The sequence below is a fragment of the Microcebus murinus genome, chromosome 16 (assembly GCF_040939455.1).
Source record: "Microcebus murinus isolate Inina chromosome 16, M.murinus_Inina_mat1.0, whole genome shotgun sequence".
In the NCBI taxonomy this organism is placed as follows: domain Eukaryota; kingdom Metazoa; phylum Chordata; class Mammalia; order Primates; family Cheirogaleidae; genus Microcebus; species Microcebus murinus.
The window spans coordinates 29,348,702-29,420,146 of NC_134119.1; the positions used below are offsets into that span (position 1 = coordinate 29,348,702).

The window sequence follows — 71,445 nt, forward strand, 5'->3', positions numbered from 1 at the left end:
TAATGTCCCTAAGAGTGTCCCTGAGAGTGCTAGGATTACAGGAGTGAGCCACCGCTGCTGGCCAACATTGTAATGGAATAATTATACCATTCATCATAATGCAGAATCAGTGGGACCCCTGAACTTGTTTTCCTGCAACTCATGGGAGACAGTGAATGATTTGACAGGAGGCAGAGCTCAGGTGGTGATGCCAGGGATAGGCAGTGGCTGTAAATACAGATGAAGATTTGCTCACTCACCCTCTGCTCACCTCCTGCTGTGCGGCTCAGTTCCTACCAGGCCACGGACCAGTACCGGTCTGTGGCCCCGGGGGTAGTACAGCTCTAGAGTAGCCAGAAAGAAATCTAATTGATTATTAATGATGTATAAAAAGGACATTCTTCGTTCAAATCTCATCCCCTGCACTTATGTGACTTTGGACAATTTCACTGAACTTGTCTGAGCCTTTGTTTTGTCTTTTAGGACATGGGTTAATAAAGCAAGGGATGCAGTTGGGATTAAAAGGGGATGAGGCAACCAATAAACCGCGCACTTCAGCCGGTAAAATCATGGCAGGGACTGGAGAGTTTGAGAGGCTCCTTCCGGATTGGGAGGGAAGTTGAAGGCAAGTCTGTGTTGTACGCAGCAGACTCCATGTTAAAGTGAAGTGAATTCTTATGAACATTCAAGGCACAATGCATAACCACAACGAGACTAATCTTTAAAAAATAGAGTATTCTTCCCTGAAAGCTTTGGAGAAGTCCAGAATGCGAGCGTCCTGTGGTCTAAACCGACTCCCGGCCTTCTCAGTTGGTACCACCTTTCTCAAATAGTTTGGAGCAGAGCATTCTGGTCTTTGTAGTAATGTCCCTAAGAGTTGTTCCAAAGGGCTCACGAAGGCGCATGAGACTACATTTCCCAAGAGCCTCCCGGCTGGTTGTTTGCTTGTGCCTCCTTCTGACTTCCGGCGTTGCTGCGATTTCCAGGGCCAATCGGTGGGCTGGAATTGTCTTCCTGGTGCTCTGATTGGCGCATTCGACTGGGGTTCCTGGGTTCAAATTTTCAACGATACTGAATGAGTCCCGCGGCGGCTTTGCTGGCGTTTCGTTGTCAGAGCAGGGTCGAGGTGAGCTGTGGGAGAAAAAGGGGAATAAACTCGGGCGCGAGGTTCCTTTCTCCTTGATTTTCGAACGGCTGGAGTTCATCTACCAGCCTCTATCGCTGCCCGCGCCTCTAGGCCTGGGCTCTGAGACGTTGCGCGGCTGGGGCGCCGCTCAGCCGCGGCAGGGCGGGAGCGGTGGCTTCGGGCCACCTTTCTCTTCGTGACAGGATTTTACCTTGAAATCTGTCCGGAAAGTAAGGGGAAGGAGTTGTGGCAGGCTGTCGGCTGATAACGGTAACGACATTTATTATTGCTATTAGCATGCTAGCGTGTAGTGAACTTTTACTGGACCGAGCACTCTGCTTGCCCTTTCTCATTTAATTTTCGCACCAAGGCAGTGAAGTAGGTGCTATTCTTAGCCGCCTAGTACGAGGAGGAAACTGAGGCTCAAAATCTAGATAAATTTCGGGAAATGGAAAATAGAAGTGTGGCATTCGATGGAGGAAAACAGATGTAGTCACAATTATATTTCAAAACTGCTGTCTAAGTAAGATAGGCGGTAGAAGAACATAATTGAGGAGAGCTTAATTCCATTTGGAATTGTCTTTTATTGGGGATTTTAAATTCATTCTATGTTATCCGTATTTGTCCAGCCCTCCCTCTTTGTATCCAATCACTAGGTGTTAGTGCCTTTCTCATTTCCTTCCTTAGAACATTTTAGATTGGAGGGGGAAGGAAAACTGAACTAGGTTATAATATTATAGGGTCAGTTTACCCCCTATTTTCATTATATATGTTTCTTTTTTTTACATACACTTTTCTAGTAGTTCAATAGCCAGGACTCCCCCAAATCAGGCCTGCTTAGGCTAAAAGAGGATTTTTGACTCCCTGATTTTGCTATAACGTCATCCTTTGGTGTACTCCCTGGTTCACCCTTCCCTCTGACCTTCCATGAATTTCTCTCACTCATCAGATGTTGTCAAAAATAGGGTTATATGCTGCTGTAATAAGAATATTCTTTTGTTGTGGTCTCAGTGTATTATACCACCTGTCAAGCTACCCCCAACTTATTTTTTTTTTTTTTTTTGAGACAGAGTCTCGCTTTGTTGCCCAGGCTAGAGTGAGTGCCGTGGCGTCAGCCTAGCTCACAGCAACCTCAAACTCCTGGGCTCGAGTGATCCTTCTGCCTCAGCCTCCCGGGTAGCTGGGACTACAGGCATGCGCCACCGTGCCCGGCTAATTTTTTATATATATATCAGTTGGCCAATTAATTTCTTTCTATTTATAGTAGAGACAGGGTCTCGCTCTTGCTCAGGCTGGTTTCGAACTCCTGACCTTGAGCAATCCGCCCGCCTCGGCCTCCCAAGAGCTAGGATTACAGGCGTGAGCCACAGCGCCCGGCCAAGCTACCCCCAACTTATACTTGAGTACCCTTGGTTGGTTTGGGTGTGTCAATTCAGTTTTAAGCTGGCATTCTTTGATCAAATTATGTGGCTCCTGGCTAACTTAGCCAATTGATTAATCTTTGAGGGTGTACTGTGTGCTGAGATTGGTGTTAAATATTCTGGGTATACAGATGTGTGAGGTGCTCGAGGGTTTTCTGGTATGCTTAGGGACAAAAAGATTGTTTCAAATTGATGAATTATAGTCAGAGTAAGACAAGACAGCATCTGAGTGCTCTACTGTTTTGTATTGTAAGTGTCCTGGCAATTTAAAGGTGAGGGAGGTCAAGAGCCAGTTTTGTGTCCACCTTCACAAAGCTACCCTTGCCACTCTTGGCAAACTGGCTCTTGATAAGCAGAGTTTTGTTAGACTGGACTAGAACTATCCCGGTGTGTAGGAATTACCCACTAGGTATCTGTGGAATTGGTTAGGGACGAGGGCACTGTCTAAATAGACTACAAAATCGCAGGTTTGAAAAACTGGATTTTATTCAATTAGGTTGCTAAATTTGTTTAAACTTTCAAGTGATTTAATAAAATAGAGTTATTTTGGCCAGCTTCATCCCTAAATCTGTATATTTCAGCCTTGATAAAATTTTTTCTACAGTTGCAATGAAGCTTGTCCAGGATTATGTGGGAAAGTCCTTTATTTCTTATTTAGGTACCAGGAAATGTTCAGGGTTCTTCTACATTCCCTATTTATTTTTCCTTCAGCTTTTCCTGGGTCTCTTCCCTAATTCTTTTTGAATTCCTAGGGAAGAAAGAAGGAGGGGAGATTTATATACCCTTTGACAAACTAAATTTTCTTTGCCATGGGTAAATTTAGGAAGCAGAATTGACTACCGGCAGGTTGAACAGCACAAGCAATTCTGTGAATAGATCTGTGTTTGAGACAGACATAGAGATTAGCAGCCCAAGGTACTTTGTGAAAAAAGGATAAATAAGTGAGGAAGGGTTCTGTTCTTGTTTGTTTGCATAGGGAAACTTCATAAAGGGGAAAGAAACTAAAGATTAGTAAGAAAAGTATAAACTTGTATCTAGAAGGCTAGAATGTAACTTTGGAAATTAAAAAGTAAGGTTATTTGTACTTTATTATTTTTTTTTTTTAGTAAAAGAAAGTATTAATAATTTGTCCATATTTTAGGTAAGCCTACTATTTGTCCTGATGTTTGATTAGGATAGAAGTGCATACTATTACTCCTTGGTGTCAGTGTTGCTAAATTGCAGCCTTTGGAAAGGTTGCTTTAAAGTGGTAATATATAAAAATCAAAGATATCAGCAAACAGCAAATGTGCCCTGAACAGTCTGTTAAGAAGTTTGGCATGTTCTAAAAGCCATGCTATTTAGCTCTCAGAAGTACCTTTTGGTTTTGAGAGTGTATCCTTGATCTTCTATGGCTTCTTCTTATTCTCTGTTAACCTTTTTTTTTTTTTTTTTTGAGACAGAGTCTCGCTTTGTTGCCCAGGCTAGAGTGAGTGCCGTGGCGTCAGCCTAGCTCACAGCAACCTCAAACTTCTGGGCTCGAGCGATCCTTCTGCCTCAGCCTCCCGAGTAGCTGAGACTACAGGCATGCACCACCATGCCCGGCTAATTTTTTATATATATATCAGTTGGCCAATTAATTTCTTTCTATTTATAGTAGAGATGGGGTCTCGCTCTTGCTCAGGCTGGTTTTGAACTCCTGACCTCGAGCAATCCGCCCGCCTCGGCCTCCCAAGAGCTAGGATTACAGGCGTGAGCCACAGCGCCCGGCCTCTGTTAACCTTTTTTAATGCAGAGAATTTGAACCTGTTTCATCACCTTTTGCTTCTTCCAGATTCTTGATAAGTATTTGCCAGACTTCAAGATTTCAGTAAAGAGGTGAAAGTGTATATTGCAACTTTGAGTCAACCCTGTAGGCAGGTGAACTGACGGACCAATTAAACAACAGGTAAGGCAGTGTCACAGTGAGTTATATTAAAAAAGAATAAGAGGAACATTAATATGTCAGCTTCATAAGTGTTTAAATAACTTTAATGTATCTTCATAAAGTAATACACATTTTGGAAGGAAATTTATTTTCTAAGGAAAAGCAAAAAGAAAATCATCCACTGCCCACCTCTCATATAAACTGTGGCTAACATTTTAATACACGTCTTTATAATTATTTTTTTACAGTCATCACTTGGTATCTGTGAGGGATTGGTTCTAGGAGCTTCCTCCTATACCAAAATTCAAGGATGCTCAAGTCCCTGATATAAAATGACATGTTGTATATGCATATAACCATATGCACATCCTCCCATATATTTTATTTTATCCTTTTTTTACTCAGATAGGCATTGACTCCCATGTATTTTAAATCCTCTCTAGAGTACTTATAATACCTAATACAATGTAAATGCTATTTAAATAGTCATTACACTGTATTGTTTGAGGAATAATGATAAGAAAAAAGTCAGTTTCAGTGCAGACACAGGTTTTTTTTTCCCCTAATCCGTGGCTGGTTGAATCCATGGATGTGGAACCCACAGATATGGGGGGGAGGGGCATCTGAATTTGGTTATAATAAAAATCACACACTAAAAACCCTTTTTACTTTTTTAATTTCTACTTAATCAGGTTATGAATATTTTCCCATGTCATTAATTAATTAATTTTTTAAAATTTTTTGAGACATAGTGTCAACTCTGTTGCCTGGGCTAGTGTGCTATGGCTTCAGCCTACCTCACAGGAACCTCAAACTCCTGGGCTTAAGCAAACCTTCTGAGTCAGCCTCCTGAGTAGTTGGGACTACAGGTGCTTGCCATGATGCCTGGCTCATTTCTTTTTCTTTCTATTTTTAGTAGACACAGGGGTCTCACTCTTGCTGAGGCTGGTCTGAGCTCAAGTGATCCTCCCACCTCAGCCTCCCAGAGTGCTAGGATTATAAGCATGAGTCACCATGCCCAGCCCCAAATTTTTCTACAACATAATTTTAATGGCTATATGGTATTCTGTTAAGTGGTTCTTTCATAGCATTTTACCCAGTGAAGTTGCTGGTCAAAAAGAATGCATATTTTTAAGATTTGCTATATAATACCAAATTGCCTTATATAGGAAGATTATGCTGATTTACATACCTGCCATAACAGTAGATGTTCACATAGGCACAAATATATATTCTTATAATAGATAATACATTTGCATGGTGCAAAAATGAAAATAATATAAAAAGATTTATAGTTTAAAAAAATCTTCCTTTGATCCTGTCACTTTTGTCTTCACTCCCTACCATCCCATAGGTAAACATTTTGGATTAAGTTCTTTTTTTTTTTTAATTCTTTTTTTTTTTTGAGACAGAGTCTCACTTTGTTGCCCAGGCTAGAGTGAGTGCCTTGGCGTCAGCCTGGCTCACAGCAACCTCAATCTCCGGGGCTCAGCGATCCTACTGCCTCAGCCTCCCGAGTAGCTGGGACTACAGGCATGTGCCACCATGCCCGGCTAATTTTTTTTTTTGTATATATATTTTTGGTTGGTCAATTAATTTATTTCTATTTTTGGTAGAGGCGGGGTCTCGCTCAGGCTGGTTTCGAACTCCTGACCTTGAGCAATCCGCCCACCTCGGCCTCCCAAAGTGCTAGGATTACAAGCGTGAGCCACCACGCCCGGCCTAATTCTTTAAATTATTTTAACATTTTTTTTTTATGCACTTTTGGTGAGAATGCCTGGATTAAGTTCTTACGTTTTGTGTGTGTGTGGGGGTATATTTCTTAAGCCAGGTAACTTTTGAAGGGTATAAATCTCTGCAAGACTAAGTGATTGCCATTTGACTAGGATTGTAACCTCCTGCAGCCCCACTGTCAACCCTTATAAAATCTTTCTGCTTCTTACTATTGGAAGATTAGCACACTTTGGTATTCTACAAAGATTTCCTGATAGTATTTTACAAAGATCCCTGTCATTATTTGGCCTGGAGGTAAGCAACATTACTGATTTCTATCCAGGTTCTATTAGTTGCTTAGGAATGGATTATGGTTTATTGAGTTCTATGGATAAATTAAAGCAGAACTAAGATTATAATCCTTAAAAAGGTAATATGAAACTTATGTTTGGGAGTGAAATGAGAGAAAAATGTATTTGCTTCAGGTTTCTGGACAGTGATGAATTTGAACAAGTGTCCATGTGTCCTGTGCTGACTTCTGAGTGTTTGGACAGTGAGGATTGTCATTGGATTTTAAATTGACCCAATTTTGGAAGCTTCATAGATCTGTTTCTGTAAACAGATCCGATTTCAACATAGAAGTTAGCAAACATAAATGTGGAAACACAAAGTCCATTAAACTTCCTTCAGACTTACTTTGAGACTTTGACTAACAGTTAAAATTGCACTTTGGATTAATGTTGCCATTTACTGATTCCTGCTAATCCCTTAAATACAAGAAAAAAAATGTAGGTGTTTTCTCCCTGGGTAAGATGAAAATAACTCCATTCTATTTTACTCCTGGTAATGTAACAAGATCTCTTATTCCTTATGAAAGTAGGAGAGGATGTCCCTGGGGAAATGGCACTGCCTGGGATGGGACCATCTTAATTAACTATACTTCTAATGAAGTCTTGATTTACTCAGTTTGTTCTATTACGTTACCAATTGTCTAACTCACGATTTCCCCTCTAATAGAAATAGGCAAGGCACATCTCACAAATTGGATCGTGAGGTGCTTGAGAGCATCTATCACATCAAAGTCTTTGTTTTGCTTAGGAGTTGCTAGTGCACTATTTCAGCCCTGCTCAGAATGCACCCTCTTGCAGCTTTCCCCCACCCCCTCTCAACCTGCACCTTTTGATTTATAGAGCTTGTCAAGACTAGTTATTTTTGGTTTGAGCATGAGGAGAAACAGGAGGCAATGGGAAGTTAATTTCAGATAAATCTGGGAACAGGTTACATTGCTTCTTCTGCAGTCTTCCTCATGTGTCTCCCCCTTCCATTCTTACCACTGTCATTTATCTCTGCCCTCAGAAAAAGTCAACACTCACCCTGTAGAGCTCTGCAGGTCTGTTTATATCTTTTAGGTATTTCTTCTACCAGAAAGCCTTCTTTGACTTTCCTACAGCCTATTCTCCTTCTCTGTATTTCTAGAGTACCCTCTGTTTATGTACTGTTACAGCAAGATCACACTATATCATAATTATTTGTATTCCCCATTCAACTGTGAGTTTCTTAAGGGGGGAGATTATATATATATATATATATATATATATATATATATATATATATATACATATATATATATATATCCTTTTAGTCTTTGTTTTTTGGAAAAAAAATGGGCTATATGATATGATAGATGCCATTTAATAGGCAGTTTTAAAAGGAACCTAACTAGTTCATAGCATATGGGATAGGCTTTTTCCTTGGGTCTGTTGTAGGGTTATTGGTCATAAATAGCTATTTCTCCACCCAGAATGTTTCTAGTTTTGCAGAAGTCTGAAGCTGTGGTGGATTCAGATAATTTTGAAATGTGAAGCTGATTCTCTTGCTTGGCAGCTTGGCAGCTTGATTTGTTTGGGGGAATGTGGTTGACGCATGTGCCCTTTTTTTTTTTTTTTTGAGTGAGACTTGTTGACAGAAATTCAATCTTGATTAAGGGGTGCAGGAAGGCATCCAGTTCCCACCATGCTTGGGGCTCTCTCATTTAAACAGCTGCCTTTGGGTCTGGCGGGTTCTATTTCTCCCTAGGCCCTGTGGACTTTAATTCTTGAAGGTTTCACATCCTAATATTTATTATTTGTGGGGGAGGCAGTGTGGTGAAACTGCCATGACCTAGTATTTACTTTTGGTGTTGTTCATGTAGCTGTGCTATCAGCCTTCATCCAAGAGAGTCAGACTTCTTTATGGATAGGTATTTGTTTATCTGTTCCCTTTTTTCAAGTAGGTGAGATGGTCTACTGAGTTGGCCATCCTAAATCAAAAGAGAGTTCAAATGTTGCTTTCTAAAAAAGAGAAAAATAATATTTTGGTTTTAAAATTTCACCTAAATAAAGATTAGGTGTACTTAGGTTTGCACCTCTTACCTTTTACCTTCCACCAATCAAATGTAGTCCTTGACCTCAGAGGAAAGCCTTTCTTTTTTTGATGCTTGAAAACCCTCTTCATAGTCTCTTTTACTTTAGAATATCCACTGAGAGGTTCTCACTAACCTCCATCTTGTATAGAGCAAAAACTTTATATGCAAAAGTACACACTTAGAAAAAGAGGGATCTTTTATTTTTTTCTTTCTTTTATCGTTTTTTTGTTGTTAACTTTATGAGAAGGTTCAGTTCAGAGCTTTCCCAATGTATTTAGAATAGGATTCTTAATTTACCAAACTTTTCTTTTTTTTTCTTTTTTTTTTGAGACAGAGTCTCACTTTGTTGCCCAGGCTAGAGTGAGTGCCGTGGCACCAGCCTAGCTCAAAGCAACCTCAAACTCCTGGGCTCAAGCAATCCTTCTGCCTCAGCCTCCCAAGTAGCTGGGACTATAGGCATGTGCCACCATGCCCAGCTAATTTTTTGTATATATATATTAGTTGGCCAATTAATTTCTTTCTATTTATAGTGGAGGTGGGGTCTTGCTCAGGCTGGTTTCGAACTCCTGACCTCGAGCAATCCGTCCACCTCGGCCTTCCAGAGTGCTAGGATTATAAGCATGAGCCACCTCGCCCAGCCTAAAATTTTTTGTTGATATATCATAGTTGTACATATTTTGGAGGTACATGTGTTATTTTGTTACATGTATGACCTAGTCTTTTCAAAACTATAGCCAGGCATGGTGGCTCATGCCTGTAATCCTAGCACTCTGGAAGGCCGAGGTGGGTGGATAGCTGAAGGTCAGGAGTTCGAAACCAGCCTGAGCAAGAGTGAGACCCGTCTCTACTAAAAATAGAAAGAAATTATCTGTACAACTAAAAATATATATAGAAAAAATTAGCCAGGCATGGTGGCACATACCTGTAGTTCCAGCTACTCGGCAGGCTAAGGCAGGAGGATCGCTTGAGCCCAGGAGTTTGAGGTTGCTTTGAGCTAGGCTGACGCCACGGCACTCTAGTCACGGCACTCTAGCCCTGGCAAAATGCTACCACCTATTAGTTTGGTAATTTTGGAGTAGCTTATATTCTCTGAGCTTGCTTTGTTCTTTATAAAATGGCAATGATACTATCTATTTTCTATATTGTTAATGCAGTTTAAATGAGATGATTTATGTGAAGTACCTGGTAAGGTGCTTGGCCTGCATTCAGTAGACAGACAGTATTCAGAAGTTATTATCTATAAGTTTTTTGTCTCTTTCTCTGTGACATTTGTTATTTATCTATTTAAATACCTATATTTAAATAAATATGAGAGGCAATGGATAAGAACACAACCTTTAGTGCCTGGCTCTGCTACTTTTTAGCTGTATGACTGTGAATAAGTAGTAAATCTCTCTGTGCTTCAGTTTCCTCATCTATAAAATGAAGACAGCCGGGCGTGGTGGCTCACACCTGTAATCCTAGCACTCTGGGAGGCTGAGGTGGGTGGATTGCTCAAGGTCGGGAGTTCAAAACCAGCCTGAGCAAGACCCTGTCTCTTCTAAAAATAGAAATAAATTAATTGGCCAACTAAAAATATATATACAAAAAAAAATTAGCCGGGCATGGTGGCGCATGCCTGTAGTCCCAGGTACTCGGGAGGCTGAGGCAGGAGGATCGCTTGAGCCTAAGAGATTGAGGTTGCTGTGAGCTAGGCTGATGCCATGGCACTCACTCTAGCCTGGGCAACAAAGTGAGACTCTGTCTCAAAAAAAAAAAAAAAAAAAAAAAAAAAGAAGATAATAACAGTACCTTATTTATAGGATTATTGTGAAAATTTATTGAGTTAATACATGTAAAAGCACTGCCTATCATGTCTGGCATGTTGGAAGTACTCAGTAATTAATAACTTATTATTTTTGACTTTTTAGTTTATATACCTTTTTATGAATTCAGTGCCCACGAATCATTTTTTTTCCATATGAAAATATTAGAAAGAGAATATGTAACATTTGAATAAGTTGTTAGTAGACGATTTATAGACCATGAAAATGGGGAGCATTATTTCCAAAAATCAAGAGATTTGACAATTATTGCTGCATTAGAATATTTATGGCTGGCTTACACCAGCCATAAATATGTGGTGTGGTGGCTTACACCTATAATCCTAGCACTTAGGGATGCTAAGGTGGGAAAATGAGGTCAGGAGTTCAAGGATAGCCTCAGCAACACAGAGAGACCCTATCTCTACAAAAAATAGAAAAAACTAGCCAGGCATGGTGGTGCGCTCCTGTAGTCTTAGCTACATGGGTGGCTGCGGCAGGAGGATCACTTGAGCCCAGGAGCTGGAGGTTTCAGTGAGCTATGAACATACTACTGCTGTTGTGCCCTGGCAACAGAGAGAGACCCTGTCTCCAAAAAACAAAAAAGAATATTTAATAAAAATTCCAGGAAGCCCAGTGTCTTCTGGATTGCAAACATAGATTTAGGGGGAAATAAATACTGCTTAAGTAGTTTTTTAAACTGAAAAGATATACATCTATATAATAAAACATATTCAAAGAGTATAAAAGTTCATAATAGTGAAAAAATTTTCCTTAACCCAGACCTCCCAGCTCCCTTCACAGACCCAATTACTGTTTTCACTTGTGTCTCCTTCCACAAATATATATTGTGAGTGTATATTGCCTTTCTCTCTTTTTAAAACAGATGGGAATACACTCTTCCATTTTGCTTTTCTCAATAGCTCTTGGAACTCATTCTATAAATTTCACCACATTTACTCAGTTACTTAATCTTAAAGTTTCTTAATATTTCATTATACAGTTTTGCCATAATTTATTCACCCAATCTCCTATTGGTGGGATTTGGGTTTTTCGTTTTTTTGGCTTTAATGAACAGTGTTATGGTGAACTTTGTTATACTTACACATGCATAAATACGTACCTGTGAGGTAAATTTCTGCATTTGGTAAGATCTATCAGAAGTAAAAGATGGAGATTGCTCTCTAAAGAGCTAGCAGTATATCTTCATAATTAAAAAAGAATGTGAGCCGGGCGCGGTGGCTCACGCCTGTAATCCTAGCACTCTGGGAGGCTGAGGCGGGCGGATTGCTCGAGGTCAGGAGTTCAAAACCAGCCTGAGCAAGAGCGAGACCCCATCTCTACTATAAATAGAAAGAAATTAATTAGCCAACTAATATATATATAAAATTAGCCGGGCATGGTGGCGCATGCCTGTAGTCCCAGCTACTCGGGAGGCTGAGGCAGCAGGATTGCTTGAGCCCAGGAGTTTGAGGTTGCTGTGAGCTAGGCTGATGCCACGGCACTCACTCTAGCCTGGGCAACAAGCGAGACTCTGTCTCAAAAAAAAAAAAAAAAAAAAAAGAATGTGAAGGGTTAAATTTGAACACTTTCCAGGTGGTTTTAGAAGCATGCTTTGGTGGAATCATGGTTTTTAGAAGGCCAAATGGGGTTGCTGCGTATTACATTCCTGCCTCTTCCCTCCCCCAGCTTTAGTTGTCTTCATTACATTCCTGCCTGGGAAATGTTCCCAGTGACCTAGGTTAGGCATTAAGATCATGGGAATCTAAGATTTTCCCATGTCTCCCAGCATGTTTGTTCATAAGAACAGGAAAACGTCCTCCTTGCAGTAAGAGAATTTTAATCACTGTCAGTCACTGTGGAATCTTTCACGTATGATCCTTTGAATAGAAATGTAGTCAAGGAGAGGAAAGGTGTAAGCAGTGATAATACCTTATGGTAGTGTATTTCATAGTACTTGAAATACCTAATTAGTTGTTTATGGGAAGTAGATAGGCAGAGAGAGTGACTTGCCTGTTTTCATATACATGTAGTAAATGTCAGAGGTAGGGCTAGAATTCTGGACTTCGGTAGTAATTGGGATTGTTTTTGGCTGTAAGTGACAGAAAATGTGACTGTAATGGCTTATAGAAAAAGATTATTGTTTTTTTCACATAAGAAATCTGGAGGTAGATGGTTGCTTATATATTTTTTTGACACAGAGTCTCACTTTATTGCCCGGGCAAAAGTGCCGTGGCATCAGCCTGGCTCACAGCAACCTCAAACTCCTAGGCTCAAGCAATCCTCCTGTCTCAGTCTCCTAAGTAGCTGGGACTACAGGCATGCACCACCATGCCCGACTAATGTTTTCTATATTTTTAGTTGGCTAATTAATTTCTTTCTATTTATAGTAGAGACAGGGTCTGACTCTTGCTTAGGCTGGTCTCGAACTCCTGACCTCCAGCTCCTGACCTTGAATGATCCTCCCGCCTCAGCCTCCCAGAGTCCTAGGATTACAGGCGTGAGCCACCACGCCCAGCCGGTTGCTTCTATTTGACGATCGGGGTGATCAGTAGCTTAGTTGGTTGGTCCAAGTACAGTGGTGTTTACAATTAATCCAGTGTAACCAGTTACAAATTCCTTTGTTCTTTCTCCACTCCCACTGCTTCACTTGACCAGCCTTAAAAAAAAATTATTACAGGCTGGGCGTGGTGGCTCCTGCCTGTAATCCTAGCACTCTGGGAGGCTGAGGCAGGAGGATTGCTTGACTTCAGGGGTTTGAGACCCCATCTCTACAGAAAAAATAATAATTTAAAAAACCCCACAAAAACAAGATGGCTGCTATAGCTCTAGACATTGCATCTGCCTTTAAGGCAAGAAGAAGGGTAAAGGGGAAGGGCAGGAACAAGGGCTATAGCTATATCAGGAAACTAAAAATTTTCGTATGAATCCCTCAGCAGTTTCTTACTTAGTTTTCATGAGCAACCAGAACTGTCCCATAGCTATTCTAAGCTTGGAAGGTGGCTATCAAGGAGGTGATTTCCATTTTAGTATACCAACTACTGTTTTGATGATGTTCAATGAAAAACATTTAATCATAGCTTGACTTCAGCCATGTTAATCTCTAATTCTCTTCGTACTTATAGTTCATATTATATAATTTAGATATTGTATACTCTTATTGGCTATGCTAGGACCTTAGTTCCTATGTAGGTGCTAAGTTCCTTTGTGTCTGGGACTAGATCTTCTACTTTTTGTGTGAGGACATAGAGTTTCAAGAAAGGAATTCAGGTATTATCAAGCCCATATCTAATGTCCCCTAGCAAGTGTACAATATAAGTGAACCACGACGAAAGAGTTTGTTGAGTTATATTGAATAATGAAGGTAGAAATGGGGGAGAGTGGAGAATTTAGAATGGGAATACTAATTAACCCCTGTTCAGGGCGAAAGACTATGGAGAATGGATTTACTTGGAAATAGAGATCTTAACTACATTAACATGCTTCTTTAATTCACAAGGTAGACGGGGTGAGGTGGCTCACGCCTGTAATCCTAGCACTCTGGGAGGTGGAGGCGGGCACATTGTTGGAGGTCAGGAGTTCGAAACCAGCCTGAGCAAGAGTGAGACCCCGTTTCTACTATAAATAGAAAGAAATTAATTGGCCAACTAATACATCTAGAAAAAATTAGCCGGGCATTGTGGCGCATGCCTGTAGTTCAGGAGGATTGCTTGAGCCCAGGAGTTTGATGTTGCTGTGAGCTAGGCTGATGCCACGGCACTCACTCTAGCCTGGGCAACAAAGCGAGACTGTCTCAAAAAAAAAAAATTCCGCAAGGTAAAAGGGCAGACAGATGTGGGAAGAAACAATGCACCGAAGTCAGGAGCCTTAGTTCTAGATCTAGCTCTGTTTTTATGTAACTGTGATATTGGGCAAGTCATTTAATCTATCTTATCTTGAGCTTCCTCTAGGATGGGGAATAATAATTGCTGCCCTACAGGATTGTTGTGAGCATTAGAAATAGTTTAGTACATATTTAGGCTGGATGCAGTGGTTCACGCCTTGTAATCCTAGCATTTTGGGAGACTGAAGCAAGAGAATCACTTGAGCCCAGGAGTTTGAGACTGTAGTGAGCTATGATAATGCCACTGCACTCTAGCCTGGTCAACACAGTGAGACCCTATCTCAAGAAAGAAAAAAGAAATAGTAAATATTTAGTACTTCGTGTCACCTGGCATGTGCCTTTGGCAACTGTTCTGTACCATGGTCATTAGTATTATTGTTGTGTGATCTTTATGCTTTAATTAATACTTATCTATAAATTACAAAGGTTAGGTGTTACCTAAGATTTCTCCCACTTCTAAAATGTCATGTTTCTACACTAAGTCCCTCAATTAGAGCATTGTTATAAAGGTATTTGTGGAATTCTGGCTGCAGTTAGTTCATAGGAGAGGCCATGAGAAGATGAAATTCTCTGGTATCTAGATTTATATCACTATATAAATGAAATATTTATTATAACAAATGTTTCCGGAGACACTGTAAACCCAGAAGTATCTTCTGAATTACCCTAGTCCGCTGACAGAAGCTATAAAATGCTAGGCAAACTACTGAGCAGCAATGTAGGTTGGGTGTAACTAATCTCATGATTATCTCAGAGTATGGCTAGAGTGGTATAGTTAGAGAAAATGAGTACTGAAGGTTGTTAGTGCCCAGAGTTGGTGAGAGTTTGGGGAACTGGCCCGTTCCTCTGGTAATGTGAATATTCTTCTGATGAACATTTTCACAGTATGTTTCAAGAGCCTCTGCCCAGCAATTCTACCTCTTAGGATTTATCTTAAGGGAAGAATTGTAGATGTGCACAGAAATTTAGCTACAAAGATATTCTTCCACCAGTGTCTTTATAGTAAAAATATTGGAAAAGGGCTAAAAATAGAGGATAAGTAATTATGGTACAGCCATTAATTGATGATATGTCTATATTTATTGACACAGAAAAATACATTATGGGAAACAAATTCAAAATGCCAGTGATTCATTTTTTACAAATAAAATAACAGTTTATGTGTATATATATATATATATATACACACTTATATATATGAGGGAGAAGTAGTATGGAATAATGTGGCATGATAGACTTTTTAAAATAAAAGCTTTTTAATCTATTTTTTTAAATAAGCATGTATTTTTAAAATAAGAGTTTAAATAAAGGTATTAATTTAATAAACATTTATGCAAGTGATTACTGGTATCTATTTCCCTTCCAAGATACAGAATACTTTTAAGTACGTGTTGTTCCCTGGATAAAGACAAATGGCTCATTCGGTTTCAGAGGCAAATTGTTTGCCAGCAAATGTGGCCTTTAGGCTATTTTTCACATTACTTTCAGCTATTTTATTAACAAAATAGGACTGGAGTGGGGGCTGACTTTAAACAGGTTTCCACAGGATAGAGTGCAAAACTTTGTACACACGAGTAGGTGTGGCTTATTTCTTTGGCTTGTTCCTTTTACTTACTCTACATGTTGTGCCTTTTACGTGCATTTCAAAGTCATTTTCTTCATGCCTAGGAATAGTGTACACTTTGAAGATATTTCTAAGGAAAGAAAACCTATATTTGGCAAAATTGTACTGAGCTTTTACTATGTATAAGGTACTGTAGATGGATGAGGTAAACACTAGTGAGTGAAATCTACCCTTGTCTTCAGGAACTTAGAGTCTACTGGGAGAGACATTTACATAGTTGGCTAATTTAAAATTGGATAATAAGTGTTATAGCGGAGTTATATATAAACAAAGCACTATGGCTTTGGAGAGTCAACAACTATGTATAGTAGGTGGAAATTGGGAAAGAGTTCATAGAGATTTGAATTGGACTTTGAATGATGAGTAAACTTTTGGTTGGTAGGTATAAAAATTAATGATGTATTTCAGAAGTTGGGTTATTCAGGGCAGAGAGAAAGTAAACTGGATGAGAGGAGGCTAGAGATGAGAAAATGATAGATTGTGGGGAAATAACATAATGAATGTAATACACCTAGCACAGTACATGGCATATTGTAAGTACTTATCAAACTTTGTCTGTAATTCCAAACATATTTATCACAGAGTCTTCAAGTCTTTCAAAAAATAAATAATAATAATAAGCTAACTTTTAGGTTGATTAGAAAAAGTAAGGCATATTTTTCAGTAAATTCTGGGTGATTTACAAAATTGCAAACATGATAGTAAAACCACAGTAATTGTTGGCAATCAATACCTCAGATTAATGTGCGACTAAGTTTCTGAACCGTTTCTTTCTTCAGAAGGTCACCTGTTAAGAAAAGAGATACAAATACTCTTACAAGAGTGATAAGTGGGGAGCAATGTCGCGAGTTGAAACCTCTTATTCCTATGATGCCCCCATGGACTTCATCAATTTTACATCTTTGGGTGATGAGGAGGATACTGAAAACATAGATTCATGGTTTGGTAAGTGTCTTCTTTCTCTGGCCTTTAAAAAAACATTTTTTTTTAAAATTTATTTTTATAGTCTTTAATTTTTTTCTTTTCTTTTTTTTTTTTTTTTTTTTGAGACAGAGTCTTGCTTTGTCGCCCAGGCTAGACTGAGTGCCGTGGCATCAGCCTTGCTCACAGCAACCTCAAACTCCTGGGCTCAAGCAGTCCTGCTGTCTCAGCCTCCCGAGTAGCTGGGACTATAGGCATGCGCCACCATGCCCGGCTAATTTTTTTTCTATATATATTATTTGGCCAATTATTTCTTTCTATTTATAGTAGAGATGGGGTCTCACTCTTGCTCAGGCTGGTTTTGAACTCCTGATCTTGAGCAATCCGCCCACCTCGGCCTCCCGGAGTGCTAGGATTATAGGCGTGAGCCACTGCGCCCGGCCTATTTTTTCTTTTCCTTTTATTTCTCTGAGGCAGTATCGATGGCCTTTTTTGTGCGCTGGAAATCTGCGCACACACCTAGGATCGGTGGCCATTTTAAGGATTAGTGGCTTGCTTTGTCTTAAGGACCTTTCAAAATTAGAAGGGGTTGTAAGAAAATAAAAGATAAACTCCTTTCTAAACCAAGGCACTTTGTCATTCATGTTATGGTAGAAATAATTGAAATGCTCTGTATTTTGGGAATGGACTATAAGTACAAATCAATGTTATTTTGTAGTTCACAATGACAAATACTTAGGCTTTAGAGACATATGGGAAAATCCAGATGAAACAATGTTCACTGAAACTCTAGGATTCAAACCCGAATATAGTGATGCCAGCCACATAATAACTTTGTCTGTTATCATTGGGCATAGAGTATAATACCACAACTGAGATACTGACATTGATACAATCCACCAGTCTTTTATTTTATTTTATTTTATTTCAGCATATTATGGGGGTACAAATGTTTAGGTTATGTATGTTGCCCTTGCCCCCTCGCCCCCCTAGTCAGAGCTTCAAGTGTGTCCATCCCCCAGATGGTGCGAATAGCACTCATTATGTGTGTATGTACCCATCCCCTGCTTCCCCTTCCTCTTCCCCCCTCCCATCTGCCCCGACTCCCAGTGAATGTTATTCCTATATGTGCACTTAGGTGTTGATCAGTTAAAAGCAATTTGAAGGCCAGGCGCGGTGTCTCACGCCTGTAATCCTGCCACTCTGGGAGGCCAAGGTGGGAGGATCGCTCAAGGTCAGGAGTTTGACCAGCCTGAGCAAGAGTGAGACCCCGTCTGTACTAAAAATAGAAAGAAATGAGCTAGACAACTAAAAATATATAGAAAAACAATTAGCCCGAATGCCTGTAGTCCCAGCTACTAGGGAGGCTGAGGCAGGAGAATTGCTTGAGCCCAGGAGTTTGAGGTTGGTGTGAGCTAGGTGGATGCCACGGCACTCTAGCCTGGGCAGTAGAGCAAGACTCTGTCTCAAACAACAACAACAACAACAAAAAGCAATTTGATGGTGAATACATGTGGTACTTATTTTTTCATTCTTGGGGTACTTCACTTAGTAGAATGGATTCCAGCTCTATCCAGGATAATACAAGAGGTGCTATATCACCATTGTTTCTTATAGCTGAATAGTACTCCATGGTATACTTATACCACATTTTATTAATAAACTCATGTATTGATGGGCACTTGGGTTGTTTCCACATCTTTGCAATTGACAATCCACCAGTCTTACTCAGATTTTCCCAGCTTTACTTATGCATTTTTTGTATGTGCATATTAAGTTCTCTGCAATTTTATTACCTGTGTAGGTTCGTGTATCTACCATCACAGTCAAGATATTGAATAGCTCTAATATCACAAGGATCTTCTGTGTTGTACCTTATACCTATGCTCACCTCCCTCCCACTACCCCTCTCCAAATTCATTTTGTTTTTGTAGAGATGGAATCTTGCTATGTTGCCCGGGCTAGTTTTGAACTCCTGGCCTCAAGCAGTCCCACCTTGCCTCCTAAAGTGTTTTTTTTGTTTTTTTTTTTTGAGACTATGTCTGGCTCTATAGCCTGGGCTAGAATGCTGTGGCATCGTCATAGCTCACTAGAACCTCAAACATCTGGGCTCAAATGATGCTCCTGCCTCAGCCTCTGCCGTAGCTGTGACTATAGGTGCATGCCACCATGCCTAGCCAATTGTTTCTTTTTTATTTTTTGAAACAGAGTCTTGCTCTGTCATACAGGCTAGAGTGCAGTGGTGTTAGCCTAGCTCATAGTAATTTAAACTCAAGTGATCTTCCTGCCTTGGCCTCTCAGAGTACTAGGATTACAGGTGTGAGCCACTGCACCCAGCCTCCATCCTCCTTATTAGGAGAAATCAGTATCAATATGTAATGGGGAACAAAAGTGATTCCATCACAGCTGCACTTACCATTTACTTATAATGCATTGTCTAAATGTGATGCCATTCTCTTGGAAAAGGACTGTAATGGTATCCGATGGGGATTCTGAGGAGGAGTCTGTTGGAAGTATTGTGGGAGAAAGGATAAATAAGAGGGCCAGCTGTCCTATAGGGGTCTTCCCCATTCCTTTATTTCACTGGAACTCTGAGGAGATGGCTGGGCTGTCTGAGGATTTCTTTTTCTAAGTTTTTCTTTAAAACAAAAAAGAGGAATCGGGCGAGGAGGCTCATGCCTGTAATCTCAGTACTCTGGGAGGCCGAGGCGGGAGGATCATTGAGCCCAGGAGTTTGAGGTTGTTGTGAGCTAGGCTGATGCCATGGCACTCTAACCTGGGCAATAGAGTGAGACTCTGTATCAAATTAAAAAAAGGGAAATATTAGCATGACAATACTATTAAATGTAGTTTGGAAGGAAAAAATTGATCCCACTAGTTTTCAAAACTACCTTAATTCTAATATATTACTTTCCAGTTTTTTTCTCAAATAATCATATCTTTTTATACAGTTGCAATCAGAATGTATTATTGTTTGCTCTCACTGCATTCCTGACACCCTACTTATCAGTAGGCTGTTGATAGAACAGACCTTTCACCACTTTGCACTGCTGGGCACAGTATAACCTAAAATAAAATTTCTTGAAAAAACCTAGCTGTGCTCTACTCTTATATACCCCACACTCCCCACTCCCCACTGCATTAAGAAGCTTTATAAAAGACTATAAAGCTCTATAAAAGTCCCTTGTAAGCCCTACAGATCCTGGTGGCTACAGTTTTCGTTAAGAGGAAAATGATGTATTTTTTTTTTTTCTTCCCCAAGACAGAGTCTCACTCTGCTGCCTGGGCTAGAGTGCTGTGTCATCAGCCTAGCTCACAGCAGCCTGGGCTTAAGCAGTCCTTCTGCCTCAGCCTCCCAAGTAGCTGGGACTACAGGCACATGCCACCACGCCCCTCTAATTTTTTCTATATATTTTTAGTTGTCCAGCTAATTTCTTTGTATTTTTAGTAGAGATGGGATCTCACTTTTGCTCAGGCTGGTCTTGAACTCCTGAGCTCAAACGATACACCCACCTCGGCCTCCCAGAGTGCTAGGATTACAGGCATGAGTCACCGCTCCTGGCCAGAACATGGTGTATTTAGGGGGCAGATAAGGCCAGTCCATGCTTGTATGGACCTAAATATGTATCAAGCAAAGATAAGGAGTTATTCACAATGCAGAATCTGCACTTTTCCTTTTCTGTAATACATTGTTTAATGTTGCCACTGTTTTAGTGATTATTTTTACAGTCTGTCTGTGGAGTATATTGTGTATTCATTTATTTTTCATTGCTAGAACCCAGTTGTACTTGACAAATGTATTGGAAGTATTCCTGTAAGGGGCGTTAGCCCCTATTTTAAGTTCATGGTACTGATTTGTTTGGATTCCTTGCTGATTGTTTGGATAATGATGATCTTACCTTTCTACAGAGGAGAAGGCCAATTTGGAGAATAAGTTTCTTGGGAAGAATGGGATAGCAGGGCTTTTTCAGGGCAAAACTCCTTTGAGAAAGGCTAATCTTCAGCAAGCTCTTATCACACCTTTGAGACCAGGTAAGAAAACATCATAGAAAAAACCTCCTTGGCAAAATGGTGGGATAGTGTATTAGGAGCCTGACAATCTCAGAAAATTACTTAAATGCTATATTCCTTGGTTTATTGGTGAAATGGGCTAATTCATTTCATGATGAATGTAAAACTAATCTCTTGGAACTTAAGCTAATATAGAATTTTATTGTCAGATACATAACTATTTTCTTTTTATTACAAGATTTAACATAACCCATGTCTGTCTGGGAAACAAAATAGGAGAAGAGTGTACTGCTTGCCTTCTTGCTACTGTACATGAATTCTTTGAGTATCTTTGAGTAATGTATCTGATTTTAAAAGATGATTGACATTTAAACTGGTGGTTACTAAACCTGCAGAATATTATCTATTTGATCAGAACATCAGGAGCTTTTTTTTTTCTTGAGACAGAGTCTTGCTGTGTTACCCCAGGTTTAGTTCAGTGGCATCATCAAAGCTCACTGCAACCTCAAACTCTTGGGCTCAAGTGATTCTCCTGCCTCAGCCTCCTGGATAGCTGGGACTACAGGCACAGGCCTTGATGCCTGGCCAATTTTTCTTTTTTTATTTGAGATAGTCTCACTCTGTTGCTCGGGCTAGAGTGCCGTGGCATCAGCCTAGCTCACAGCAACCTCAAACTCCTGGGTTCAAGTGATCCTCCTGACTCAGCCTCCCAAGTAGCTGGGACTATAGGCATGTGTCACCATGCCTAGCTAATTTTTTCTATATATTTTTAGTTGTCCAGCTCATTTCTTTCTATTTTTTTCTTTTTTTTTTTTTAGTAGAGATGGGATCTCACTCTTGCTTAGGCTAGTCTTGAACTCCTGAGCTAAATGATCCTCCTGCCTCAGCTTCCCAGAACGCTAGGATTACAGGCATGAGCCACCGCACCTGGCACAATTTTTCTATTTTTAGTAGAGTTAGGGTCTTGCTCTTGGCTCAGGCTGGTCTTGAACTCCTCAGCTCAAACAATCCTCCTGCTTCAGCCTCCCAGAGTGCTAGGATTACAGGTATGAGCCACAGTGTCTGGCCTTGAGTTCGTTATTGTATATAGTGAGGGATGGCAGTCTATATATAGATATCCAGTTTTATTTTACCGTTTTTGGGTTTTTTGGTTTTTTTGAGACAGGGTCTCACTCTGTCATACAGGCTGGAGTACAGTGGTGTGATCATAGCTCACTGCAACTTCAAACTCCTGGGCTCAAGTGATCCTCCTGCCTCAGCCTCCTCAGTAGCTGGGTCTACAGGTGTACACCACCATGACTGGCTAATTAAAAACTTTTTTTTTATAGAGAGGAGGTCTTGCTATGTTGCACAGGCTGGTGTTAAACTCCTGGCCTCAAGGGATCCTCCTGCCCCGGCCCCTCAAAATGCTAGGATTACAGGTGGGAGCCACTGCACCCCACGTAGGATGTATGTTTTTTTTAAGATGGTACCTTAGGTTGGCAAATAGGCAGGTCTCTGGATACTTAATTTCTGTTTCAACCAAAGTAGCTTTTATAAACTGGTCTTCTGCAGAAGATTTCACCGGAACTAACGATTCCATTGCTTAGGAAGGATACACACACACAACACACACACACACACACACCTTATACATATATATGTAATGTTTATATGTGTACACATAATTTTAAGGCTAGAGTTCTGATGTGCAACAGATTATGTCACAAAAAATAAATCTAGAGTTCTATATTAAGTCATATGTATATATTAATATATTTATGTCTGTCATCATTATTTTCCTTGGGATTTAACTACTAACTAGTTTTTGGTCTCCTACAGCTAACACTTATTACAAAGAGGCAGAAAAGGAAAATCTTGTGGAACAGTCCCTTTCATCAAATGCTTGTTCTTCCCTGCAAGTTGAAGGAGCCATATCAAGAAAAACTCCAGCCCAGCCACAGAGGTAAGACTGTTTTGGGGCTCAAAAGTGGTGGTTATAATAATAATGTTCAAAGTATAGTTTGAACACAGCACATACTATGTATCCATACTACATTACACTCTTTATGCTACCTTTTTTTTTTTTTTTTTTTGAGACAGAGTCTCACTTTGTTGCCTAGGCTAGAGTGAGTGCCGTGGCGTCAGCCTGGCTCACAGCAACCTCAATCTCCAGGGCTCAGCGATCCTACTGCCTCAGCCTCCCGAGTAGCTGGGCCTACAGGCATGCGCCACCATGCCCGGCTAATTTTTTGTATATATATATTTTTAGTTGGTCAATTAATTTATTTCTATTTTTGGTAGAGACAGGGTCTCGCTCAAGCTGGTTTCGAACTCCTGACCTTGAGCAATCCGCCCGCCTCGGCCTCCCAAAGTGCTAGGATTACAGGCGTGAGCCACCACACCCGGCCTCTTTATGCTACCTTTTTTTTTTTTTTTTTTTTTGGGGGGGGGCCAAACCACGTGGCTTTATTATACACTCGTGGACGAGGTTCTGGGGCCCCAAGAGCGGGGGCCCCGGAAGTTGCCCTATGCTACCTTTTTTAATTCTCATAATATTTATGAGTTGTAGGTAGTATGCTTAGTTTATAGAGGACTCAGAGATACTAAGTTGCTTGCCCAAGGCAAGTTTATTTCAGAGCCAGGATTCAAACCCTTATCAGTCTGGTTCCAAAGTCCTTGTATAGATATAATTGTTACATGTTCCTGATGTCAAATGTCTCTCTTTGTTCCCTGGTATTACTTAAGCTTTCTTGTGATTGTGTTTGCATAGTTTCTCTATCCTTTTACCTTCAACCTGCTTTTTTGCCTTTGATTTAAAAGTACATCTTTTGTAGGCAGCATGTGCCACCAAGCCTGGGCTAATTTTTTCAATATATTTTTAGTTGTCCAGCTAATTTCTTTGTTTTTTAGTAGAGAAGGGGTCTTGCTGTTGCTCAGGCTGGTCCCGAATTCCTGAGCTCAAGCGATCCTCCTGCCTCAGTCTCTCAGAGTGCTAGGATTACTGGTGTGAGCCACTGCACCTGGCTGAGAAGTCAGACTTTGATCTTATCTTTGTTTCTTTGTATGTGATGTACTATTTTTTTCTCATTGCTTTCAGGATTTTTTCATTTTTGACTTTCAGCAGTTTGACTGTGATTTGCCAGGTTGTGGTTTTTGGTTTCCCTTATATATATCTTGCTTGGGGTTCGTTGGCTTCTTTGTAAGTTAATGTTTTCCACCAAATCTTGGATATTTTTTGTCCATTCATCAAATTTTTTTTGTCCCCTTTTCCACCTCCATCAAGACCTCCAATTACTTGTATATGGAATTACTTGATACTGTCCCATAAGACTTTTAAGTCTTTGCTCATATATGGACACAACATATATGAAACATAGTACTGCAGACCTATGGGGAAAGGGTGATCCCCACTCCCCCTTTAATAAACAATGCTTGGGCAATGGATATCCAAATAGAAAAAAAAAGAAACTTGACCCTTATCTCACTCTGTGTAAGACAGTCAATTCTAGGTGAACTATAGATCTAAATGTCAAAGCTAAAGCAGTAAAATTCGTATAAATAAATATAGGACAATATCTTTTTTTCTTTTTTGAGACAGAGTCTCGCTCTGTTGCCCAGGCTAGAGTGCTATGGTGTCAGCCTAACTCACGGCAACCTCAAACTCCTGGGCTCAAGCAATCCTTCTGCCTCAGCCTCCCAAGTAGCTGGAACTACAGGCACGTGCCACCATGCTCGGTTAATTGTAGGCTTTTGAGACTCAGTCTCAAAAAAAAAAAAAAAAAGCCAGCCTCCAGAGGGGGGAAAACTATAATACATAAAACTTCCAGAGGAAGTAGAGTTCCTACTAATCATAGGAAAGATTTGACAACCCAATATAAAACAAGCAAAAAACTTGGACTAGTACTTCATGGAAGAGGATAACCAAATGACCAATAAATATGCAAAAAGGCACTCAATCTTATGATAATCAGAGAAAAAAGCATATTCATTTTTTATGACCCAGCAATCTTATGACTTAATATGCCCAATAGCAATGACTACACATGTACACCAAGAGACACATATGAAAATCTTCATAGCAATGTTATTTATAGTACATAAAATGAAGAACTAACCCATTAACAGTAAGTTAAATAAATAGTGGCACATTCCTACAATGAATATTATACAGCAATAAAAATCAGTGAATTAGGCTGGACACGGTGGCTCACGCCTGTAATCCTAGCACTATGGGAGGCCGAGGCGGATGGATCGCTCAAGGTCAGGGGTTTGAAACCAGCCTGAGCGAGACCCCATCTCTACTAAAAATAGAAAGAAACTAATTGACCAACTAAAAATATATACAAAAAATTAGCCGGGCATGGTGGCACATGCCTGTAGTCCCAGCTACTCGGGAGGCTGAGGAAGTAGAATCGCTTGAGCCCAGGAGATTGAGGTTGCTGTGAGCTAGGCTGATGCCATGGCACTCACTCTATCTAGCCTGAGCAACAAAGTGAGATTCTGTCTCAAAAAAAAAAAAAAAAAAAAAAAATCAGTGAATTAAGGCTATGTGAATCTGCTGGGCATGGTGGCTCATGCCTGTAATCCTAGCACTCTGGGAGGCCAAGGTGGGCAGATCGTTTGAGCTCAGGAGTTTGAGACCAGCTTAAGCAAGAGTGAGACCCCGTCTCTACAAAAAATAGAAAAAATTAGCCAGGCATTGTGGTGTGTGCCTGTAGTCCCAGCTACTCGGGAGGGATCACTTGAGCCCAGGAGTTAGAGGTTGCTATGAGCTAGGCTGATGCTGTGGCACTCTAGCCTGGGCAACAGAGTGAGACTCTGTCTTAAAACAAAAAACAAACAAACAAAAGCTATGTGAATCAGTGTGGTTGAATCTCACAAGCATAATGTTTTTGTTTTTATTTTATTTATTAATTTTTTTTTTGAGACAGAGTCTCACTTTGTTGCCCAGGCTGGAGTGAGTACCGTGGTGTCAGCCTAGCTCACAGCACCTCAAACTCCTAGGCTCAAGCGATCCTCCTGCCTCAGCCTCCCTTGGAGCTAGGACTACAGGCATGCGCCACCATGCCCGGCTAATGTTTTGTATATGTATATTAGTTGGCCAATTAATTTCTTTCTATTTATAGTAGAGATGGGGTCTCACTCTTGCTCAGGTTGGTTTCGAACTCCTGAGCTCAAAACGATCCACCCGCCTCAGCCTCCCAGAGAGCTAGGATTACAGGCGTGAGCCACCGTGCCCAGCTTAGTTGGCCAATTAATTTCTATTTTTAGTAGAGACAGGATCTTGCTCTTGCTCAGGCTGGTTTCGAACTCCTGACCTTGAGTGATCCTCCCGCCTTGGCCTCCCAGAGTGTTAGGATTACAGGTGTAAGCCACTGCACCTGAACTCACAAACATAATGTTCAATGAAATAAATCAGACAGGAAAGAATACTTGCAGCAGTCTGATTACATTATATAAACTATATTTTTGCCTGAAACTAACATAGAATGTTTATTGAATCCATGGTTATTTGCTTATTTGGTGAAATGGTAAGGAAAAGATAATGATTACTGTAAAAGTCAAGATAGTGGTCATCAATGCTCTGTATTTGGGTCTAGATGGTGATTTTGTGAGTCTTTTACTTTGTAATCATCTAACTACTTAATTTTTGTCTCGTGCACTTTTTGGTATGTGTTATATTTTACCAAAAAAAATAAAAAAATAAAGGTGTAGGGGAGCAGCTAAAAGAAAAAGGAGAAAATAAATACCTTAGTCAATTTCTAGGAGATCTGATGTCTAATTTCAAGTGTGGAAGTAACTAGCTGTGACTAGTTTCTAATAGGGTGACTACCAGAGTCAAGTCACCTCATCTATTTGGACTTTTACCTATAAAAGGAGGGGGTTGTACTAGGTGATTTCTGGCAAGTTTTTTAATTTTAATCAGCTATATTAAGGTCTAATTTACAAACATCAATGGATTTAAGTACCAAAATTTTATGGCTGAATTTCAAAAACTATTGGCAAGAGAAGAGAGATTAGATCTTTAGAGTGGAGATAACATTAACTTTTTATTGCTCTTTATAGTTTGTCATCCTTTTACATTTCTGAGCAACGTTTGCATATCTGTAGTTGATGTATTCATTATAGATACATTTTGTCAATTCTTCTATCATAGAAGATCTGTTAGACTCTCTGCTCGGAAGGATTTGGAACAGAAAGAAAAAGACCATGTAAAAATGAAAGCCAAGAGATGTGCCACTCCTGTAGTCACTGATGAAATTCCACCCCTTAAAAAAATGAAAGTGTAAGTAGCCACAACTTCTTACTGCCAAGGGCAGACATACTGTGCTTTGCATACCACCTGTAAGGTAAGTGTCTTTCCTGAATTTACACTTTAGAGTGAACAGAGTAAAATTACAAATGAGTACATCTGTGGTCTATTTGATACACCAGGAGTTTGGGAAACTCCTAAAACTGTGAGCATGATAAGGTGAATTGTTACTTGTGTCCTATAGGGTGCTCAAATCTTAGTTGACTTACAGTTTTCCCCTGTTTGCTTCTATGGTTAATAACAAGCTGAATATGTGGTGCTGCTTGGTCTTAGTTTTATCAGTTAGAAATATGTTTTCCTTCAAGGGATAGTGTATTTAAGTAGAGTGGTTTAATAATGACTTATGTGTGTCACAGAAGTCTAAAAGTAGTTTGGTTTGGTTCAGTGCTGAAAGATGCCTAGCATCTCTGATTCTTAGCTTTTTTTTTTTTTTTTTTAAATCTCAGTCAAGTGAAACAGTGGGAGTAGTGGAGGAATAAAGAAATCTATAACTGGTTGTGATCAGTTAGTTATTCTTAGTTTTTTATTTTCGTACTTGTTGCTCAAGGTGGCTGCTCTATGTTTCTTAGCTTTTTGCCTTTGCTTATTGCCTCATTATCACAAGATAGCTGCTATACCTCTAGGTATCACATCCATGTTCAAGAGAGAGTATTGTAGAGGGGCAGCACCCATATCAGGAAAGTGAAATCTTTTCCAGAAACCCTTAAATTATATCTCAGTTGCCCAGACTGTGTCACTTGGGTCTTCTAGTTGGAGTAGAGGCTGTCAAAGCAAGTAATAATACTTTAGCTTGGCACATTGCTACTTTTCCCCAAATTGGAGTTCTATTAATAAAAAAGAGATAGACTAGATTGGGAAAGCAACTAACTGTTGTTTGTTCATTTGATTGTGAGCAGGTAAAATCTCTCCTTATTCTTCTCAACCACCACTAGACAACTCTAACCTTGACTTCTGTTGGCTTTCTTGAAGTTTACTCATTGGAGTCATTGGAATATATGATCTAATGATACTATTGGAAGAATTTTGTGGTTGAAGCATGCTTGTTATCCTAATGAATGAGAAAATTTAAGCCACATATGGTAGATCTGGGGAGGAGGGTGGTGTGGGATATGCTTTAGGGAATTGAGAGTATATTTTTTGTCCTTTGAACTTAAGTTCTAACAAGAAAAAGAAGCCAGAGGAAGAAGGCACTGCTCATGAAGATACTGCCGAAAAGAATGGATCTTCCCCAGAGAAAGCTAAGGACAGACATACTGTGCCTCGTATACTACCTGTAAGGTAAGTTTCTTTTCTGAATTTAAACTTCAGAATGAATAGAGAAAAATTAAAATGTACATCTGCAATCTGTTTGGTGTACCTGGAGCTTGGGAAACTCCTAAAGCTTTGACTAGGGTTAGATGAATTGTTACATGGGTCCTAGAGGATGCTCAAATCTTCAACAGTGAGAAAAACATACTATTAACGTAAATTTAAAAGAAATACAAAACGAAAAAGTTAGTAAAGGTTTGTACTACTAAATCGAACAGTGTTCATTTTTCCCAGCTCTCTTCTGGCTTTTTCCTAAGTAACATGTATATTTTCACAATCAGTTAATAAACAAGCTTGGGTTCTGCTTTATTCACTTACCATGAGACTATTTCATTTATTTTCTATGCTGCTACAAAATCTTCACATTTGTCCTTTTTTTATAGATTTATCATTTTTTATATATATACATTTAATTGATACAATATTAATGGCATCAAATTATTTTTAAAAATTTCATTGTAAATTGATAATTTTATAATTGTATTTATGGAGTATAAAGTGATGTTATTATTTATGGCTATAATGTGGAATAATTAAATCAAGCTAATTAACATATCTATCACCTCAAATACTTATTTTTTGTGGTGAGAACATTTGAAATCTCTCTTAGCAATTTTGAAATGTATAATACATCATTATTAACTATATTCATCATACTGTGCAATAGATTTCAAAAAACTTATTCCTTCTGAGATTATATATCCTTTGACCATCTTCTCCCCATTCCCTACAACTCCCAGCATCAAATTATTTTAATTTATATTTATTTGATGACAAGATATATTGTTGTTATAAACATCATCTCCATATTTTCTCTTTAGTGAATTGTCTGTTTCCTTTTTTATTTATCTATAAGTAGTGTTAGTGATATTCTCATTACTAAGAATGGCTACTCTATATTGCATTTTACCACGTGTCAAGCACTTCAGAAGCATTACCTGATTTAATAGTTGTGGATATTCTATGAGCATGAATTTTTTTTTTTTTTTCGACAGGATTTTGCATGCCGAGAGCATGAATTTTTATTCCTCATTTTACAGTAGAGAAAACTGAGGCATAAAGAGGTTAAATACTTTTCTCAAGATCATTTCGGCAGAAAATGAAATCACATAGTTGAGATATTTTTTTTTGAGACAGAGTCTCGCTTTGTTGCCCAGGCTAGAGTGAGTGCTGCGGTGTCAGCCTAGCTCACTGCAACCTCAAATTCCTGGGCTCAGCCTCCCAAGTAGCTGGGACTACAGGCATGCGCCACCATGCCTGGCTAATTTTTTCTATATATATTAGTTGGCCAATTAATTTCTTTCTATTTATAGTAGAGACGGGGTCTCGCTCTTGCTCAGGCTGAATTCAAACTCCTGACCTCAAGCAATCCTCCCGCCTTGGCCTCCCAGAGTGCTAGGATTACAGGCATGAGCCACCGCGCCCCGGCCTCATAGTGGAGATTTGATCCCTAGTTGGCTTCACTTCTACGTCTGTTCTCTCTATTAAAGTTATTTTATGTATATTAGCCCTTTGCTGCCTTTGCAGATATGTTCCCCATTCTACTCTTTTGTTTTTTTTTATTTTTGAGTCAGGGTCTCACTCTGTTGCTCTAGTTAGAGAGCAGCAGCATGATCCTAGCTTACTGTAACCTCAAATTACTGGGCTCAAGCGACCCTCCTGCCTCAGCCTCCCAAGTAGCTAGAACTACAGGGGTGTGCCACCATGCTCGGCTAATTTTACTATTTGTTGTAGAGACAAGGTCTCACTATGTTGACCAGGATAGTCCTGGCCTCAAATGATCCTCCTACCTCTGCCTCCTAAAGTGCTAGGATTATAGATATGAGTCACTGCACCTGGCCTCTACTTGTTTTTTAATTTTTTTTTTTCTTGTGGCATAAAAGCTAATCATTATATAGTCAGATTTCTGGATCTTTTATAATATCTTCTATGGTCTGTTTTAGCTATCTTTCTGAAAATTTTTCAATATTTTGCATCTTGTTTTTTTATAGTGTCATATAATTAAGTCAGTATCTGTTTATTAGATAATATTTTTGTTTTTGATGGCAATTTTATCACAAGTTAAAAACATTATAGATGTTTTGTAGATACTTTGAATCATTGAGCCCTTTCTCTTCTCTTTTTTTTTTTTTTTTTTTTGAGACAGAGTCTCACTTTGTTGCCCAGGCTAAAGTGAGTGCCATGGCATCAGCCTAGCTCACAGCGACTTCAATCTCCTCGGCTCAAGCAATCCTTCTGCCTCAGCCTCCTGAGTAGCTGGGACTACAGGCATGCGCCACCATGCCCGGCTAATTTTTTGTATAAATATTTTTAGTTGGTCAGTTAATTTCTTTCTATTTTTAGTAGAGACGGATCTCGCTCTTGCTCAGGTTGGTTTCGAACTCCTGACCTTGAGCCACTGCGCCTGGCCTTCTTCTCTTTTTTTATCTTCTTTGCTGATTTGTCCTTTAGGCGGAAAGTTCTAAAAAGTACTGAGGAGCAAGAGTTGGAAAAGAGAATGAAAATGCAGCAGGAGGTGGTGGAGATGCGGAAAAAGAATGAAGAATTCAAGAAACTTGCTCTTGCAGGAACAGGTCAGCTTGGCTCTGGTTGAGTCTGATTTATGAGGGGTGCTTCTTATAATCTTGGTAGGGTTTTTTCTGAGGTCCCTAAAGCAAAAAAAGGCTTTCATAATAGTCAGCATAAAAAGATGTGTTTATTTAGAAGGCTGGATATGGGTTCCATCCATATTCCAATGCCCATTCCCTGGAACATTTTATATACATTGGTCCTTTCTTAGAGCACGCTATTCCTCTCCTTTGTTTTAGAAAAAGAAGGAACTAGGATTGAGATAGAAGATAAAGTAATTCGGCAGGCCAGTTTGTTGTTTTCCCATTTTATCCTAAAAGCAGAGGAAAAGAAAACTGAGTGAAATCCAGTTTATATCTATGGAGGAAAAGTATGATGAAGGATCTGAAGGCTCACAGTTCTGCTTTGCTCTAGCACACTATTATTATTGGTGGAGTCATAGCTATCAAGCCCTCATTACTGGGCTGAAAAAACACCCCTGAAGTTTATAGGGTTTTCTTCTTAGAGCTAAATGTGCTTTTAAAGTCAATCCATCACTTTTTCTATGAAAAGTGTTACTTCCAGTTATTCTGTTTTTCCAGCGCTTTGACCACACCTGGGAGATGCGATTCTTCTTGCCTATGCTACCTCTTTATAGTTTGCATCTGCCTGTAGGGCCTCAAACCTATTAGTACTCAATGAATATGACACATACATTGGTGTCCTTGAGGACTGTTGCAAGATTTGGGTTACATGTAGATAGTGAACAAAGTCAGATCCATGGTAATAGGAATACTAAAAGCACTGTATTAAAAGGAGATTTACTGATATTCTTAATGTTATCTCTGTGTTTTAATTTCTTATCAGGGCAACCTGTGAAGAAATCAGTGAGCCAGGTAACCAAATCAATTGACTTCCACTTTCGCACAGATGAGCGCATTAAACAACATCCTAAGAATCAAGAGGAGTATAAGGAAGTGAACTTTACATCTGAACTTCGAAAGCATCCTTCATCTCCTGTAAGTTAATGGACTAAATGAATATTCCTGTTACTAATTTAGTTAGGATTTCAGGTGTAGCATTTATGGTTACTATAATAATACAATGGAGAGAAGCATATGTTTTTAATTAGGATAGTTCTAAATCCTTATGTTGCCTGCTGTTAGCTATGTGATTTTGAACAAATCACTTTACCTTTTTGGGAACCGTCTTACCAAGTTGCTGTGAAAACTGAATTGAGATTATACAGCGCTTATGGGAAAAATAGGGTTGAGGCAGACCACTCAAATCCTGTGCAGTTTTGTTACCAGAGCACCAACAAAAATAATAACAATCTTAAGTAAAATTCTAGTGCTTATAATGTTTACTTGTATTTGTAGTCAGCATCATCATTTTTTAAAGTCAGTCATTTGCAGTTGTAAATCTGAGGTTGTGTTTCTTGCTTTGAGATAAAGGTCTTTGAAGAGTTTTGCTTCTAAGTGGAGACCAGTTTTATCAAAATTAATGATCCCCTAAGAAAAGGCCAAGGATCCAGGGAGTAGGCTTCTTTATCAGTCCGTTTGGGGGGACATATGGGAAGATTTTGCTGACTCAGCTACCTGACTGGATGCAAACTGAGAAGTCCAGTCAATTTTTTTTTTTTGAGACAGAGTCTCACTCTGTTGCCCAGGCAAGAGTGCTGTGGTATCAGCCTAGCTCATAGCAACCTCAAACTCTTAGGTTCAAGGGATCCTCCTGCCTCAGCCTCTCTAGTAGCTGGGACTATAAGTGTGCACCACCACGCCTGGCTAATTTTTTCTATTTTTATTGATTGATTGATTGATTGACAGAGTCTCGCTTTGTTGTCCAGGCTAGAGTGAGTGCCGTGGCGTCAGCCTAGCTCACAGCAACCTCAAACTCCTGGGCTCGAGCGATCCTTCTGCCTCAGCCTCCTGAGTAGCTGGGACTACAGGCATGTGCCACCATGCCTGGCTAATTTTTTTTTATATATATATCAGTCGGCCAATTAATTTCTTTCTATTTATAGTAGAGACGGGGTCTCGCTCTTGCTCAGGCTGGTTTTGAACTCCTGACCTTGAGCAATCCGCCCACCTCGGCCTCCCAGAGAGCTAGGATTACAGGTGTGAGCCACTACGCCTGGCCTCCAACCAATTTTTTGTTAATGGAATTGAGGGTGGGATGTCTTTGCAGCTTTTTTTCCCCTTTTAAATTTTAAAATAGCTTGCTCTGGATTTCTTTAAAACATTGACATGCTTGGGGAAGAATCGCCTATTTACTATTACAGAACAGACAATTTGTGAAGTGCTAGATCCTTTCTTCTTTTCTTTTCTTTTTTTTTTTTTTTTTTTTTTTAACCATATGTCTACATAGATTCTTTTTTTTTTTAATGATAGGAATAGACTAGTAGGAATAGTTATAGTCGTTGCTCAAGGACTGACAAACTTCAGAGTAATAATCTTGGCTTCACATAGGCCCTTTTTCTTTTGAACCTTTGTGCTGAATATGTGGCTTGTGGTAGATCCTAGTTCTTCCATAACCCTTCATTTGGGGAACAACTTTTCTCTTTACAGGCCCCAGTGACTAAGGGATGTACCATTATTAAGCCTTTCAACTTGTCCCAAGGAAAGAAAAGAACATTTGATGAAACAGCTTCTACATACGTGCCCCTTGCACAGCAGGTCGAAGCCTTCCATAAACGAACCCCTAACAGATATCATTTGAGGAGCAAGAAGGATGATACTAGTAAGTTTCCTACCAATATTATAGCTGGATGAAGCCTCCTCTAGAATCCCCTTTGTCTGCATCTGAGGCATGAATTTGTATTTAGCTTTTCAGCTAATGAATGGCATGTGACTATATGTAGACAACAAATGTATACTTTAGAATTTCTCAAACCACCCAGCTATGTGTTCACGGTTATCCATCAACCATGATCCTCCTGGTCAATAATTGGCCAAGGGGAATGAATCAAGCTAACCTTGAGGATATCTTTGCCATGTGTCAAATAGTGACAGTGCATTTACTTACCTATAGGAAATTCATTCATTCAAGTTGTGTGTTTTTGTTCATCGATTTAGCAAATTTTTTAACTACTACTAACCAGGCACTATGTTGAGTGTAGGCAGTATAGAGGTGAACAAAATGGACTCAGTACTACTCAACATCGAGTTTCTAATTCAGTGAGAGAGATAAATAGATCATTACAAATTATGGTAAGGCCTATGGATGTGGAGGGAGAGGCAAGAGTCAAAGGAGGTGGGAGAGAGGTAGAACATATCTGAATGCCCAGAAGTCCCTGTCAAAATACAGCAGAGAGGAGATAACCAATAGGTTATGTCTTTGAGCAGGCAGGTAGGATTGGGGTACTTGGCACAGGTGTAGTGACTGTTCTTTGAAAGGAGGATAGAAAAATAAGAGGAATGGATGCAAATTCTGGTGGATTTGTAGATTTGGTGTCAACAGATGGGATTCTAATCTTGTAGTTTCTCACTTTATGAAAATAATTTCTATAAGAGGGGAGATGAAGTCTGAAGAGTGGAGATGGTATATAATAGTTCTTGAGAGCATAGGGCTGGATAAAGCAGAATCTGGTCACTTGAGGGTCTCTAAATTTTTCCTACCCTTGCATAGGTGTTGTTTAGCACTATATTAAGCAGCCAGATGAATTCCTTTGAGTACAGCATTTCTTAGTATTGTTATTATGTTCTAGTAGCTAAAATCATTGTGTTAGATTTTATATTATGAAAATAATGAAATATTTCTTTTTATTCTAATGAAATAAAATTTAAATATTAAACATGACTGTTTAAATAATATATGACTTTTAGAGTCTGATATGCCCTGCTTTTAGAATCTTAGTGATGGCAAATAGAAAAATTATTTTATGCCATTTTTATTTAAAACTTTGTATAGTTATAGCTAACTAACAGTTGTATATATATTTGAAGCATGGCTTCTTTTTTTTTTTTTTTTAGACCGAGTCTTGCTTTGTTGCCCAGGCTAGAGTGAGTGCCGTGGTGTCAGCCTAGCTCACAGCAACCTCAAATTCCTGGGCTCAAGTGATCCTCCTGCCTCAGCCTCCCAAGTAGTTGGGACTACAGGCATGCGCCACTATGCCCGGCCAATTTTTTGTATATATATTAGTTGACCAATTAATTTCTTTCTATTTATAGTAGAGACGGGGTCTCACTCTTGCTCAGGCTGGTTTTGAACTCCTGACCTTGAGCAATCCACCTGCCTCGGCCTCCCAGAGTGCTAGGATTACAGGCGTGAGCCACCGTGCCCGGCCTGAAGCATGGCTTCTTTCTAAAATAAATATATTTGGTTTTGATCTCCCACTGTTATGTTATATTGATAAGGTCTAAATTAAAGGATTCATTCTATATAATTATGAAAATTGTAAGGTTTTCCCTGACCAGGAAAATTAATATTTTCTATGAGTGGTGGTATGGTTTTAATATCAATGCTTTGACATAGATTTTTTACTTTCTCCATTTGCCTTTTTTTTTTCTGATATAGGGTCTTGCTCTGTTGCCCTGGCCAGAGAGTGTCATCATAGCTCAGTGAAATCATTGGCATTGTTAATGGAAAGTACAGGCCTATGCAATGATAAGGAACCCATCAGACATGGATGGATTTTAAGATCAGAAGATGAGAGTATAGTTTACGCAAAGGCTCCCACCTTAATCATACCCCTCAATAAAGAGTGATGGAGAAGAAGGGACTGAATGTTTGTTAGATTGACAGATGTGAGCTAAGCTAAGTGGGAAGGGCCCACCACTCCGTGGTTTGTTTACCCGTCTCTGGGCTACCTAGTTGAGTTACCACTTGACAGGTAAACTGGATCTTAGGGAGCTAGATAAATATCTGTCATATTGATTTATAGGTCTGTTACCCTCCAAATCTTCTGTGCCAAAGATCTCTAGAGACCCACAGACTCCTGTACTGCAAACCAAACAGCGTGCAAGGCCTGTGACCTACAAAAGTGCAGCAGAGCAGGAGGCTGAGGAACTGGAGAAACTGCAACAGTAAGTTATAGTAGGGAGAGTTCCAAAAACCTCCCTACTTGCTTCTCAGTTCTATAAGGATAACAGTTAATATTTTTATTTTCATGAAAATTTATGGCATTTGAGTTGTAGGCTCTGTAGTTGTAAGCTCTGTTTCCCTGCCTCTATGATTAAAGAACTAAAGTGGGACTATGGAGATGTCCTGGAGTGTAAACTGGTAAAAATTTAATGCAGAGATTGGAGTGGGAGAACTTACTTAGATTCTAATTAAGGAATATCTTCTGAGGTTAGGTTAGGTAGATCCCACCCTTTTATGGCTACCCAGGGGGTTATTACAGCTATAGTCAGTGGAGGAAATGAGAACTTAGCATTGGAGTTATTTCCTACGTTTTTTTTAAATTCCTTTTTATGCTTTTTTTAAGGAGAGGGAGCTTCCTCTGTGAAGAGAAGCCCCAGCCTTTAATGCAGTGGGAATGTTAGAACTGTCTCATTTATTCTTTGTTCTAGAGGTAAATAAAGATAATGGCTATGGAGAAAGTTGAAATTTTACTGTGCGTAATGGGTAATTTTAATGATTATTTTTTGGTTTTGGCAAATTTTGTTGTTTGGGTAGTTTTCATTTTATTAAAAAAAAAATCTGTGGTTGTCATTTAAACTCTAACCTTACAGATACAAATTCAAAGCACGGGAACTTGATCCCAGAATTCTTGAAGGTGGGCCCATCTTGCCCAAGAAACCACCTGTGAAACCACCCACTCAGCCTATTGGCTTTGATTTGGAGATTGAGAAAAGAATCCAGGATCGAGAGTCAAAGAAGAAATCAGAAGATGAACACTTTGAATTTCATTCGAGACCTTGCCCTACTAAGATCTTGGAAGATGTTGTGGTAAGAATAGTTGAGGACTCTGGATGTTGGCAGAAATGTCCTGCTCACGACCACCTATCCACCCATTCACAGAAATATTTGAGTAGATACTGTGAGCAGGGTATAATATTAGGAGCTATAGGTGACAAAGAGATATCGGAAGTGGATTTTGCTCTTAGGCAACTTAAAGTCTATTATGGGAAACAACATATGTGTGAATAATGTAAAATGGACAGAAGTGTTCTAAGGGAGATGACAGTTTAAGGTACTATAGGAATTCAGAGGGGAGAATGTAGAGAGAAGGTTCAAGTAGTGCTTTGTGGAGGAGACAGCATGACCTGAGCCATGACAATGTGTAGTAGTAGTAGTTGTTATCGTAATTCCTGACACTTCTGCTATGTGCCAGGCACTACTCTCAGACCTTTCCACATATTAGCCTATTATTTTTGACAATAGTTCCTTCAGGGAGATTGCCTTAATTATCACTTGTTTCAGATGAGGTCACTGAGGCCCAGAGAAGTTATATAATAATCCTAGAGCACTCAGCTAATACATGGTGGAGCAAGGTTGAGAATTCAGGCACTCTGGCTCCAAAGTCTGTGAACTTAGCTCTTCATTATATTGCCTGTCCACTATATGATAGAATTCGGACTTGCAGAAATGCAAATGAAATGGACTGGCAGAGCATTCCAGGCAGTGGAAGTAACATGAAAAAATGGCTGAAGGTAGAACATGGAGCATCTATGGGGAACTGTTAGTGGGTCACTTAAGCTGGAGAAAAGAAGTTTATCAAGAACAACTGGAAACTAGAGAAGTGGGTTGTAGTTTGATGGTAGCCTCACAACCACGATTTTAGAGAAAATACGCAATCAGGCAGCAGTGCCACAAGCAAAGAATAAGTAATGGAGTTAAACACTTGCATAAGTGTGAGGTGATTTTTAGATAAATTTTTGTTCAGATGAAGAACACCACATCCTTCCCACCAACCCCCTGGTTTGGATCAATTTATGTCCAGGTTAACACTAGAAGAACTCTCTGTTTTTCTATCCTCTTTTTTTTCTTCTTGAGACTAGATTTCGCTCTGTCTTCCAGGCTAGAGTGCAGTGGTGTCATCATAGCTCACAGCAACCTCAAACTCCTGGGCTCAAGCAATCCTCCTGCCTCAGCCTCAGAGTACTAGGATTATAGGTGTAAGCCATCGTGCCAGCCCTGCCCTCTTTTCTTTTTGCTTGTTTTAGAGTCACGATCATTTTAGGTGAAACTGTGCATCAAGATATTACCTTCAACTGGATACCTGATTTTAGATATTCTATTTTCTTAGCACAAAGTCAGAAGCAACAAAAGTTATATTTTCTAGGCTTTACAAAAGTCATATTATGTTTAGAAACATACTTTACTTCCCTCATATTGTACTCTTTCAATTGAAAGTTTTTTGCATCTGAGACCTCTCTTCTATTCACAGTGCTCTTTTTTTTTTTCTTATTTTGCTCTGATGCACATGTACTATATGCCAAACTCTATTACAACAAACTTTTAAGAAACCTCTCCCCACCAAAGTGATTAGTCACCAAAAGCCATGCCTTCTTTGTCATTATCCACTGAGGAAACAGTGTTCGGAATACAACATAGAAAATGTAGTTTATTTGCAAACCTCAGAATCCTAGATCCAGAATGGCTTGATGTCTTGTTTTACAAGACTGAGGCCCAGAAAAGAGAAATGATTTCTTCAAGGCTTCCATAACATTCTTTTGGCAACTTGCTTTTAATGACATCTTTTTCTTCAAGCTCCTTGCTTTCCCCACCCTTAAAATTTTTTGTTTTTTATTTAATTCATGTACCACCCTCTTTATTTTCTCATATTTTATGTACCATTATTGACTTTACATATATATTTTATGTATATATATATATATATATTTTTTTTTTTTTTTTTTTTTTTTTGAGACAGAGTCTCACTTTGTTGCCCAGGCTAGAGTGAGTGCCGTGGCGTCAGCCTAGCTCACAGCAACCTCAAACTCCTGGGCTCGAGTGATCCTTCTGCCTCAGCCTCCCGGGTAGCTGGGACTACAGGCATGCGCCACCATGCCCGGCTAATTTTTTCTAGATATATGTCAGTTGGCCAATTAATTTCTTTCTATTTATAGTAGAGACGGGGTCTCGCTCTTGCTCAGGCTGGTTTTGAACTCCTGACCTTGAGCAATCCGCCCGCCTCGGCCTCCCAAGAGCTAGGATTACAGGCGTGAGCCACAGCGCCCGGCCAGCCCTAGAGTTTTGATTTGTTGGGTGCAGCATAGGGGGAACCTGAGTGAAGAACTTAGTATGGTGCCTGACTCAGTAAGCAGTGGTATTGTTAATAGTAATAATTGTCATTTTATTGAGTGCTTACATTGTCGAGTGCTTTACGTAGATTATCTTATTTATTTCTCATGACAACTCAAAGAGGTAGATTATATTCTTATCCCTATTCTTTAGACAAGGAAACAAACAATAAGAGATGTCTAGTACACAGAACCAGGGTTTGAGCCCATCGTCTCCTTAAAACTATATTATTCTACTCCACAATGCTTACCGTTATCATTGTTTATTATGGCAAATGAGATTTTTTGAGTTTGACACTGTTTGCAGCTCTCCGTACTTAAGTTTGTAGTGATTTCTCTTCAATTCTTGGTTTCTAGAGAAGCAAAGCATAGAAGGAGATATATTCTCTTCTACCCTCTTCATTTTTCAGAAAAAGAGGCTTCGAAAGGGGAATGTGACTTGCCTATAGAAACATTTTTAAAAGTTGGTGGCAGAACAAGAGTAGGACTTTGAACTTCTAGTATTGGACTCTTAGAGCAGAACTGAAGAACCCACCTCCCAGAGCCTACTGCAGCTTCTCTGACACTGTCGTGCCCCATCTGTGTCTCCCCAGTGCTGAAGCTCTGTTACTGTGTATCCTTATGGTGTTTCTTGTGCCCTCCCATATGTGGCTGATAGATGGCAAGGAGACAACGGGGCTGATGAGAGATAGGCTTGAGCAGCAGCGGCCATAAGGCAGAGGTGGAGTGATGAAAGCCTTGAGCATGAGCTGTAAAATGTGAACTTGCTGCCGACATCTAATGGAGACCTTGGGTACCACGGAAGTGGAGGTGGTGTCAGTGAGGCCAGTGAGTAATTTTAGCAGAGATATTTAGGGATGGCTTGGGGAGACCAGCAAGGTTTGTTTTTGTTGTTGCTGCTGCTGCTGTTGTTTTGGGGTTTTTTATATACTTCCTGAGATAACATTGCTTCACAGTAATTTCCTAACTGTTCTGGTACAGGCCTGAGAGCTTGTTCCAGGGAACTTGAGGGCACATCCTGCCTTAGGGAGAAATGTTCAACTCCCCATCCCCATCCCCCATTCCTGGCTGCTTTTCCTAAATGGGTCGTCTGTCCACTCACATTGCCCAGTTCTAACCCTATACCACCTCCTTACAGATAACATTCTCTAAACTTCCCTATTGGGCACTTCTCCCAATAGCATTTAGCTTCACATTCTGCTGTGTTTCTTTACAGCACCTATGAAAATTGGAAAGTATTTGGTTTGTTACTTATTATCTCTTTCCTCCACTAGAATCTGAGGTCCCTGAGAGTAGGGATCATGTATTTCTATGTTATTTACTCTGTGTTTCCAGCACCTAGCATAGTGACTGCCACAGCACAGCCACTCCAATACTATATAACCGAGTGAGTGACAGTACAAGCTGAAATGCACCAGCCTGTGTTTCTAGCCTATGTTAGATAGTGGGAATTCAAAGATACAATAAGACATGGCCCTTGTTCTCAAAGCTTTCACAGTCTGGTAGAGCAGATAGACATGTAAATAAATAAGTACAGTGATGTTAGCCTGCACATGTTCATAGAACAGTTATTTATCAGATCATCTTGTAGGTGCTGTGGAGAAGGCAAAGGAATGCAAATGGCAATATCCCAGCTCCTCAAGGAGCTCATAATTTTAAAAACTTAAAATAGCAAAACAAGACGACTTCTCTGTTTCTGGAAGCCCACTTTCCTTTTCATTGTTTCTAACTGAGCCCCACCCCAGTTAGCTCTAATTGCAGTAGACATGAGGTGTGGGTGGATAGTTGCTGCAAAAATGATTTTCATAAATCATCTTTTCCTCCCCCCAATTAATTATGAGGATTGATCCCATTCATAAATCTCTCCTTTATTATTAGAGGTTAACATTGCTCCTCTTTTAAAATGCAAATTTCTCTGCAGAGAGGGGAAAATAGAAAAAATTTGGATTATTTTAGAACTAAATGAGTCCTCAGATATTTATTTTAATTACTTTGTTTTATGAAAAAAACTCTGAGGCCTGGAAGACAACCTGATGTGGCTAAGGTTATACAGATTAGAAGCAGAGCGGGGCTAGAACAGACCCCCAGCTCCTTGTTCACTGTTTTTCCCACTTCTACTTGTTTTAGGTACATTCTAAGATGATGCTGGTGTCCACTTGTTCAAGATATAGTAGAATAGATTTTTTTGTTGTTGCACTTTTACAATAGGCATCATTTTAAAACCCATTTCTTAGACATTTGTTACTCTGATTACAAGATCAGCTGTATTGGATTTCACTATGCTAGTGGTTAGTGGTTCTAGCATTCTTTAGAAAATATACAAGAAATCTCACAGCACAATGAGCATTCCCTTCACAGTGGTCACCTTGAGAGGCTGTAAATCCTTTCCAATGATTGTGATATTGCACAAAGCATTTTGGAAAAGCCACTTGTCTTGCATCCTGAGTTACAATCTTTTGGATCTCTTCAGTGATGACAAATCTTCATATGTATTTTAAACATTAATTTGCTTTTAGAAGCTAATCTAAAGTTATTTGGAACTAAAATGTCTGAGTAGTCCAAGATAATAGAGGTGAAAATAATTTTGTTAAATTAAAAGTAAAGAGTGAGCAACTGTCTTGCATGGTACAAAAAGTGGCTTTGAAAGCCACTCCAAGAAAGACATTCCAAAAGTGTTTGGAGAGGTTGCAGCATTGTTGGGATTAAGGAGAAGTCTCCCAAGGTATTCTCTTAGAGTCCAAGGTATAAATTCTGTTACTCATGTGTTCATTCATTCTTACTCCATTCAACAAACATTTACTGAATGCCTTTTACTTGCCAAGGTCTATGTTAGGCATTAGGGATTGATAGAATAAAAAAATCCTTACCCTCAAATATTCATAGACTAACAGGGGGAGATGAATATCTAAATAAATAAGTGCAGTGAAGTTTTGTATGGACTGTGATAGAACTATCTATAGGGGAGAAAGGGGTCAGTTCTATAGGGCCTGGAGTGGAGGGATCTCTTGAAAGGCTTTATAAAAGAGGAGATGCTGGTGGGGCGTGGTGGCTCATGCCTGTAATTCTAGCACTCTGGGAGGCTGAGGCGGGCGGATTGCTCGAGATCAGGAGTTCAAAACCAGCCTGAGCAAGAGCGAGACCCCGTCTCACTATAAATAGAAAGCAATTGGCCAACTAATATATATAGAAAAAATTAGCCGGGCATGGTAGCGCATACCTGTAGTCCCAGCTACTTGAGAGGCTGAGGCAGAAGGATCGCTTGAGCCCAGGAGTTTGAGGTTGCTGTGAGCTAGGCTGACACCATGGCACTCACTCTAGGCTGGGCAACAAAGCAAGACTCTGTCTCAAAAAAAAAAAAAGAAAAAAGAAAAAAAGAGGAGATGCTTCAGTGGAGGCTTGAAAAGATGAGTTGGGTACTTGTAAGCAGCTAGGGAATTTCAGACAGAGTACAAGAAAAGGCATTGAGATAAGAACCAGGGGTACATTTGGGGAGTAGCCAGTAGTTCACTGTAGTTGGAAGATGATGTGTAAGGAGGGTTGAGGTAAGGCTGGAGAGTCGGGCAGGGTACCAGATTATGAAGCACCTTGTATTTCATGCCAAAGGATTTATTCTACTCTTGTAGGTATGCCCTAGAAGCCATTAAAGAATTTTAAGTCAGGAAGTAACATAATCAGATGTGTTATAGAAAAATAATCCTGACTATATACAGAAGATGAACTGGAAGAATGAGATGAGAAGCTGAAAGACTATTAGGAGATGAGTGGAATGGCCCAGGTAATAGGCGAAGTGGGACTGTGGTGTGCAGTGAAGACTTAGGAGCTGAATAGAGAGCTGAGAGGTTAGGATGTGGATGCAAATGTAACGAATAAGGAGTTGTCTCAGGGTTTGTTTTTTTTAAATTGATCTGGCCATACACTTCATTCAGAACAACAGCCCAAAACATACTATTTTGTAGTTAGGATTAATTGCCAGATTTAATCGACAGAGTATAAATTCTATGAGAATTGAAAAATGCTTACCAAACAACTTTCTAATATGTATTAAATTATGTGTACCATAAGATACATGTAATTCATTCTGCAGTGATTTTAAATGTTAGTGTTTTGAAATCATTAAGGGAAAATATTCAGAGTAGTTGAATGAATTAGAATTATGGAATATAGAAAATTAACTTTCAGCCGGGCGTGGTGGCTCACGCCTGTAATCCTAGCACTCTGGGAGGCCGAGGCGGGCGGATCGTTTGAGCTCAGGAGTTCGAAACCAACCTGAGCAAGAGCAAGACCCTGTCTCTACTAAAAATAGAAAGAAATTAATTGGCCAACTAAAAATATATAGAAAAAATTAGCCCGGCATGGTGGTGCATACCTGTAGTCCCAGCTACTTGGGAGGCTGAGGCAGAAGGATTTCTTTTTTTTTTTGAGACAGAGTCTCACTTTGTTGCCCAGGCTGGAGTGAGTGCCGTGGCATCAGCCTAGCTCACAGCAACCTCAATCTCCTGGACTCAAGCGATCCTCCTGCCTCAGCCTCCCGAGTAGCTGAGACTACAGGCATGCGCCACCATGCCCGGCTAATTTTTTTTTCTTTATATATTAGTTGGCCAATTAATTTTATTTCTATTTATAGTAGAGACGGGGTCTCGCTCTTGCTCAGGTTGGTTTCGAACTCCTGAGCTCAAACGATCCGCCCGCCTCGGCCTCCCAGAGAGCTAGGATTACAGGCATGAGCCACCGCGCCCGGCCCAGAAGGATTTCTTGAGCCCAGGAGTTTGAGGTTGCTGTGAGCTAGGCTGATGCCATGGCACTCTAGCCTAGGCAACAGAGTGAGACTCTGTCGAAAATAATCTACCCTCAAAGAAATATGAGAATTAATAGTTCAGTGTTCTTTTATTTTCCATACTTAGATTAATTATATGTACATTTAAAAAGCAAAAAAAAAAAATGATATTCTGTTTCAGCTGCTTGCCTTCCACACATTATGAACACTGTTTTTTTTTTTTCTTTTTTTTGAGACAGACATTGGCTTAGATGAACACTGTTTTATCTCAGTAATAAACATTTTATTTTTGATGGCTGTATAATATTCTATTGTGTTGTTGTACCACGATGTGCCAAAGGATTTAATTGGTCATTTCTTGATAAATAGTAACTGAGTTATTTGTAATTTTTTACTCTTTTGAAAACTGTGTTGGACATACAACTCAAAACAAAACTAAACTAAATGAGATCAAATACTGGAAGTTTTATATTGGGTGAAAGAGTATGACCATTTAGAAATTTAATAGACATTTCTCAAAAGGTTAAACCAATTTATATCCTTACTTTATTCCAACTTATGTGAGTACTCACTTTTCTTCACACATGCCAATACTAGTATTAATTGGTCCTTTAAATGTTACACAGTCTCGTAGGTAAAAAAGGTCTTGTCTTAATTTACGTTTTTTTTTTTGAGACAGAGTCTCGCTTGTTGCCCAGGCTATAGTGAGTGCCGTGGCGTCAGCCTAGCTCACAGCAACCTCAAACTCCTGGGCTCAAGTAATCCTTCTGCCTCAGCCTCCCGAGTAGCTGGGACTACAGGCATGTGCCACCATGCCCGGCTAATTTATATATATATATATATATATATATATATATATATATATATATATATATATATGAGTTGGCCAATTAATTTCTGTCTATTTATAGTAGAGACGGGGTCTCGCTCTTGCTCAGGCTGGTTTTGAACTCCTGACCTCGAGCAATCCGCCCGCCTCAGCCTCCCAGAGTGCTAGGATTACAGGCGTGAGCCACCGCGCCCGGCCTTAATTTACGTTTTTAAAAATTATTGAGATTGGCTGGGCACAGTGGCTCGCACCTGTAATCCTAGCACTCTGGGAGGCTGAGGCAGGAGGATCGCTCAAGGTCAGGAGATCAAAACTAACCTGAGCAAGAACGAGACCCCGTCTCTACTAAAAATAGAAAGAAATTAATTGGCCAACTAAAAATATATAGAAAAAATTAGCCGGGCATGGTGGCATATGCCTGTAGTCCCAGCTACTTGGGAGGCTGAGGCAGAAGGATTGCTTGAGCCCAGGAATTTGAGGTTGCTGTGAGCTGAGTTGATGCCATGGCACTCTAGCCCAGGCAACAGAGCAAGACTCTGTCTCAAAAAAAAAAAAATTATTGAGATTAATCCTCTTCTATAACTTTGTGAACTGCTTGTTCTTGTTCTTTGGCCATTTACTTTGCAAACATAAATTAAACTAGCCCTTTGCCCAATACATTTCCCTATTTGCCCTTTGAAGGTAATATTTATGAACAGAAGTTCTCATTGTAGAGCTATATATGGAATAGGTTTAAAAGAATGGACAGAATGTGTTCTGATCATAGATACATTTAGAAATCTTTTTTTAAAAATGTTGTTTTCAAGGGATTGGGAATAGAAAGGAAGAGAAACCAAAGTGGGAAGACTGCTTTAGGCCAGGAGTTCAAGGTCAGGCCGGGCAACATGGCAGGACCCCATCTCTACAAAAACTAAAAAATTAGCTGGGCATGGTGGCATGAGCCTATAGTCCCAGCTACACAGAAAGCTGAGGCAGGAGGATCACTTGAGCCCAGAAGTTCAATGTTGCAGTGAGGTATGATCTTGCCCCTATACTCCAGCCTGGGCAACAGAGCAAAATCCTGTCTTAAAACAAGAGGAAGAGGCCGGGCGCGGTGGCTCACGCCTGTAATCCTAGCACTTTGGGAGGCTGAGGCGGGCGGATTGCTCAAGGTCAGGAGTTCGAAACCAGCCTGAGCGAGACCCCGTCTCTACCAAAAATAGAAATAAATTAATTGACCAACTAAAATATATATACAAAAAAAAAAATTAGCTGGGCATGGTGGCGCATGCCTGTAGTCCCAGCTACCCGGGAGGCTGAGGCAGGAGGATTGCTTGAGCCCAGGAGTTTGAGGTTGCTGTGAGCTAGGCTGACGCCATGGCACTCACTCTAGCCTGGGCAACAAAGCGAGACTCTGTCTCAAAAAAAAAAAAAAAAAAAAAAAAAAGATAAAAACAAAAAAACAAGAGGAAGAGAATAAAAGAGTTTTGATGAATCATATTTTTACTGGATATACAACTCTACCTATGTCCTTGTTATTTGCTGCTCTTCTGTCATGATGTTATAATCCACTTTTGGAGTGCTACCACATACCAGATATGACTTTGTCTTAGGTGAACAACATAATAAAATAATAGACTTTTTCGATTCCCGATACATAAACTTTTCTTTAAGAAAGGAATTTAATCTTCTCAGACAGCCTAGTGGAAGTTATTCTGGGATGTATAATTGATTTGCTTACCCCTTCCAGGGTGTTCCTGAAAAGAAGGTACTTCCAATCACTGTCCCCAAGTCACCAGCCTTCGCATTGAAGAATAGAATCCGAATACCCACCAAAGGAGATGAGGTGAATTGCCTGGGGGCAGGGGGTTTCTTTTGCTTCTGCATATGGTATAAGCCTTACTATTTCTTAAACTTAATGGAGTTTAAAGGTAACCACTCTTTTCTGGAGTTGTCTTTAAGCATGAATATGAACATTTGATCATCTTTTCTTTGCTCCTCCAAGAACAAAGTAGTTGGTAAGGGTATGAATCTTCTGGCTCTCAGTGAGAACTAGTTACAATTCATGGAAACAGTGAGGAAAAGTTAGGCATTGGAGGATTATCTGTTTCTGTAGCACTGAAAATTACCTTTGTAACATGGACCAAAAGTTGCCGAGCTGGGACCAGGTACAATGGCTCACACTTGTAATCCTAGCACTCCAGGAGGCCAAGGCAGAAGGATTGCTTGAGGCCAGGAGTTGGAGAACATACTGATCAAGAGCGAGACCCTGGCTTTACGAAAAAATTAGCTGGGAATGGTGACATGCTCCTGTAGTCCCAACTACTTGGGAGGCTGAGGCAGGAGAATCACTTGAGCCCAGGGGTTTGAGTTAGTGAGCTATGATGATGCCATTGCACTCTGGCTGGGGCGACAGAGTGAGACTCTGTTTCAAAAAAAGAAAAACAAGTTGCCAAACTCTGTACTTTATTTTGCCTTAGTTGTTGTTGCTATTCAGTGAGGAACTTTTAAAATTCATACAAAGCAGTTACATCCACCTTCTCCTATCTCCATTAACCCAGGAATTGCTACGGTGGACTGTGTGGTTAATGGTTCATGAAATTAAAATACTTAAACTGGCATTGATCATGCTAGTTTCTTATTACATCTCCCATTTTATCTATAAATATCCAGAGTTAGGGTAATTTTATAGCGGATCTCAGGCATACACCTTTTTATAGGTTCATTTGAAACTAAAATACACAGTAATCTTGTGTTACCAGCTTGAACTCAAACAACTTACTTGGTCCTATTCTTGGTTTGGCAACTATTAAGTCCTAGTCACATGTTTTAGTGGAGTCTGGAGGCAACATGAAAGAAGAGGCTAAGGTATATGCTTGATTGAGACCTATCTTCTGATCTTCATTTTATTCATACTACAAGGTGTCCCAACAGCTGACATACACAGGGAAAATGGGAAATTGTAGCTAAATGTACTTTTATTTACAAAATGTTCATTACAAAATTTTTGCAAAGTACAGGACACCCTGTACTTGATCTCATTTAGTTTTTACAACATTCTTGTGAAAAACTTCAGATCTTTTATTTTTAATTTTTTTTTTGAGATAGAGTCTCACTCTGCTGCTTGGGCTAGAGTGCCATGGCGTCAGCAACCTCAAACTCCTTGGCTCAAAGTGATCCTCCTGCCTCAGCCACCTGAGTAGCTGGGACCACAGGCATGTGCTACCACGCCCGACTTTTTTTGTCTATTTTTCATAGAGAGGGGATCTCACTCTTGTTCCAGCTAGTCTCAAACTCCTGAGCTCAAGCTATCCTCCTGCCTCAGCCTTCCAGAGGCTGAGGATTACAGGTGTGAGCCACTGCACCCAACTTGTTCTTTCTCTTTGGCCGACTTGTTTAATTCAAAGGTGTTATTTTCTGCTCTGTGATTCTTTTTTCTGCCTGATCTAGCTTATTCTTAAGGCTTGCCAGTGCATTTTGTATTTCCTTGAAGGGATTTTTCATTTCCAGAAGCTCTGCTTGAATTTTTTTTTAATAATTTGATTTCTTTTACTTTTTTAATTAAAAATAAATAAATAAAAATATTTTAAAAAATGAATTAGAAAATAATAACAAAAAATTAAAAAGTACAGCACCTGGTATTTCTAGGCAGAATAATTCGATTTCTTTAGTGAATTTTCCATTCATTTCCTTGTTTTTGTGGTTTCTTTGTGTTGGGTTTCTATTATCTCTTATATTTCATTGAGCTTCTGTACAATCCATATTTGAAATTATTTATCAGTTGTTTCAGTATTCTTGTTTTGGTTGGTTTCCATTACTACAGAGTTACTGTTTTCTTTTGGGAGTGTCCTTTCATTCTGCTTTTTCATGTATCCAGAGATCTTTTGCTGATTTCTTTTCATCTAGAGCAGCTTTTGCTTCTTACTTTTGGATTTCTTTTGATTGGAGTGAGAAGTCTTGTTTCTACACTGTATTTTTTTTACTTAGGAAGAGGATGAACCAGTAGTAATAAAAGCTCAACCTGTACCACATTATGGGGTGCCTTTTAAGCCCCAAAATGTAGAGGGAAGAACTGTGGAGATGTGTCCTTTCTCCTTTGATTCACGAGACAAAGAACGTCAGTTACAGAAGGAGAAGAAAATAAAAGAACTGCAGAAAGGGGAGGTAGGTGTTTCTATCTCTGCATGTTACATAATACTGTTCTTTGATCCCTCAAAGATAATCTTTTCTGTAGCACTTTTTTTGAGACAAGAGTCTCACTCTGTTGCCGGGGCTAGAGTGCCATGACATCAGCCTAGCTCGCGGCAACTTCAAACTCCTGGGCTCAAGCAATCCTCCTGTTTTAGCCTCCCAAGTAGCTGGGACTATAGGCATGCACCACCATGCTCGGCTAATTTTTTTCTATATATTTTTAGTTGGCCAATTAATTTCTTTTTATTTTTAGTAGAGATGGGGTTTTGCTCAAGCTGGTTTTGAACTCCTGACCTTGAGCGATCCACCCGCCTTGGCCTCTCAGAGTGCTAGGATTACAGGTGTGAGCCACTGTACCTGGCCTCTGTAGCACTTTTTTTTTTTTTTTTTTTTTTTTTTTTGAGACAGAGTCTCGCTTTGTTGCCCAGGCTAGAGTGAGTGCCGTGGCGTCAGCCTAGCTCACAGCAACCTCAAACTCCTGGGCTCGAGTGATCCTTCTGCCTCAGCCTCCCAAGTAGCTGGGACTACAGGCATGCGCCACCATGCCCGGCTAATTTTTTATATATATATCAGTTGGCCAATTAATTTCTTTCTATTTATAGTAGAGACGGGGTCTCACTCAGGCTGGTTTTGAACTCCTGACCTTGAGCAATCCGCCCGCCTCGGCCTCCCAAGAGCTAGGATTACAGGCGTGAGCCACAGCGCCCGGCCTCTGTAGCACTTTTTTTTTTTTTTTTTTTTTTTGAGACAGAGTCTCGCTTTGTTGTCCAGGCTAGAGTGAGTGCCATGGCGTCAGCCTAGCTCACAGCAACCTCAAACTCCTGGGCTCGAGTGATCCTTCTGCCTCAGCCTCCCGAGTAGCTGGGATTACAGGCATGCGCCACTATGCCCGGCTAATTTTATATATATATATCAGTTGGCCAATTAATTTCTTTCTATTTATAGTAGAGACGGGGTCTCGCTCTTGCTCAGGCTGGTTTTGAACTCCTGACCTTGAGCAATCCGCCCGCCTCGGCCTCCCAAGAGCTAGGATTACAGGCGTGAGCCACAGCGCCCGGCCTCTGTAGCACTTTTAACTGTAAAATTACTAACTTCCTTTGATCCCTCTAAGAATCCTATAAAATATATATGGGGCAAGCAATTTAATCCTTCTGGCCAAGGAGGTTAAGTGACTTCCCTCTGATTACATTGCAGTTACTTGCAAGGAAGGGAGGACAACCTAGATTTCCTTTTGAGCCCATTGGTCTTTTCTGCTAGACCATGCTGCTTTGAATACTGGTTGGGCTTCCCTATTTTTCAGATTCATCCAGATATTCTGGATCATCTGTTGTTTTCTGGCTAGAGGTGTCTTTATCTTAAATCTCATGTTTTTTTTTCCATTAGGTGCCCAAGTTCAAGGCACTTCCCTTGCCTCATTTTGATACCATTAACCTGCCAGAGAAGAAGGTAAAGAATGTGACCCAGAGTGAGCCTTTCTGCTTGGAGACTGACAAAAGAGGTGCTCTGAAGGCGCAGATTTGGAAGCACCAGGTAGGGGTTGGGGAGAGCAGCCAAAATGTTAATTGCTTGATTGGTTAGTTAGGCAGATCCACTACACTGAAATCATCTTGGATAACATTCTGGATTATTTCAGGGGCTTTCACTATCAATCAGGAGTTAGTACGTTATTTCTGTAAAGGGCCAATAGTAAATAATTTAGGTTTTATAGGTTACATATGGTCTCTGTCGTGTGTGTGTGTGTGTGTGTGTGTGTGTGTGTGTGTGTGTGTGTGTGTGTGTGTGTTTAACCCTTTGAAAATGTAAAAACCATTCTTCATTCAAGGGCTGTGCGAAACCAAGTTGCAAGCTTGATTTGGCCTTTAGGCCAAAGTTTGTTCACCCCTGCTCTTAGTGATCACCTGGGGAATGTGAGAACTGATGGGCTTTTTTTTGAGTCAGGAGTCTCATGTATTCTATGTATTAGACTTGTTCATTTAGTATTTACTCCTTTCTGTTGGTGCTTTGGTAAGAAACAGTATGGGAGAATAGATCTCAATGTGATATGCTATTTTTTCAGTATGGTGTGCTATTTGCTCTTTATAGATGACAGGTGATTAAAAACAAGTAATTGGTTATTATCTGATTTCATTGGGATCTGATTCTGCCCAGCTGGAAAAATATTGCCTTGAATTTTTAAGGTTTTTGGAATTTTTGTGTCATCACTTACCCTGGACTTTTGTGCAAAAGGAGCTCTGGGCTAATCTTTCTTTGTAGGAATCACCCCTCATGAAGCCCAAGAGATGTGATTGCTTGCATGACTGAATGTAGGTCCCCCGTTGGTGATGTTCTGTGGGAAACCTCCGCACTATTGCTTTGGAAGCAGTAGTGAATCTCCCCTACTCAAGGACCAACACACAGAATGTCTGTGTGGGGCATTTTCTGTAATAAAAATTTTTTTTAAGTTTTTCACATAATATACAAAAGTAGAACAAATAATATAATGAACTTCCATGAACCCATTATCTAGTTCTATAATGATCAAAACATGGAAAATCTTATTTCATCCATACGTCTACCTATTTACCCCTATACTGGATACTTCTACCTACACAAGATTGATTACTTTGAAGTAAATCTTAGATAGCATCTCTTTTCATCTAAAAATACTTCAGTATGTATATTTGAAATATAACCACTTAAAAAAAAAAACCCACAATAATACTATGCTTAAAAAGGTTGACAATAACCCGTTTTTGCTTTTTTTTGGAGACAGAGTCTTACTCTGTTGCCCGGGCTAGAGTGCCGTGGCGTCAGCCTAGCTCACAGCAACCTCAAACAACTGGGCTTAAGCAATCCTTCTGCCTCAGCCTCCCGAGTAGCTGGAACTACAGGCAGGCAGGCGCCACCATGCCTGGCTAATTTTTTCTATATATTTTTAGTTGACCAATTAATGTCTTTCTATTTTATTTTTTAGTAGAAACGGAGTCTCGCTCTTGCTCAGGCTGGTTTCGAACTCCTGACCTTGAACGATTCGTCCGCCTCGGCCTCCCAGGGTGCTAGGGTTACAGGCGTGAGGCACTGCGCCCGGCCAACAATAACCCTTTAATAGTGGCAAATAGTCAGCATTCAAATATCCCCAGGTTTTTCTTAATTTTTTTAAAGAGTTGAATTGTTCAAATCAATATCCAAATAAGGTCTACATTGTGCATTTGTTTCATAAATCATTAAATCTCATTTGATTTATAGGCTCCTCTCTTTGCATTTTATTTGTTGAATAAAGTGGATTGTTTGTCCTATAGATTTTCTACAATCTAAATTTTGCTGATTGTATTCCCTGGTGTTTTTTTTTTGTTGTTGTTGTTCTAAGGACACAGTGTGACCTCGTGCCCTATCCCTGGTGTTGTTTAACATGTTCTTCTATCACCTGTATTTCCTATAAATGAGTAGTTAGATCTAAAGGCTTGATTGACTTCTGGTTAGATATTTTTGGGGATGGCAAGGAAAATACTTTAGGTAAAATTGTATAGTTCCTGATGAGTTACATCCGGAGACATATAATGTCTATTCATTTATTTTTGTGATATTAAGATAAGCCGGCTGGGCGCGGTGGCTCACGCCTGTAATCCTAGCACTCTGGGAGGCCGAGGCGGGCGGATTGCTCGAGGTCAGGAGTTCGAAACCAGCCTGAGCAAGAACAAGACCCCGTCTCTACTATAAATAGAAAGAAATTAATTGGCTAACTAATATATATAGAAAAAATTAGCCGGGCATGGTGGCACATGTCTGTAGTCACAGCTACTAGGGAGGCTGAGGCAGGAGGATCTCTTGAGCCCAGGAGTTTGAGGTTGCTGTGAGCTAGGCTGATGCCACGGCACTCACTCTAGCCTGGGCAACACAGTGAGACTCTGTCTCTAAAGTTTGTGTGAGGGGTTTTTAACTAGGGTTTATATTAAATAATTTGCTATCTTTATTGATGAAGCCATTGAGAATGATTAGAACTTAAATTATTGTGGTGGTAGTTATGTGGAAAGTTGTGTGGTAACTTATCTGACAGACCTTCTGTCTTATAGCTGGAGGAAGAACTGAAACAGCAGAAAGAAGCAGCTTGCTTCAAGGCTCGTCCAAACACCGTCATCTCCCAGGAGCCCTTTGTTCCCAAGAAAGAGAAAAAATCAGTTACTGGTATATTATATGTACTCTTAGGGGACTGGGGCAGAATTGTCAGATTTCCAGGGGTGTGCTGGGATTCAGTGTGTTGGTACAATGCTGTGTCAGCCAGAAGCATTTGACTTTAGAGGATGGTAGCTTTTCTTTCCCTAGACTCAGTCTTTTGAATTTGTTGAACTTAGCAGTTATACTGAGTTGCAGAATTTGTTAAGGCCAGATTCATTTAACATGAACCTTGGCAGAAGCAGGTGGTATTTCAACAACAGTTATAGGCTTTCCCCACCTAAAGAGTAGCAAGTAAATGAGGAAAGGGAGAGCCAGGATGTCTTTCTGAAGTTCACTGTGAAGCAAGCCTTAGATATAAAACATGATTCGTTCAGCAGTGGGCAATGTGTTAAAAAACTGGGATTCTTCTCCTGTATCTGTCTCAAAATCATTCTAGTTTGTTTTTTTTTTTTTTTTTGAGACAGAGTCTCACTTTGTTGTCCAGGCTAGAGTGAGTGCCGTGGCGTCAGCCTAGCTCACAGCAACCTCAAACTCCTGGGCTTGAGTGATCCTTCTGCCTCAGCCTCCCGAGTAGCTGGGACTACAGGCATGCGCCACCATGCCCGGCTAATTTTTTATATATATATATCAGTTGGCCAATTAATTTCTTTCTATTTATAGTAGAGACGGGGTCTCGCTCTTGCTCAGGCTGGTTTTGAACTCCTGACCTTGAGCAATCCACCCGCCTCGGCCTCCCAAGAGCTAGGATTACAGACGTGAGCCACAGCGCCCGGCCAAAATCATTCTAGTTTTGAGCAAGCTACTTCACTTCTGTGGGTCTTATTTTTTTCCCAATTGCTCTAGATGTTTTCTAGGGGCCCTTCCAACTCTTAAAATTCTGAGACTTTTTGTATGTGTTTTTAGTTTTTTTGAGACCAAGTCTCACTCTTTTGCCTGGGTTAGAGTGCCGTGGCGTCAGCCTAGCTCACAGCAACCTCAAACTCCTGGGCTTGAGTGATCCTTCTGCCTCAGCCTCCCGAGTAGCTGGGACTACAGGCATGCACCACCATGTCCAGCTAATTTTTTCTATATATTTCGAGTTGGCCAATTAATTTCTTTCTATTTTTTCAGTAGAGATGGGTCTCGCTCTTGCTCAGGCTGGTTTTGAACTCCTGACCTTGAGCGATCCACCCGCCTCAGCCTCCCAGAGTGCTAGGATTACAGGTGTGATCCACTGCACCCAGCATGTATGTGTTTTATTCCACCTTTCTCCCATTGGGGCATCCTTAGAGCTTGACCCTTTTGTTACTATGCATGTCTGTGCCATTTGCTCAATTCAGGGGGGCTAGCTTTATACAAGTCCTGCTTGTGTACCAATATACTCTCTGTTTCTGTACTCAGAGGGCCTTTCTGGTTCTCTAGTTCAGGAACCTTTTCAGTTGGCCACTGAGAGAAGAGCCAAGGAGCGGCAGGAGCTGGAGAAAAGAATGGCTGAGATTGAAGCCCAGAAAGCCCAGCAGTTGGAGGAGGCCAGGCAACAGGAGGAAGAGCAGAAGAAGGAGGAGTTAGCCAGGCTACGGAAAGAACTGGTAACTGGGCAACTTGAACATTGATTAACCCAAAGTTGTCTTTGTTTTGTTTTATCTGTACCTTGCCTTGTTCTAGACAGGATCTAATGTGGTCTACAAGGCTATATCAAAGACAAGGGAGAAATCACACAAACTAGGGTGAGAATGAAGTTGAGTTGTGAATAAGGCTAAAGATGTGTAAATTATGACCTAAGTATGAGCCATAATTTTGGCCTGTTTTAGGAACCAACCTGTTGGTTACAAAACTTACAATGTTTGTGAGACATAAAACAAGTCAGTTGTTCAAAAAATATGTTTATTCTTTATTGAATGTAGACCAGGGGTCTTCATAAGGAGGACATGTGGTATAACTGAACACAGTGATGCATTTCCTAGGACTCTTTTTTATTTGTGTATTTTATTTAACTTATTTTTATGATTTCCTACTGGGCTTAAAAAGAACTAATAAGTTCTACAATTAGACAAGACTACCTAGGAAAGGACATGGGAATTACATGGCAACTGTATTTTTGTCTTCCTCTTAATGCTTGGCCCACATTCTTTGGCGTTACAATGCATATCAGTCCAGGTAATCATCCATGCTACCAATACTATAATGCTTTAGATATTAGTTATTCAAAAAGAAATCTTAATTCATATTAAAGACCACTTTGTTGGGAGGGCAGCAGGTTGCGTTACCTGCATTAATGAGGAAGAAGATAGTTTTAGATGGAATTTCATATGATTTAAGAAAAGGATGAACATAGAAATATAAGGAGGGGAGATGGGGAGATATTGGTCAAAGGATACATAATTACAGTTAGATAGGAGGAATAAGTTTCAAGAGATCTATCATACAGCAAGGTGACTATAGTTGTTGAAGATATATTCTTGAAAAATGTAAAGAGAGTGGATATTATGTGCCTTACTACAAAACTGACAACTATGTGAGGTAATGCCTTTGTTAATTAGCTATATTTAACCATTCCACAATGTATATGTAGTTCAAAACATCAGGTGGTACACAATAAAAACATAACAATGTAAAGGATAAAATAATATAAAAAAAATATATTAAAGAAAAGAAAAAAAATAAATAAAAACATAACAATGTTACCTGTCAATTGAAAACAAAAGAATATATAAGTTGTTGAGGTTTTGTCTAAAAGTGCTAGGCTAGCTGCTTAAACACCTATTGGCTTAGATGGCTGTTCCCACAGGAAGGCTCTATAAACTGTTCAAGAGACTAACCTCTTGGCAAAATCCAAACTACTACTTGGCTGATTGAATGAGAAAGCAGCACAATCCCTTCTCCAGATAACACTCATCAAACAGCCTTTTTTCTGGCCTCAACCTTGACTTTTCTTCAACACTTGGTACCTGCCTTTCATGTTTGTCCCCATTATAGAACTGTTTCTTACAGCAATTCTCAATGTAGGCCAATAGCAACATTCTAAAGCACAATTCAGTCAATGCTGGCTAGCTCTCTACTAATCTGGCTTGATTTGATATTGATTTCAAACCATCCCAAAGGATGTATGAGACCAGGCTTTCTCTAGCAACCCTTCCTTGTTGGATCCCCCTACCTCTATTTTTTTTGTTCATGCTTCTTTTTTTTTTTTTTTTTTGAGACAGAGTCTCACTTTGTTGCCCAGGCTAGAGTGAGTGCCGTGGCGTCAGCCTGGCTCACAGCAACCTCAATCTCCGGGGCTCAGCGATCCTACTGCCTCAGCCTCCCGAGTAGCTGGGACTATAGGCATGCGCCACCATGCCCGGCTAATTTTTTGTATATATATTTTTAGTTGGTCAATTAATTTATTTCTATTTTTGGTAGAGACGGGGTCTCGCTCAGGCTGGTTTCGAACTCCTGACCTTGAGCAATCCGCCCGCCTCGGCCTCCCAAAGTGCTAGGATTACAGGCGTGAGCCACCGCGCCCAGCCTCTTTTTTTTTTTTGAGACAGAGTCTCACTCTTGTTGTCCCGGCTAGAGTGCTGTGGCATCAGCCTAGCTCACAGCAACCTCAAACTTCTGGGCTCAAGCGATCCTCCTGCCTCAGCCTCCTGAGTAGCTGGGACTACAGGCATGCGCTACCATGCCCGGCTAATTTTTTTCTATATATTTTTAGTTGTCCAATTAATTTCTTTCTATTTTTAGTAGAGACAGGGTCTCGCTCTTGCTCAGGCTGGTCTCAAACTCCTGAGCTCAAACAATCCGCTCACCTTGGTCTCCCAGAGTACTAGGATTACAGGCGTGAGCCACTGCGGCTCCCAGCCTTGTTCATGCTTTTGGTGAATATTAAGAGTCAGTTATTATTGCAACATCAAATGGCAAGAAAAGGTAAAAAGTTAAGTAAAACAAAGAGTAAGTTTAAGATTATATTCTAGGAAATTCTTAACTCTTAAATCTTCTTTACTACAATTAAGTACAGGCCTATTGTATTCTAGTAAATCATACTGGAAATAGGTATGATATTTTTTAGTGATAGCTGAGGGACCAAATAAAAACCTGAATGGAAACCTATTTGGGCTCTAAAGTCATGCATTTTTCCACTACACCGTGTTGCTTCCCTTCACCTCCCCCCACCTTTAAGTTAGTGACTGGGATCTATAAAACTATACAAACATTTTCTCAAAAAGAAAAAATAAACCATAAGCATAGTTCTCTAACATCCCTCTCAGTGGTAACTTTATTTTCCTTACCCCACAGGTGCATAAGGCAAATCCAGTACGGAAGTACCAGGGTGTGGAGGTAAAGTCAAGTGACCAGCCTCTGACTGTGCCTGTATCTCCCAAGTTCTCCACTCGATTCCACTGCTAATCCTAGCTGTGAGCTGCAGACAGCACCTGGCAACAGGACTTGCTCTTACATCAAACCAGGAGCCATCTTTGTCACCAGGCATGGAGAAAACCCATTTCTCCAGACTTTCACCTATCTGTGCCCAAGAAAGCATACTTGACAACCATGGACTCCAATGTTATTGCGAATTATTTTCTTACATTATTGAGGCTAATCATGAGACTCAACTCATGTATGTCTCGATTAGACACCGCGTACTTATTTCCTTTTAAGCTATCAGTTGGCATTTAATATGGGTCTTAACTCTGACTAGAATTTAAAGTCTCGATGTCAACACAGTGTAATCTTGTTTCCCTTATCCCCCTCCCTTTTGTAAATTTTTATTAGAAAATAAAGATAGTTAAATCCTGAGATAGGGATTAAGTCATGGTTTAAATGAGGAACAATCAATATATCAGATTCTTTCCTCTTCTCTGTACACAGTGAATTTATAGTTAAGGAGCCCTTTGCTATGAGGGTAGAAAACCTCTTTGACTACACCAGTGAGGAAGAAGACTATGGACTCATGGGGACCCTCACAGCAGCCATTTGCCAAGCTTTGGGCGGAGCTGTTGTTAAGGCATATTCTTCCCTTTTTGGTATTGATGATGATAATAGGGAACAGTGCAGGGTACATTTTAAGACCTAGCCTAGAATAAATATGTTTTGTCTTCCCCTCTCTGATTTTATTTATGATATATTTAAATTTGCCAAGCCCTTTTGGAGCTCACATCTTTTGGGGGAAATGGGTAGTTTGAAAGGTAGGTCTAGGAACTTTGAAAAGCACAGGCTCTTTCCTTAAAGAAAAGTGCTATGTAACTTTTGTCTATCTTATGTCAAAATATCCTTCCATATTTTAATTTGTCAGTAATCACCTAATCATATATGGTATGCCTTTCCACAGACCGTGTCTTCCCTAAATGAGCTTTTTTGTCATCTGGTAAATTATTCTTTGTAAGACTCAGTTCAAGGAAAATCTGTTGTAGAAATCTTTCTTTGACCATCTGACCTCTTTCAGTAAGAATGGTCCCTTCCTTCTTTGTGTCTCCCAAATACTTTTTGTATATATCTAGTAAAGCAATTATACCATATCTTAGTTACTTGAACTTATTTATAAATTAATAAGAGTTGCAGGTCTATAAGTTCCTGAAGGTAAGAATTATAGTCATTTCTGTGTTTCTGGTGACTGGCAAAGAATTGGCTTAGGTCCATGTTAAATAATATATTTCCTTTTAGACTTCACATTATTTTTGAATATCTGCTCTATCAGTCATCTACCTACTCCTGTGCCAGGAGTTACAAAAGCATCCATGTTCTGCCCAGGCCAGTCCCAGGTATTATATATTACATATATATATTGTGTAATTGCTTGGTTGTATTTTGGTTGCTGCTTTATCCTTTATTGGTTCTTTTTCTGTAGTTTTCTCCCTGGAAAGTGGAGCCAGAGTGGTGGGCAGACTGCAGTTGCAGTCGCTCCAACATTCAACAGAGATGAGACCTGGACACAAATAATTGTAACATAAGATGGGATGTGATTTAGTAACATGAGACTGAGTGCTGTGGGAGCTTAGGGATTTTTGTTGGAAGTGAGATTGCAGTTTGTAAAGACTTTTTTTCTTCTTTTTTTAAAGCAAAAGTTGCAACAGTAGTACTACCTTTTGGAAACTGTTAAAACAATACAGACTGTATAAAATGAAACATGAACTTCTTCCTTTACTCCCATTTCCTGGGAGTAATTATGGGTCACAATTGAATATTCTTACAGGATATTTTCTTTGAGCATACACATTTATAGAGCATTTTTTTCTCTTTTTTAAAAAATAAGATTGTAGCATTCTGCATTTTCAAAAATTTCAATTTGTTCTTTGAAAGGTTATACATTCATATGGTTCAAAATTCAAAAGATACAAAGGTAAAGCCTTCTTCCCACCCTTTTCTCCCAACTGCTCAGTTCCCCTCCCCAGAGATAGTGCTGCCAGTTTCTTGTGTTCCCTTGCGGAGATGTTTTCTGCGTATACATATTCCTACCTCCTCTCCTCATTTGTTTTAACACGAATGGTATCATATTCTATACTTTGTCCCTGGAAAGTGGAGCCAGAGTTCTTGTTCTTTTCATGTGTTGGGCATTTGAATGATGCAGTTTAGGTGCTACTGGGGCATGTACTGGCTTCCTTCCTGACCAAAGTATGAAACCTTTTATGAGAATCTAGTGACACGGAGGCAGACCTCTGCAAGATGTCCTGAGCTCATGACCAGAGGTCCTAAGGACTCAAGAGCAGATTGGCAACACCTGGCCCTTATCTCCTCCTGGCTTAGTTGAGCTTTGGAGGCTTGCTTATTGGCTGGAGTTATCTGGTTGAACCTGGTGTATCTGTTGGATCAATCTTGATATTGCTTCCTTTTTAGTTCTCTTGAAGAAGGCCATCTCCCTGAATCTTGTCTGCTGGGAAAGTTCCTCATTGCTGAGAGTAGCAGTTAAAAAAGCTGTTAGCCACGTGGCTGGGCTCCTATTTCTGCACAGGCAGGCTGAGTTACAGCTTGGTGGTGTGGATCCAGGTAGGAATTGGTCAACATTCTGAATCCTGAGCTGCTATCTGCCTTGCAGCCTGCTGGGATGCTCAGTTTAGACCACATATAAAGTTTCCTGGATACAGGACAAACCCCAGGCCTATGGACAGAACAGGAAGGTTAAAGTGTGTGGTACTTTAAACAGTGACGAAGGCGTAACCAGGGAGCCAACGTGTTTGCTCCAAGGCCAAGAATTCCAGGACAATTTGTTATCCAGCTGAAGCCAGTGTAGTTGCTACAAAAAAGCCTGAGGACTAAAACATTTGTTTTCCTTGTTTCCTTTGTCTTCTTGCACACCCACTCTATTTTCTAATGCTGTAGTAAAGGTTTCTGACATTGGAAATGTCTGATGGTTTATGTTGTTCTTTTTCTTTTCTTATAAAAAAAGAAAAAGAAAGAGTTTGGGCTCAGGCCAAACCCTGGCTCTTATGTGCTGAAAGTATCAGCTTCCTGAAACGGCTTCACAAATGCTGACATTTCACTTGGAGAAACCATAGTTGGAGGGTGAGGGGTAAAAGGCTTCAGGAAATTCTAGATTTTCTCATGAAAGAATGATTTTCACCAGACTAAGCCTGGCATGAAGGCATCAGTTGCCCTTTTCCCCTTAAAAAAATAAATGTTATTGACCAGAGAAGAAATAAAACCCTGGCCTGTCAGATGTGGAGAGACCCACGCAGTGAGGGACTGGTATCCCAGAATATTGCATAAAGGCAGGCGCGTGAATGTGCGAAGAATGGTATCCAAGTGCTGTTGCCCAGCTTGTTTTGGCACTGATGGTATTCTCAGGTCTCCTTTTAGGAGCAAGGGTGGGAGAAGTTTTCAGTGGGTCAAGATACTATTAATAAATAGTCAGTGGTCGTAACTTGTAGTGTGAAAAGCAGTTTGGGGCAGCCTATTTCAGCTTGTTGAAGGGAGAGAGAAGCCTCTAGCCTTGCGCTGACGTACCTCCCTGATAGGCATTCGTGCACACTGTCACACAGATGAGTGATTCTTCTTGTGTAAAATTTTTGTCTGTTTTTATACATAGTAGAGCTTTTCTGTGTATATATTTTTGTATTCTGCTTTTTTCACTAGCATAATGGTAACTTAAATATTCTTGCTATGTTATTGTGTACTTTGTAAATAACAATTTTAACAGCAGGATACTATCCCAGTTTTCTGAGTTTGCTTCTCCACATTGAAAATGCTTGTTTTGCAAAGGATTTTTCTGGATTCTATTTATAGGACAGAATTGTCTGGATTTGCTTTCCCCTTACATATCATGTCTGTCTCTAAACTTTGAGTGATTGTTTTCAAAACACTTACCAGTCAAATGTGTATAATTAAAATAGAAGCTCAGAGGACACAGAAGCTCCTCTCAAAAGCACAGTTAGTGACATTATTCTGGCCAACATGTTTGCTAAATGGAAAGCTCCTTTTGCAAATGTGATGTCAATGTTACTGGCACTCATGCCCAGCAAAAAAGTTTACTGGCACTTAGTTTGCCTTTCTGGAGATAATTCTAGTTATGTTATTTTAAAGTCTTAGGACTCTACATTTTCAAACAGATGTACACAGTGGAGTTGTCTCTAGGCCTTCAGATGAGAGTGGAAAGGAGAAAGCTCTTTGTCTTTCTTAACTGGCAGGGGCTGCGATGTGTCTTCGGGGAAGGGTAGAGGTGGGGATTATCATCTCCCCTCTGTCAGTGACACTGTGTGGCCTTTAACAAGTTATTCTCCTTTTCTGGGCCCCAGTTTCCATCTCTATCAAACAAGATTGAACCAGAACAATTAATAAGGCTCCTTTCGACTTAACTGTTTTCAGATATTTTTCTAGGTAGTTTGTTTAAGCCACATGAGGCCTAAGCCTACTTTTGTATTTTTATGTCTCTATAGCCAGCCACTCAATCATTACAAGAGGGCACCTCTAGCAAGCTCTCCTGTCCCTGGATTTCCATGTGTACTTCAATGAAGTATGTTGGAGAACAGTGTGCGATCTTGTTGAGGACTTTCCAAGAGTTGTTCTGGAAGCGGAAATCTAGCCCAGATCACTCCAGGGGACTAATCCCTGAATAATGTTGTCCTCTGACATGCACACATATTTTCTGATGTTTCTCTTGACCTTGGAACTGGGTAAAGACTGCACAGAATGTTCAGTGAATTCTTACTACTGCACAAAAGGCCTTCCATCCAAGATGTGACTTTTTTCCCCCAAGATTGAGATTATTTGGGAAGTAGATTATTTGCTTCCTTCTATTGGAGGCAGTTTAAGGATGTCACAGTAAAAGGGATATCTTGCCTTTCTCCTTTTCTATTTCTCTCCTCCACAATTCATTTTTTACAGTGTTCATGGTCAAGGAGACCTGGATTGTTTTTGTGTAATCAATACAGGGTTCAGGAGGAGGAACACACAATTATTCAGTGGAATGAACCCTTGATTAGGAATTAGGAGAGCTGCTTCTGGCATTGTGACCTTTAGCATGTCATTTGAATTCTCTGGGCCTCAGTCTACTCATAGAAGTTAGAATGATGTTTCTAGAAAGGACCCTTCCTCCAGCTCAGTGGAAGAGAATGTACCCTCAGTGTAAAAATGACCCAAAGGCACCCTGGGCAGCAGTGGTGACTCAGTGTGACCATGCTTAAGTCACATATTCAGTATTGTCAGTGGGTGTGTGACACCAAGGCCTGCCAGAAGACCCTGCTATATACCCACAGCCAACAACCTGACAACCTGACAGGACAGATGAAAGCTTGTAGTTAGCAGCTTAGCCAAGAGGAGCAGGGAGACTGCAGGGAGGAGGCTCATGCAAGTTTGTGCGAACAAGAGGGGAGAGATGGATTTGAGTTGAACCTTAGAAATCTCATTTCCACTAGCTGGAGGTTGATGTCTACAAGAAGGCTCACTGAGTTTAGGAGGGCCTTCTCTTTGGGTTTTTCTTACTATTTCTCTTGTAGTAGTTTGTTGCTGCCTCAACAGAGAAATACTATAGGAAGCAACACAGAGCAAGCAGTCAGATTGGAGTTGGGACAGGCTGCCAGGACTAAGCCCCTTCACTAAATGGCTTGACTTTTTGTTCTATCTCCTTGCAACGTTGGCTGCACTGATAATTGGGTCTGAGTGTTTCTGTGTTCTCTATACACATGCCAAAACACTGCTCTTGCCTCCTACCCAGAGGCCTCATGTAAATGAGTAGGAACTGGACGCGCTCAGCATCTTGGGCGGTGGGACTTTCATGCTCAAGGACAGTATGTGGTCTGTGGGCCAGCAGCATCTGCATCACCCAGGACTAGAAATGCAAATTCTCCACCCCAGCTCTGGACCTACCGAGTCAAACCCTCTGGGTGTGGGGCCCAGCAACGCATATTTGAACCAGTGCTTGGCAGACAGCGATGCCCCAGTGTGAGGATCTCTGTGCCAGGGAGGTACCTGCAGGTCCTGATAGACAACTGCTCTCCTAACTCAGGTCCCCACAGGCCAGGGAGCCAGCAGCCACTCTCTTCTACAACTTCCGTGCCCAGGCCAATCAAGGGCCTGTGTGAAGGTGAGAACTGGTTCCTCACCTCCACTCTTCCTGTGGAGTCACTTTTGTGCAGCCTGCTGATGTTATGCAGGAGATGCTGAGTTTGTTGAGTAGATGCTTATCTCCTTAGCCAAGACTCCATTCCCAGAAGGAAGATGGAGGGAAGAATGCTCTTCCATATGACAGATGAGGAAACCAGGGCTTGGAATTTAAGTTACTTTCCCAAAGTCACGCTGCTAATAAGTGGCAGGGTCAGAATTTGGACCCAGGTCTGTCTGCCCTCAATTGCCCTTTGCAGCACTCCAGCTTACATCCCTTGAGCAGAGCTAGCTAGCTCTAGGGGATCAGCATTCTCAGGAACTCCAGGACCATAGGGCCTGGCTCTTTTTGGATTTGAGCTGGAGCCCTCCCTGAACTCTTGACCTTGCTGTGGGAACCTCCAGCTAAGCTTCCCAGACGCTGAGAGGCAGATCCTCTCTCCTCACTTTCACCCCGTCAGCACAGGCATCTCGGCCTGGGCTAGATCCCATCAGGGATGTGGCAGCTGCCAGTCACTTAAGTCACAAGCCTCAGCAGGCCTGAATGATCGCCAAGGTGGTCAAGGTGCCAAGTGGACTGTAGCGGGACTGCAGCCATACCTTGCCCCTGCCCACTCCTCATCCTTTATTTGGATGCCCCTCACCACCCCAGGCAGGGCCCTCTTCTCCTGGCAGCTGCTCAAAGCTCGCCATGCACCCCCTGGTACTTATGGTAACCCAGTTTAGCAAATGGACCTGGAGTTTTATAAATAGCACAATGGCAGACTGGTAGGCTGTCCTGTGCAACAGGACAGAACATGCATTCCCTCTTTCTTGAGCCATTTCCTGGAATCACATGATGGGAGTGACTTCTAGTGCAAATAAAGTTGAATTACTCAACTCTGCACTCAGGTCTGTCTTCTACAATTTGATGTGTCTGTGTTTCCCGCTGCCCCTGCCTTCATGTGTTGGTGCTTCCAAGTCTGCTCCTGGGACGTTTCCTTTTCTTGCAACAGCTGCACCAGCCTGGGGTACCCTCCTGCTACTTGATCCTATAGGGAGGTGTCCAGTGGCTGTGGGCAATTTTCAGATGACCTTGTTCCTCTGACGTCATTAGATAGCTATTTTTGGCTTTGCTGTTTATGCTGCAGAAGTTGGGCTGGGATAGGAGAGGAGGCATGAAGGGGAGGGGCTGGTCTTGGTTTCCCATTGTCCCAGGCCCTACCAAAGTAGGAGCATTTATTCCTCAGCATTTACAGAGAGCCGACTGCATGTCAGGCTCTGGGGCAACCAAACTGATGACCCAGTCCAAATATTACTCATGAATTTATTTTCCAGTGGGCATTACTTTGTGGTGTGGAGTAGTCATTAAGTGTGAGGGCTCTGGAGCCAGTTTGGGTTTAAATTCTGGCCTGCCATTTACTGCCTATGAAACTCCTCTGTGCCTCACCCAGTTTTCTCTTGGAAATGGGAGTGATTACAGTATCTACCTTATAAGGTTGCTTTGAGGATTAAAGGAGTCAATATCTGTGTCTGTCACGTGGCAAATACAAATAGGTGTTAGCGGCTATTACCATTAACTACGACAGCACCACTTAGCGTACTAGGCACTTGGGATACAGAGTTGAGTGTGGCATGGTCCCTATCTGTTCTGTGCTGGCGCCTGGACTCCCGGAGGCTCAGATGTTGGGATGGTGCACATGGGTCAACACAAGTGCACCGCTTCATCCTAACCTGTAGGCGAATTCAAGGGATACAGATGGTCGAGTTCCTGTCCTGGGAAAGCCTCAGAGCTGTAGCTCTCAACCCTGACTGCACACCAGAATCTTCTGGAGAGATTTAATAAATACCAACATTCTGGAGGCCGAGGGCAGAGGATCGTTTGAGCTCAGGAGTTTGAAACTAACCTGAGCAAGAGTGAGACCCCATCTCTACCAAAAAGAAAGAGAAAAAAACAAACCCAACCAGGTGTGGTGGTAAGTGCCTGTAGTCCCAGCTACCCAGGAGGCTGAGACAGGAGGATTGCTTGAGCCCAGGAGTTTGAGGTTGCTGTGAGCTACAATGACGCCATTGCACTCTACCTAGGGCGACAGAGTGAGACTCTGTCTCAACAAAAACAAACAAGGCAACTGAGCACTCCTCCTCACAACCCCCTACCCCTGCTCACAACCCCCTACCCCTTCATAAAAAGTATTAAAATTTTTTTTAATTCAAAAATAAATTAATTGTAAATAAATAAATACCAACATTCTGGGCCCCACCTCCAAATATTCTGATATAATTGGCCTGAACTCAGGAGTGGCTTAGACTTCTGGGGGTGTGGAAACTCTCCAGGTGGTCCCCGGGCTATAGGTACCCGTGTCCTTGAAGCTCTCCACTGACTGCACCAGTGCGACTCTCAGGAGAGGGCCCTAAAGCTGGTGCTCTTTCAAAGCCCTCGGATGCTTTCCAGTGAGCTGGATCTCTGACTTGGCGGCTCTCCAACTTGGGTGTGCATGAAAAATCACCTGAAATGCTGGTTTATAGAGACATTCCTGGGGCCTCATTCCAAAAATGCTTCACTGGAAACAAACTCGCTGGGACTCAGGCACAGCGTGAAGCCCTGCAGTAGCTGCATTGTGAGTTCTCAGAGGCCCTGAGCCATCCCCTGGGCTGAGGTCATCCCTGATCTCAGCCCCAAAGACTCTGCTTCTGAAAGCCCACAGTGTTTTATATTTCATTAGAGCTCTTATCATTTTCTGCCCTGATTTGAAGAAATCTGTGTCCATGTTGATATATTTTGAATTACTGATTAAACTGATAAGAGTTACAAAGGGTCATTTCAGAAAAAGTTGGAAAATCCAGGCAAAGAATAAAAATCTCCATTACCACACGTCTTAATATATCCATTTAATGTCCCTCCTGTCATCTCTGTAAATATTTTGAACAAAAAGGAGCCCACCCCATGGATGATTTTGTAATCTTTTTTCACCTACAATGCAATACGTGGCGATTCCATAGCTTTCCCCCAACTTCATCTCTGTGTCCCCAAAGTGACCATTTTAGTCTGTGCCACAGGATAGAGCACTCAGTAAATAATCTTAGCAATAAATTCTGCAATTTTATTGCTGGGATGATGGTGCGTTGACTGGGTTTCCAGAGAAATCAGTGTCCAGTTTGCTACACAGAATGCCCACAGATCGTTGGCCACCTCGGCTGGAAGGGCAAGGTCTGCTGCGAGGACAGCAACCTCACCTAGGGCTTTTCCAGAGGCCTGAGACGTACTGCCAAGGCTCAGGGCTCAGGGGTCCAAGCAGGGAGAGGGCGAGAGAAAACAACCTGCTAATGACAGCCCTGAGTGGCTCCCAAATCAGGAACAGAGGGAAAGTTGTGAGGGGAGTTGGCTGCTGTCTTTGGAGTCAGAAAGGTGGTTGCTCAACTCCTTGGATTTTCCATCACAGCAGAGTGGGGGAAAGGGTCAGTCTGGGCACGTCTCCTCTGAGCAGGTCCTTTTAAAGCCTCTTGGCTGGCCCATTCCCTCTCCAGAGCCAAGGAAGCAGTGCCTGGGTAGAGTTAACCCCTTCGCTTCCAGCAAATTCTCCCAGACAGAGGAGGCCTAGGCCACTGGAAGGCAGAGCTACTCAGGGCAAGAGGCCTAAGGAGCCGTGAATTCTGGCTGGAGAAACCTTCCCTCTTGGCCTTGTTAAATCCAACAGGCATAATTGCATCCTGCTGACCTTAATTCCCCTGGCAAGTCTAATTGGTCCTGGCATTGCCCCACTTCCTGCTCTGCCCCTGTGGAGGCAAAGAGGGTGTCTGCCCAGCTGGTGCAGGCCGGGGAAGCCCCTTGGTTCTCGAGGGTGGGCAGGGGCTCTGGCAGCCCCTAGGTGGGTGGAGGGTTTCCCTGTGCCCCACCCCTGTGCCTCCAAGGGAGTGCTGAGAAGCTTGGGGACGCCCGGGGAGCAGCTGGCTGGAGCAGACATCCCATGGATCCGGAGCCAGGCCAGCCTGTCTTCCTTGGGAGAGGCACTGCAGGGGAACTGGCAGGGACAGCTGAGCCCTCTACCTGGGGTGTCTACAACATTATTGAGCCCCCACAGTGCTGCAGCTACTGTGCCAAGCACCCCACATACATGTGCTGGCTACGTGCTCCTAGCCACCCTGTGAGTGGGGGCAATGAGGCAGAGTGGTTCTGAACTGAGCCTTGGGTTAGTTAGATGGGTCTGATCCTAATTCGGTGACTTTTGCCCTGTGCCTCAGTTTTCCTGCCACATCTGTGAAATGGGAATGAAACAACTGGAATTCATCCAGCACTTGCTATGCACGTCTATACTGTTCTAAATGCTTACATACCCCCTGCAGTGAGGCAGGTGCTCTTCTTAGAGGACACAAGAGAAGGCATTGGGCCACGCTAATGGCTATTGGTGGCAGAGCCTCCCTGACAGATCTCCTAATCGTTACGTGGTAGGGGTGTTGTAAGGATTGGAGGAAGGACACTCATGAAGTTGTTTATCCCAGGGCCTGGTCCATTTTAGTAAAAGTTCAATAAATGTTATTACTTGGGAATCATATCATAACAAAAGTTGCAAACAATGCCCTGTAAATTGTCCCAATCTGGGATACGGTCTCATCAGGAGGTGGCTCTACACTTGAATCTGGGTAGTTTAAAGCCACTCACTAACTGTGGGACTTTGGGGACAGTAACTAACCCTGTCTGAACATCAGTTTCCACAGCTTTAAAATGGTCCCACACTTGCCCCTAGAGTCCCTTGTGAGGATCCTGTGAGCAGGATCTTTGGCATAGTCCTGCTGTTAGTGGGCACCCAAAAAATGATCGGTATTGCTAACCACAGTAAGGACCCAGGGACGTCAGCAAGGGCCATCGTGGTGAAGTAATCCCCCAAGCCCCAATCCAGAGCCTTAGTAGTTAGTCATTTACTCACCAAACACTCTTTGGCAAGGACACTCTGTGCTGGGGACGCACATGAGCATCGTCCAGGCCCAGCTGAGAGGGGCTCCCAGACAGTGGCAGCCCATGGTGGGGTCAGCCTGGGGCACTGACGGAGGCTGGGGTTGGGGGGCAAACTTTCAGACTAGACTAGAACCTGCTGTGGGGACCACGGAATGGAGGCCCAGGAGATCCAAGCGCTAGGCATGGACGGGAAGCATTTCAACCTTAGAGCACTGCAAGGTCTTACCCAGTAGGGAGACAGGGCCAGGCACAGGCTGGGAGATTCTAGGAAGAAAGAGGACTTTGGACTTTGAAAGACACTCCAGGTTTAACATCCTCCTCTTTTCTTTTTTTTTTTTTTTTGAGACAGAGTCTCACTCTGTTGCCTAGGCTACAGTGCCGTGGCATCAGCCTAGCTCACAGCAACCTCAAACTCCTGGGCTCAAGCGATCCTCCTGCCTCAGCCTCCTGGGTAGCTGGGACTACAGGCATGTGCCACTATGCCTGGCTAATTTTTCAATATATTTTTAGTTGTCCAATTAATTTCTTTCTATTTTTAGTATAGACAGGGTCTCACTCTTGCTTAGGTTGGTTTTGATCTCCTGACCTTGAGCAATCCTCCTGCCTCAGCCTCCCAGAGTGCTAGGATTACAAGCGTGAGCCACGCCCGGCCTTAAAGTCCTTCCTTGTTGAGTGACTTTGGGCAAGCTACTCATTCCTTTAACTCTCCCCGTCCTCATCCAGAAAATGGGATGAACACTCCCAACAGTTATTACCAAGATGATGTTTAGAGGCAAGACAGATAAAGCTAATAGCAGGCGCTCCGTACATGGGAGCTCCCTTCCTTAGGAGAACCTGGGTTCAGATCTCAGGCCCTCACCAGCTGTGTGCCCTTGGGTACGTTCCTTAACCTCTCCATGGCCGTTTATGAAGACCACGTGAGCGGATTTACGTAAGAGCACAGAGGTCGAGGCTTAGCACGTGGCCAGCGCCATACAGGCATTCGCTGTTCGTTTTGCTTCCTAGAAAAGGCAGGCTTGTCAACCGGACCTTGAAGAAGAGGAATGGAGGGGAGGAGGGCCAGGGCCGGAAGGGGGCAGAGCAAAGGTGGTCAGGATTGGGGAAGCACCCCCAACTCTGGTTTTTGCTAGCTTGTACCCTGAACTCTTGACATTTGCTTACTTAAAAAATATCACTCATTTTGAATAGCTCATATAAGTCATGGTTCAAATAGAAAAGTAAAAGGGTGTGCAGTGATGGCTCCTTCAGTTTCTTGCTTAAGCTGCCAAAGAAATTCTTATGTGTATCAGTGAAAGATCTATATTATTTCCTCCTCTTTTGCACAAGTGATAGCACACTCTACATGCCATTCTGCACCTTGCTTCCTGCCCCTACTTTGGAAGTTCTTCGTATCCGTTCATTAACAGCTTCCTCAATCTTTTTTGCTACCTATTTGAGCTACCTATGTCCCCATCGCTGGGAGGTGCTGAGTTCCCCCTCCTTTCTCTCGTCTGAGGGCGGTGGTGGTTTCCCCACTTGACAGTGAGAGGCGCTGAGGCTGTGGAGGGAGCGGACGGTTTGCTGCATCAGGACCTGAACCGAGGTGCCAGCGCCGCAGCTTCTTCCCGGGCGCCGGGCTCTGGCTGGCTCTCAGGGGCCCCCCGAGAAAGGCTCTGGGCAGACAGACGCCGGGCGACGGATCATAGCTCTTCCCATCACGTCTCATCTTGAACACCTCGGCGGGAGTGCCCCTCGGTCACCACTGTAGTGGGTGGCCCCACCCCTACTAACACCCCTGCCGCCAGGTGGGCCTGGGGGAGAACCGGTCAGCTCGGGGAGGGGCGAGGGCACTGTCCACGTCCCACCGCCACTCGGGCAGCCTCCATCTCCCCAGGTGCCCAAGGAAAAGCCATTTCAAAAGCATTTAGGCCCATGGACACGTAGAGCAAGTGCCCCTGACACCATTTCTCACCCAAAGACAGCCCAAGTCGGTCTGGATGCCAGGGGCACGGAGCTGGGCATGGGGTCGGGTGGCTGTCCCTGGGCCCCTGGGGATCTACCCAGGTTCTCGAGAGCCCAGGAGATGTGGCATGCAGGTGGCAGAGCCAGGACCCAGCCTGGGCACAGTTTTGCCCTTCAGCCCTGGCTCAGAGCCCCTCTCGGTCCAGGCCCCCTCTCTGACGGACACAGGGCAAGGCCTGGGAAAAGGGCTGCTCCCCCAGGGCTCCAGGGGCCCCCTCCCTGTGCTCTTCCTGCTTATTCCAACACCATGCTCCCCCCAGTTGGGCCGTGGGAAGAATGCCGTGTCCTCTGAACGGGGGCCAAGAGTGACAGGTGGTGGCAGTCCGAGCTGCATGGCCCCTGGTGTAAGAGATCCTCTCCTCCGTCCCCGCCTCCACTGCCCGCGCCCCTGCCTCCGCCTCTGCCCACCCGGCCCAGTCCCTTACAACTGCCCAGGCCTGCTCCTGAGCAGCCGCTGAGAGACAGACGGCCACCGGCTGCCCCTCTGTCCCAGGTACCTCTCTCCCCTCCGCCAGCCGGGCTTGGCCGCCTCTCTCACCACAGCCAGATGAGAGGAGGACTCTGACAGCGCGACACACCCCGCTCTTCTTCCTGCAGCTAGAAAGACTTGAGTTAGACGAGCAGAAGTACACACCTCCCTCCCTCATGGCAACAGAAAACGGAGCAGCGGAGCTGGGAAGCCAGAGCCCGACAGCAGGTGCCAAGCTGGGGCAGGAGGTGGAGGGAGGAGCTTGGGGAGGGGTGTTTGAATCCAGGGTTGGGCAGGTTCCTCAGCGGGAATTCTGTGCCCGAGGCTTCTTTGCATGGCGCATGGGGACCCAGAAATCAGAAGGATCTCTGGCTGGGCTGGGCTGGGTCCAGGGCCTGTACAAAGCCCTCCCTGGAAAGTCTGGGAAGGCGTGAAGCCTCCATGGATGGCCGCTTGGGATGTACCTCCACTGTCTGGGCAGGGGACAGCGGGGGCCACCAAGC

General features: G+C 41.5%; 2 protein-coding genes across 6 annotated transcripts in view; both read left to right on the plus strand.

The window, feature by feature from the left end:
• Positions 1 to 997: 997 nt before the first annotated feature.
• Positions 998 to 57,809, plus strand: TPX2 (TPX2 microtubule nucleation factor). 5 transcript variants are annotated; one of them, XM_076011010.1, is made up of 18 exons: positions 998 to 1,105; positions 4,340 to 4,453; positions 16,638 to 16,803; positions 20,689 to 20,811; positions 22,612 to 22,735; positions 26,930 to 27,058; positions 28,241 to 28,363; positions 30,845 to 30,966; positions 31,808 to 31,959; positions 33,511 to 33,682; positions 35,826 to 35,967; positions 36,616 to 36,832; positions 46,462 to 46,557; positions 48,699 to 48,875; positions 50,286 to 50,432; positions 52,952 to 53,063; positions 54,435 to 54,622; positions 57,309 to 57,809. In XM_076011010.1, the coding sequence occupies exons 3-18, from the start codon at positions 16,698 to 16,700 to the stop codon at positions 57,417 to 57,419; spliced, it is 2,241 nt and encodes a 746-aa protein (XP_075867125.1). In that variant the 5' UTR covers positions 998 to 1,105; positions 4,340 to 4,453; positions 16,638 to 16,697; the 3' UTR covers positions 57,420 to 57,809. The 5 variants fall into 5 exon arrangements, with proteins under 5 accessions (XP_075867125.1, XP_075867129.1, XP_075867127.1 ...); XM_076011014.1 differs by having other exon boundaries at positions 54,456 to 54,622; XM_076011011.1 differs by having other exon boundaries at positions 1,007 to 1,375.
• A 13,033-nt stretch (positions 57,810 to 70,842) lies between these two features.
• Positions 70,843 to 71,445, plus strand: part of MYLK2 (myosin light chain kinase 2) — a 13,595-nt gene continuing 12,992 nt past the window's right edge. The window contains exons 1-2 of the mRNA XM_012755248.3: positions 70,843 to 70,966; positions 71,071 to 71,170. Of these exons, the coding sequence (XP_012610702.2) occupies positions 71,119 to 71,170 (52 nt within the window). The 5' untranslated portion in view covers positions 70,843 to 70,966; positions 71,071 to 71,118. The remainder of the gene's footprint in view (positions 70,967 to 71,070; positions 71,171 to 71,445) is intronic.

Coding starts and splice junctions, on each gene's coding strand:
- TPX2 (XM_076011010.1), top strand. CDS start 16,698: ATGTCGCGAGTTGAAACCTCTTATTCCTATGATGCCCCCATGGACTTC. Junction 46,558..48,698: donor TACCCACCAAAGGAGATGAG/GTGAATTGCCTG, acceptor TTTTTTACTTAG/GAAGAGGATGAACCAGTAGT. Junction 50,433..52,951: donor CGCAGATTTGGAAGCACCAG/GTAGGGGTTGGG, acceptor TCTGTCTTATAG/CTGGAGGAAGAACTGAAACA.